General features: G+C 40.7%; 2 long non-coding RNA genes across 5 annotated transcripts; one reads left to right on the top strand and one right to left on the bottom strand.

The window, feature by feature from the left end:
* Positions 1-38,679: 38,679 nt before the first annotated feature.
* LOC110742822 lies at positions 38,680-61,011 on the bottom strand. 4 transcript variants are annotated; one of them, XR_004183268.1, is made up of 3 exons: positions 59,275-61,011; positions 39,260-41,668; positions 38,680-38,882 (listed from the first exon to the last, which is right to left on the bottom strand). It is a non-coding gene; the product is annotated as an uncharacterized LOC110742822 (long non-coding RNA). The 4 variants fall into 4 exon arrangements; XR_002520958.2 differs by having other exon boundaries at positions 38,680-41,668; XR_004183269.1 differs by lacking the exon at positions 59,275-61,011 and adding an exon at positions 46,377-51,346 and having other exon boundaries at positions 38,680-41,668.
* LOC108584999 lies at positions 59,470-67,663 on the top strand. The gene is made up of 2 exons (XR_002520957.1): positions 59,470-59,553; positions 67,514-67,663. It is a non-coding gene; the product is annotated as an uncharacterized LOC108584999 (long non-coding RNA).
* Positions 67,664-72,089: the final 4,426 nt, after the last annotated feature.

Raw genomic sequence — 72,089 nt, 5'->3', positions numbered from 1 at the left:
GGTAAAACCCAAAGAAATACAAGGAGGGATGGACACTGCTCAAATCCCAGCAGGAGACAGAAACAGAAGTGACAAAATTGAGTAAAATGACTTGAAAATAAAGCATTACAAAAACTGAAGGGAAACTGATGAGTCTGGAAGACAGCAAAGGTGATCTGACATGCTTAATGGGAACTCCTAAAGAAGAAACTGAAGGAATGCAACAGAACCAATATTTAAGTCAGAACTCAGGGTAACTCAAGGCCGGGTGTGGTGGCTCACACCTGTAATTCCAGCACTTTGAGAGGCCAAGGTGGGCGGATCACCTGAGGCCAGGAGTTCGAGACAAGCATGGCCAACAAGGCAAAACCTATCTGTACTAAAAATACAAAAAATTAGCCCAGGTGTGGTGGCAGGCACCTACAATCCCGGTTACTTGGGAGGCTGAGGCAGGAGAATTGCTTGAACCTGGGAGCCAGAGGCTACAGTGAGCCAAAATTGTGCCATTGCCCTCCAGCCTGGGTAACAAGAGTGAAACTGTCTCAAAAAAATAAATTAAAAAAAAAAAAAAAGAAAAGATAACTCATAAAATGAGAGGAGTTAAACTTAGATATTGTAGGGGCACTCTGTACCACAGGGAAAACAGATCCATTTCAAGATTCTGGTAAACTTACTGGGCTTAAAAAAGATCTAAATCAGCTCACTCTCCCCTCATAAGGTTATTTATAAGGGGACCAATAAGGCTGGCTTAGTCCTCTCCACAGCTTCATTCACTGTTAGAAGCAAGGCATCATACTTATAAATTTATAGTCAAACCATTGTTTCTACTATACAAAAAATAACCCAGATAGTCTTTAGCATATTCCAAAAATATTGATCTCATGAGCTCTTGAGGAAAATCTATAAGAGAAGTTTTGGGAGTGACAATTGAATCTACTTATTTGTAGTACAAAAATATGGAAATTAAGTCAACAGAACAGAAGGTGAGGGATACAGAGCCAGACAATATAGAAATGGTATAGCAAACTTTGAAAGGATAAGAAGGATCTCACCTTATGAATACTTGTACAAAATAAATAAAATGAATGAATCCAACAGCACACTCAAATATAATATATACTATGATCAATTTCTGGACTTACTCCATAAATACAAGGATGATTCAACATTAGATTGTCTATTAGTAAATATCTTATTAATAGATTTACGGATAAAAGCCATATGATTATCTTCAGAAGTACTAAAAAGTTATTTTACAAAATCAAATACCTTTTCTTTTCTTCCCAAATACATTAGCACTCAGAAGGACTTCTTTTTTTCCCCCCCCCCCGAGACAGAGTCAGCTCTGTTGCCCAGGCTGGAGTGCACAGGTGCAATCTCGGCTCACGGCAACCTCTGCCTCCCAGGTTCAAGCAAGTCTGCTTCAGTCTTCGAAGTAGCTGGGACTGCAGGAGCACAACCACCACACCCGGCTAACTTTTGTATGTTTTAGTAGAGACAGGGTTTCACCATGTTGGCCAGGCTGGTCTTGAACTCTTGACCTCAGGTGATCCACCAGCCTCTGTCTCTCAAAGTGCTGGGATTACAGGCATGAGCCACTGCTCCCAGCCAAGACTTCGCTATGACACAAAATTTAGAGGCCACAAATGAAAGACTAATCCACCAATTGCATCAAACCAAAAATCTTCTGCATAGACAAAATGTCACATAAATGTAATCAAATGAAGTGTGTCCCAAACTGGTATCTCATATTATAGACCAGGGCTTCTTTCTCTCCTCCTATGGAAAGAGCTATACAAAAGAACAAAATATTAGCAACACCATAATAAAACAGACAAAGACTGTGACAGATTTTTCATAGAAAAAGCATATATAAATGGCTCTATAAAATCCGGAAACGAAATATCCAGTGTTACTCAGAACAAGAGAAACTCAAATTACCATACCCTGAGTGACTGTTTTTTATCTTTCATATAAATGACAAAAGGCAAATAATTTGATAACGTTAATGACAGTGTGGGGAAGAGACACTCTCTTACACTACTGGTAGAAGTGTTAATTGAAATGATATTTTTGGAGGGTAATTTGGTAATACCTGTCAAAATTACAAATTTTGCACACACCATTTCACCCAACATTTACTTCTACGAAATTATCCCACAGATAAACTCATTCATTAATGGACTGACATTTGCACAAGGCTATTCACTGAAGCATTGTTTGAGTAGCAAAAGATTGTATACAATGAAAATACTTATAAATAGGCCTTGTTAAAGAAACCTTTGGACATTCACACAGTGGAATCATATTATGTAGCTATAAAAGAGAATAAGGACATCTTTATGTAACAGTGTTTTTGTTCTTTTGGGCTGCTATAAAAAAGTACCATAGACTGGGTTGCTTATTAGCAACAGAAATTTATTTCTCACAGTTCTGGAGGCTGGGAAGTCCAAGGTCAACTTGCCGGCAGATTCAGCGTCTTCCTGGTTCATAGAAGAAGGCTTTTAGCTATGTCTTCATATGGTAGAAGAGGGAAGGGTCTCTCTGGGGCCTCTTTTATAAAGGCATAATTCCAGTTCTGGAGGGCTTCTCCCCATGGCCTCATCACCTCCCAAAGTCACTTACTGCAAATACCATTATCTTGAGGGTTAGGATTTCAATATATGAATTTTAGAGAGACACATTTGGACCACAGCAGTCAGTATAAAAATATCTTCAAGATACATTCTTAAATGGAAATAGTCCAGTGTAGAATTTGGTGTAAATATGCTACCATTTGTGAAATAAAAGGGGAACATATGTATAAGCATTTGCTTGTACATGTCTCTTAAAGGATATGCAAAAACAATTAATGTTGGGTGTTTATGGGGAGGAAACTGAGTGTTTGGGCACAGAGACAGGAAACATTTATTGCATACTCATTCATCCATTTGGAATTTTGAACCATGTGAATTATCAACTCCAAAAGTTAAATACAAATACATTAACTATTCTTTAAAATGCGCCTCCTCTTACTCCTCTCTCCAATAAAATAATATAAAATAAAATAGACCACTAACTTGTAGCCCTTCAAGATATTTTCTATGTAGCCTTGGGCTTCATTTTCACTCTCTGCTCATGTTTATACTCATTGCATCTTATGTCTCCAGTTCCTTTGCTAGGTCCTGAGAGGAGAGTCCATATTTCCCCCTCCTTCTCATTTCCCCAGAGTCAGAATTCAAGCCCTCACTGGACCTTCTGGCTTTTTGGCCTCCTCCCCATTTGTTTTCCTTCATGCATACACAGGAGGCTTTCTTCTTGCACTTGGGAAGGGGGAAGGACCAATGCTGTGAGCAGGCTAGGGCCAGAGGAGAATGAGGACAGCCTGCTTCCTGGCCATGCCTGGTCATTGTGGGGAGAGGTAAACTTAGAAGCTGACAGAGCTGTTTTCAAAGTACATTTTGTGAGGCTTTGGGAGTAAGCATCATCTCCCTGGACTAAGATGATAAAGGTGAGGCCACTCTACCATTCTAGAACCCACTCCTGAGCTATCGCCCCAGGAGCCAGCTGGAAGCTCCTTCAGGCAGCCTGGAGGCTGCAGGGGCCAGGAGGCCACAGCATGAAGCAGCAGATGGCCCAGAGGGGGCATGTCAGAGGCATCCTTCAGGGCTCCCAGAGGTAACAGGGGGCATTAGCCACAAGAGAAGCTTCCCACTGAGAGCCGGGCTGTGTGTCATGGGTGGTGGGGCTGTCAGGATGGAGGAACACTTGGAGCCATTCAAATTTGAACATGAATTTTGATCTGATTCACATTTAAGTCTAGTGACCAGGTGAACTTTGGGTTATTAGTTCACATTTGTTGAAATAATTTTAAGTCAAAATATCTGTGAGAATTAGAGATATTTTGAAGGCAAAATTGTCCTCTCTGTTTGGAAAGACGCTGTTCTTAAATAAGAGAGGCCTGTCCAATCCAGCCGGCCTTCAGTGTGCAGTGGGCGCCCCTGCAATTATCTGCAGCGTCCCAACTCCTTCTCAGCTTTCTTGCCGCTGTGTGTATGCCCACGGCTTCCCTCTTCCTGGAAACCCCACTCCGCCCACCCTCTGACCTGGAAAATTCCTATTCATATTTTAAGACTAAAACTAATTCCTTTTAAAAACACTTCTTGCCCTTTCCTGTACACAGATGGAGTTTTCATTTCTTCCCTGTGCTCCCAAAATATACTGTGTCTACTTCTGGATAGCACTCACTGGGTAGCATTGTAAGTCCAAGCTCATGGGACACTCCTCAGTGGGCTTTTAGACGTAAGAGTCAGGCTTTCCTGGGTTGTACTCTTAGCCCTGAGCACAGTGTGGGGTACCCAGCAGCACTGCATGAAGGGAGCATACATGATTGGTTCTTTCTCCATAGGATGCAAGGGTAGTGGCACCGAGTGAATGAGATGAAGTTCTCATCTTCTGTGTATGCGTCTCTAACAGGAACTTTTTGGAAGTGAAAGGGAGGACAAAGTCAGAGCAAAGGGTGCAGATGGACAGCACAAGGGTATGGGAGGTTCTGGAGCCTCTGCCACCTCCATCCCACTTGTAAATGTCTAACAGATGATGCATTATTGTATGTGCTGTTCACTAATAAAATGGCATTTGAAAAGTTCTATATTTTAGATTTTCTTGCAGCTAGTCTCAATTCACGAGGTTTTGGTAATTTGAATTTGATAGTTATTGACCAGTTAATTTCTCAGCACTGCTGAAACAAGCCTTAGTAAGAGAAAGGAAACAGGAAAGTAGATGCTGTCTTTCTTCTTCCGTCTATTAACACCCTTTCAGTAACATGATAAAAACAGATCCACAGAAGCAGAGGAGGCTGGAGCCATCAGCGGCCATGGTCACAGACACTCCATCGCTTTGAGCTGAGCCACGTGGGCAGTGTGTGCTGAAGCTGAATGAGCCTGCCCTTCCCTTGCCTAGGATTAACCACAAGAACAACAGCTCACAGTCAACTCGGCTTCATCCTTTCTAATGCATTTCATACTGGAGCTAATGCTATGTGTGTCCAGCCAACATCCCCTTAACTGATCAGGGTGCCTGTGTCCCAGCTGCTGTGGCTCAGGCTGTCCCTTTCTCTGCAGCTGCTGGAAGCCTCCTGACCTGAAGCTGTTCCTCTCTCTCTCCTTTCCACCCTCTGAGTGTGTCTGACCCGCAGGGATCCTTCCTCATGCTCCCACTCTTGTTACTTCAGTCTCACTTTTCCATTCACTCTTTTTTTTTTTTTTTTTTTTTTTTGTCCAAAGATCATAAAACACAGAAAGGGCAGTGATTCCAGCTGTGTGTTAACATTGCGTGGGAAATTGTTTCCAGTACACATTCCCAGGCCCCACCCAGAACTCCTGGACCAGCGAATCCCCTGGTGGTTCTGATGCAGGCAGCCTTGCCTTGATCTGTGCATGTTCACCTGGCATCCGCTGTAATGGGCATGAGTACCCATTCCTGTTGCTCCCCCTGGGTGACCACTGTTGAGTTGCCTAATTTCACTATGCCGCCATTTTCCCATCTATAAAATGGATGCCTCCCACCTAACAATATGGTTGTGAGGATTAAATCCAGTAATCATGAAAGCATGAGATCTGGTTAGAAAGTTTATTAGCTAGGAAAAATTTGTCAGATTATGAGAGAGACCAGACTGCGGCGAATTAAATAAGAAGAAAGTTAATTTCCATCCCTGGGCAGAGAAGGTAGACACACCAGACCTGGGATGTCATCAGTGACCTCGACTCTTTGTAACTCTCTGGTCTGATATTCCCACCATTACTTCATAGTCCAAAATAGTTTCTAGAACTCCAGCAATCACATTTAGTCTCCAAACAGGAAGAAGGAGGAGTAAAACAAGGGCACACCACCTCCTTGTCAAGGAAATGTCCTGAAGTTCCCATATCACTCTGCCACTCACATGGCAGAGAGCAGAGCTTATTCATATAGACACATCCAGCTATCAAGGGGGCAGAGAAACGTCTTTTACTCCAGGAGGCAATGTTCTGGAGTAAAATGGGTGTTCTATCCCTAAGGAAGGAGAGAATAGTTATAGGGACAACCATCAGTGTCTACCACAGAAAAGGAGCTTTGATGCCAGCCTTCTTGGATTCAAATCCCAGCTCTACCAGCTACTAGCTTTGGGAAAGTTACTCAACAATCTTGCCTCAGTTTTCTTATCTGTAAGTGATAAGAATAATGCTGTATGCCTCAGAAGGTTATTATAATGATTAGATACTCCAATATAAAGTGTTTGGTGTACAGTGGGTGCTCAATAAGTGTAAGCCATTATTATCACCGTTTTGAATTTCCATCCATTGTGTCCATTGCTAATATCTGAGAGTCCAAAGAAAATAAGACAGTCTCAAGATGATTTCACCCCCATTTGAATCTAGTGCCACAATCCTCCCGGTTGTACTTGAGGTTCCCTCCATCTGAGTCACTTCAGTGGTTTTTGCCCAGGTGATGGGACATGACCTTCAGAAGGCTGCTACTCGTTCCTGAGTCCCTTGAGGGCCTCAAGTGTTCTAGCTAATGAATACTTAAGTCATTCAATGTTTGCTGACTAAGTGCAGAGGAGCCTGGCTCCAGTGGAATTGGGAGATGGGGGTGGAAGGGTGTGAAGCCCAGCTGAAATGTGCTCAGTGGGACCATGGGCTAATGAAGCGGATCCCACGCCAGAGCAGAGGGGGATTGTGAGAGGAGGGGGTGCTGAAACACAGGGCTGGGTGTGGCTTTCTTTTCTGGCTTTGCTCTCTTGCTTGTGGCAGCTCTTAGAAGACTGATTAGAACAGGAAGTAGGTGTTGCTGGTTAGCTGATTGATAGATGGTTTTTCTCTTCTGCAGGCCGATTGTGTGTGCTGACATGAACCAGGCACAAAGGGCCCTGTTTGAACCAGGAGAGGGCCATGCTCTGCAGTTCTGATCCTCAACACTCCACCCATTCTGGGTTTGTGGTGTGTGTCTGGTCTACAGGGAGCCCTCATGTCTTAGGGGGCAGACAATGGCCCATGCACACAAGTGGAACAGAGAGCTCATCATCCGGTTGCATTCCGCCTGGAAAAACACTTTCATTTTCTGTCTCTGTCTAAGGGTAAACTACTGAACACAGCAGAAGTTCTTCATAAGGTAGCTCCTTGCATTTGGAGTCTAGACCTTCAGGTTTAGGGAGGAGAGCTGGAACTGCTCACTTGGCCCCTGTCTGGTCACGAGACATTTGGAGTGGCTTGTCACTTTTTGTTCAGTTTTTCATTTATGAAAAGAGAGTAACAGTATATTCTGTTGGCTTTGCACTTTTTTTTTTTTTAAGGGAAAAAACCTGAAAAGTAGAAGAGAAACCTTAGGAGAGAGGATTAGTTACATTTCCAGAAATTAGTGCTGTGGGTTTTCTTGGTTTAGCTACTTGTAAGAGCAAGTGAACCATAGTACTTGTATGTCTAATGATTTCCTACTTCCCTGATATCAAATCAACCTTTCCCTGCCTCTCATAGATTTTCCCCTCCTTCATCAATGCTCAGGGAGTCGCCCGATCCGTCAGAAGCCCCAGGATTCAAAATGAGGATAGCTGAGAACTTGGCAGTATTCTATTCCAAGTGTGAAATATGTGGCAAATTATGTTTGTGTAGATACATTTCTGGATACGGATGTTGTGGCAGAGGGAAGATAATAAATGATGTGACCTTTACCCAAAAATAGTTTAGAAAATAGACAAGACACACATCCATAGAGAACCCTAACGAAAAGAAGGACCCAGCAAGAGGGTGGGGTATTTGACTGTCAGGAAAGAGTAGTCAGGTCTGCCCACCTCTCAGGACTGATTGAGAGGATTGCATGAAGATCAAGAGGTTATGTATATGAGGCACTTTGTAAACTGTAAAGTCCTATGCCCATATTGTAATTTACTCTTGGTTAAGGAATGCTTCACAAGTAGGGGGCAGCGGGTGGGGGGGATCCAAGACTGACCTTGAAGCACAGGAGGATAAAAGACGAGGAAGGGCATGGTCAGGAGAGATGTGGGCTCTGCTCACATTACACTTGAGAGTTTGGTGTCTGTGGCTCCATTTTACAGCTAAAGACACTGGGAGTCCAAGGGTGAGCAGTTTGTCGAAAGACACAGTGAGAGACAGAGAAGGTCTACAGCGCTTTCCATGTAGTTTGTGAGAACCTAATGTGAAGTTCAAGCTCAAAGTCACAGACCTAGGTCAACCAGCTCCAAGTCTCGAATTTATCTTCTGAAATTGCTTCCTTCAGTGCAGGGTTAGCAAAGGGAGAGTATAAAGAAATGAGGCCAGGAAGACTGATCTCAAAGTGCTCTACAGAAGGCTTTGGGGTGGGTGGGGAGCCTGGGGGTTAGCAGACTAGACTGATTAACTGGGTGGCTGATTTCCAGCCTTGTTGCTAAAAAGATTTTAGAGAAACACAAAGGACCCAAAGCAGCAAGATAAAATTAAGTTAAAAGAAGTGAAGAAATAAGGCAAAGAGAAGATAAAAATAGGAGTGAAAGATGAATCCAGAAGTGAGGCTATTGCATAAAATGCATAATGTAATTTCCTGTGCATTTGCTGGAGATGGACCACACATTTGGCTCTGCACAGCATGAACAGGGAAACAAAATCAGTCCTACGATCTGCGGCATCCATAAGGGGAAGAAAGGACGCAGAGAAGATTCCCCTGTTAGGGCAGAGCTGGATTGAGAGCGTTTCTGTCTCTTGAAGTGAAAGAATCCCTGATAAAGACCTGGATTTGGCCACAGGAAGGGCAGGGGAAGGAGTCTAGTATCCCACTGTTATGATAGCATTTTCCAGGTTGCTTAGTGGCGGGAATGGGTTGAGGGGTGAAACAGGAGCTGTGGCAGCACCTCAGAGACCGCAGGTGGCCTACAGAGTCAGTGAACCCAAGCAGAGGAGCCACCAGACAATTAACAAGCCGCCTAGTTCTTCAAGCTGGAGACAGACAGCTGGCCAGGGCTGCAGGAGAATCTCAGTGCCCCTGGAGAGGTCATTCCCGGCAGGGCCCAGCAGGGGCTAGGCCAGCTTGCAGCCCCATGTGGGAGCCTTCCGGGCTCTGCTCTCAGAAACTGCCCCATTCTGGAGGGCCCAGAGCCAAGGGGCCGCCTGCTCTGCAATACTCATTCCTGGGTAGTTAGTTGTTCATGGAGACACGTTGCATGAGAGGAGGCTTTGCCAAGGGCTGGAGCCAGGGAAAATGGGGGCCCCACCCAGAAGCTAAGGCAAACAAATCAGGAGCAATTTAGGACTTGCACCTGCAAAATACGAACTGTTAAAGTGTTTTGTGATCAGAAAAACATGATTTTGCTGCCTGCCTTTAATTCCAACTTGGAAGTTCTCTGAATGGAATGCTGAGATTTAATGTAGAAGACAAAGAGGAAGGAATAATTATTCTCTTCTGTCTACTGTTTTCCTACTTTCTATGTTGCATACACAGACACACACATACACACACACACATACGTGCATACAAACACACACACAGAGTCCTTGGTTGTTTTAAGTGGTAATAGTGTCCTCTGGAAGCAGCCTAGGGTGGAAGGGTTCATAGAAAGCACCCCTGAGAAAATCCCCACTGCTGCGTTTGAGGGTCCCTGGGGAAGTCGATTGCGCGTCTTCCCAAGGAGCTGTGACTTCTTTTTCTTCCCCTGTGTCGGCAGCTTCCCCTCAGCCATTGCCAAAAGCACTTAGCCCCTGACAGCGCTTGCCGGGGTTTCACACTATCTGAGTCATCCTTTACGAGCCTGCATGCACTCAGTGGTCCTCAAAGCCCTGGTTAAGTTTGAGCCTGGGGATTCTGGAAGCATAATGCAGATTTCAGGGCATGACGCTCCCTGCTCTGTGGTGGGCCAGGAGCCAGGAGGAAGCCAGAAGAGGCTGGGTTCTGAAATTCTCCTTCTTGTCATTGGAAGCTTGCAGTGCTGTGCTGGGGCCATTTAACATATTCGTGCTGCAGGTGGTGGGATTTTTATTCCAGATCTTCAGCCACACACTGGGAAGGACCTGGTTGTGCTCAGGGAGCCATCACTGGTCAAAAGAAGGTAACAGGATCCTGTATGTTTTTAAATATTTTTGCACAATATTTATGTCTTCAGCTGAATAAATTCTTAGCAAAAGCAAAAGCTGAAGATTTGGGGCAAGAGTTCATTTCCATTTAGCAAGTGGAGATTTAGGACCTGGTATACCGTCATAGCCCTGATTATTCTCAGGCCAAAGGAGATTAGGTCGTCCAGCCTATCTCCAGTTTCCTGGAGCAGGATGGAGAAGTGAGAACAGAGAGATAAACAGGGATGAAGGAGGGATGTCTGGATGGCTCTCCCCTGCCATCACACAGAGATCTCTAACTCAACAAACGCAAAGTGCATTTACTGTCTTTATCCCCCAAATTGCTTCTTCTTTATGACCCCTTCTCCCAGTCCCCAAGCCCATAATCCAGTCACCTGGTCACCTGCAATTACTGCACTTAGCAGGTGTCCTGGCCTCCGCCTGCCTCCCCTTTCCCAACCTTCCGCTCACTCTCAGCCACAGTCATCTTTAGCTGGGATCTTAGAGAAAGCCATAGTCATCTTTGACTGTGATCCATCCAGTGTTTTCTTCTCACCCCAAAGCCTGAACAGGTCCTCACAGGTTACAGAAGGAGAGCTGGCACTGCTCACTCCCAGACCTGTCTCTGCCTCTCAACCTGGGACCCTCAAAGCCTCAAGTTTAGTGGGTTACCTCCAGTTTCTTACTCTCTCTCACCTCTGAATCTTTGCACACACAATTCCTTCTGCCTGAATCACCTTCCTCTTTCTTATTGGGCTAATTCAAGTTCACTCTCCAGGTCTCAACTTAAATATCTACTAATTCTCCCACTTCTACTCTGGCTGCATATTGGAAGTGCGAGCTTTCTTGGCAGTCATTTCTGAGCTCTGTGAGGGCAGGGGCCATGTTTATACCTTTCTGGTGGATTTCTAGAATTTAGTACAGAACCAAGGACACAAGAGGTACTTTATAAATATTTCCTGAATGAATGAGGGAGTAGATTAAACATTGTGTTGTTAAGTCTAAGCCAATCATGGTAACATCCAGGTGTTGGGAGAAGAGCATGAGCCCTGGAATCAGACCAAATTTTACTTGAATCCTGGGTCCAGCAGTGGCAAAGTGTGTTAGAATTCTCCATAGAAACAGAACCAATACGAGAGATAGACAGATAGCAGATAGATAGATGGATAGATAGATAGTTGGAAGATAGGTAGAAAAAAGGAAATAGGATGTATACAGAGATCTGTACATCTATCTATTGGTGATGTATAGATAGATAGATAGATCAATTGATTGAGAGAGGCTGCGATTGAGATTTATTTCAAGGAATTGGCTCACACATAATTGAAGGCTGGTAATTCCAAAATCCACAGGCCAGGTCCAGCAGGCTGGAGACCCGGAGAAGGGCTGGGGTTGCAGCTGGAGGCCAAAAGCGATCTGCCACAGAATCCCCTCTTCCTCTGGGACTTCTGTCTTTTGTTCTATTTAAGCTTTCCACTGATTGGATGGGGGCCAAACACATTATGGAAGGACATCTGCGTTACTCGAAATCTATTCATTTAAGTGTTACTTGCATCTCTAAAGTACCTTCCCAGAAATGCCTAGACTAGTGTTTGACCAAATCTGAGTACCGTGGCCTAGCCAACCTGACACATAGAATTAGCCCTCACATGAGGTGATCTGGGTGAGTTATTTAAGGTCTCCTAGCCTCTGTTCACTTCACATTGATGGGATAACGTGACGCCTGTCTCACAGGGCTGTGACAAGGATTAAAGCAGACAGCGTGTCTGATAAACAGCTGTGACATTGCTGGCTTATGGTAGAGTTTCACTTTCTTACCTTGCTCTTATTCCAGCCATGCTCCTCCCCAAAAGGAGGGCCACGTGGTAGCAGAGCTTGGCAGTGCAGGATATTTCTGCTCCTTCTACACCTTTCTTAGTGGAGGGGACACTCCTGAAGGAGAAGGACCCTCTTTTCCCTGTTCCTAGAGGCTGGCTACGTGCAGCCCATTCATTCTATTTCCATACTCATGGAAAAGAGGGCTCGAGGAATGAAAATCTGCTGAGGTCAAAGCCACATGTGGACTCCTGAATAGAAGTAGAGGTAAAATGCAGACTGGAATTGAAGTCTGTGTTCCTTGTAGATTTTATATTCTGTGCACCCTGCCCAGCCTCTGGGTTCCATAGGAGCTCTGGAATCACAGAAAGTCAGCAAACAAGATGCTATTTCTACCAAGGATCCACTGAGCTCCTTCTCCCTGTCCACAGACATTGCAAGTGGATGTGCATACAGGCCTCCCTGTTTGGCTTTTCTTCTAATTTCCTTGAAATAGTTAGAGATGATTTTGTGTGATTAACAAAGTTTATTTCTTTGGTAAAGGCAAGACCCATAGACCTCCTTCTATTTTAAGCAAAATTAGCTTTCTTTCTTTGTAAAAAAGAAAGATAAAATATTGCCTATCATGTGTGTGGCCTGAACACAACCTTCAAAACATCTTAAAGGTTATCCATCAAGATTCTTAAAAGGAAATATATTGTTCTTAATTATTCTTATCTTATTATATAATATGCTGTGGATTTATTTTTTAGCCTATAATCTTATGCCAAAAGAGGCCATTTAGGCTTATTTTATTTGTAGAGTGAAACAGAAACAAAATATACGGGACTATGTTTGCTATTTTAAATTCTACTCTCTATTACTTTTCCTTTCAACTTGGAAAGGAATTTTGTGCTATGGATCGACGTTTGGCCCAGGGTCAGCGGCACTCCCTGCAGGCTGGTGGGGAAGGCCTGAGAGAATTCTGGGCCAGCAGGCGTCCATATATTTCTTCCATAATCCTGTGCGCGCAGGGCGAAGTATCAGGCAAAGGTATAAATAAAATGTTCTGACTCCACATATGGTATTTTGGGTTTACAAATCCTTCATAAACTTTTTCCATTCCTATCAGCAGTTTTATTCATTATGGGACATCCAGCAACTCTCCTTTCGGGATTATTTGAGAAGCAGCAAAGGCTTACTGTGAAAGGAGCACGTTTGCTGTAAGATTTGTGCAAAGATTGAGTGCCTGGCGGGGAGTAATCCCTAGACTGCGGATCTCACATGTTTGGTGGGGTTTCCCCTACTGCTGGCTTTCATGTTCTCAGGGCATCATTGCTGTGGTGGTGCAGCCCTAATGCTGGGAAAGTGCTTGCTTTCTCTTTTCCCCCAGGGCCCCAGGGTCATGCCTATGGGCTGGCTGACATGTTTTCTCCTTTCTCTTTCCTGTCTGCATTCACCTTGTGTTTTTACTGATTTGGGGGTTCAGAGTGGGAAATCAGGCCAAAAATATATACATTCGAGATTTTAAAACTGAGTTTTACCGAGCATTCCCCTTGCAATTTGAAATTATGCTCCTCTTTCCGTCTCTGTGTAAGTCTGGGTTTTGACCAGTTTATGGAAAAAGTATATATTGGATCAAAAGGAGGCAATAGTTGGGTGTGACCCGGGAGCCGAAGTATCTAGACACATCTTAATGGGTGGCCTCATTCGTAAGAACAAAGAGAAAGATCCCTTGCTGACTGAGTAAAGGAGAAACAGACATCCTCCGCGGCTGAGGCTGGCAGGGGATGCTAGAGCGAGCCAGCCAGTATGAGTTCACAGCCCAGGTCACACACCCTCCCCTCTGCTTGGCAGCAAGCACTATGCCTGGCACAAGTTATTGAGTGTTGTTCAATGTTTTGGATAAATTAAGAGGGGCAAGTGCCAGACTAGATGGTGCCACATTTTTTACTCTGTCCTCTTCCAAACTGTAATCATCCTGGTTCCACCTGCTAATTACCATTCGAATGTATCCCTTCCACTACAATGGCACTGCCTCGCCTCTGACCATTGGCTTCTACAGCCACTTACTGTTACTCCAGATTGGGATCCTAAGCTGCAGTCAGACCACCAGATAGATCTGTGGATCCTCAGAGAAAGATCTACCTGTTAGCTAATAAACTAATAAACTTCAGCTCAGGGCCTCACTTGTACGGTCCCTTCTAAGAGCTGGGGGGAGGCCTTGCAATGTGTTCACATGGTCACATATTTTTGTAAAATATATTAAAAGTGAGCTATATTTAGCCATAATTGGTTAAGACTGCTTCCCCTTTCTGTTTCAACTTCCCCTCCTTGCACCTACTGTTGGGGTGTCAGCGTCGTCACCAGCACTTTGGGGCCCCAGCTAAAGGGAAGCTGAGTTGCGAATATATTTAGTTTGGGTTCAGTAGGGGATATTTTTGTGGTTGGTAGTTGTTTCTGAATGCAGTTAAGTTATTACTAGTCATCTTGGTGTAGGAACGGCTTCTAGGAATACTCCTACGGCCCCCTGCACTGACGCACCCAGCCTCGTGACAGGAAGTGGAGGGTCAAACGTCATCTGGTGATATGAATTTGTCCTGCAGCATCTGATACCAGACGTTTACGCAGAATCAAGGAGAAGCAAAGTTTGAAATGTACAAAACAGGAAGCTGGTCTCTGGAAAATTCTTCCAAAGTCAGATATGTAAAATTGTAAGCAGAGGACTTTGTTTTCAATGACAGCTAGTCAAAACAGAAGTTGTCTCCTTTCAGGAATATAGCATGCCATGCTGTGTATACAATTATACAGGCCTCATACATTTTTCTTTCCTCCTTGATGAGAGTTCTGCAAAAGAGATTTATTGGAATTCTCATGTTTTAACCTACGGTTGTGGTATTTATCATCATTCTAAAGTTTCTATTTTTTTTTTTTGAGTTTTATCTTCTCATTCTAAATAAGTGTTCAGTTTTATACCTAATTATATATTCTTGGTTTTGAATTGTTTTGCTTAAAAAAGGCTCCTCAAATTCTATAATATCAGATTCCAGAAGATCTGTGTAAGATACTGACTGTCCCTGGGGTTGTAGTCAGCCTGGTCTTCTTCCTTTTGTTAATTTTAATTGAGATGGAGTTTCACTCTTGTTACCCAGGCTAGAGTGCAGTGGCTCCATCTAGGCTCACTGCAACCTCTGCCTCCTGGGTTCAAGTGATTCTCCTGCCTCAGTTTTCCGGGTAGCTGGGATTACAGGCATCCACCATCACACCTGCTAATTTTAGAGGCAGGGTTTCACCATGTTGGCCAGGCTGGTCTCAAACTCCTGACTTCAGGTGATCCACCTGCCTTGGCCTTCCTAAGTGCTGGGATTACAGTTGTGAACCACCACGCCCGGCCAGGCTGGTCTTCTTAAAGCAGAAAGCTAGTAGGTGACAGCTTCCTAATTGGAATCCTTTGACGACCTTCACCCTTCATAAACTGACATTCACTGCCCTCCTCCTCCCTCTACCTTTACCATGCTATAGACCAGCCATGTGCACACTGACAGCTCCTGGGACACACAGATTCATTGTTCGCCCATCACCTCCTTTGACCATGTGGTTCCCTGTAATCCCAATGACTACTTCAGTATTTGTTCAATAATCTTCTGTTTGTCTTTCAAAATACAGCAAAGGCAGAAAATAATGCAGGTGAGGTGAAAACCTGCCAGCACTGGAGCTGGCATAGGGTGGCCTGCAGGGCCATGAGTGTTCACAGCTGGCCTCCTTGAGCCAGCCTTTGTAGGCTTATAGAGCGTGGAGTTCAACCATCAGTGGGAAATCTGGCATATACCCCTGGTGCCTGGCCCCTTACTTGACACAGAGTGAGTGCCAAATCTGTGTCGTGAAAGGCGTCCATGAGACATCCCACTGTGGGTCCACCACCTAAAGCTCTGCAGTAGGAAGGATGTTGGTCTGGACTCTGTCCAGGACTCTGAACTTTGCTTTTCCCTTCCCCCTGACCTTCTGGTTTCTCCCCAGTCTATGTCACACGGTGCTCTGCAGTGGCTGTCTGGTCTGGGTATGGACTATCTCCAGCCACCTCCATCCTCATGCCTGCAATTCCTGACATTCCTGCTTTGCCCCATCTTTCAAGGCCAGAGTTCTGGGAATACCCTGGAAAGAGCCATTTGTTTCTGCTTCATTCTTCGTTTATCAAAGTTGTCTCATTATCTTTCTCATGCTTAATTAGTGTCTGTCAAAGGAAAGGTGTCTGTAAATAGACTTCATCTTATATTTGTGACTGAAGGGTCCAAATCACATGTGGCAAAACAGAGCAGTAACTGGAGTTCTGGATATTCTTTGATTACATATCTGGTAGTATTGGCAGTGACATTTATGACAATAAAGAAAAGGTCAGTTATTGTTGACAATATTTACTGAAGGCCATTTCAAGCAAGCACTTTTTCATTATTTAATATGTGCTTTATTAAATCACAGGACTGTTATACTAAATTAAGTTAGAGTTGTATTAAAATTTATAGATGATTTCCCCCTCTTTATTTCCCTTCCCGTCATCTTCTCTGTGTGAGTGTATCATACAATCTTTCATTTCAGTTTAGGGATTTACATGTAAGGAAGATTGTGCCAAGTTACAGTCCTCCCTTGCCTCCCTTAGAATGCACATTATGTATCAAGAAAAGATATAAGGAGACTCTGGGAAACATCCAGGCCAAAGAAAGCAAACGTTAAATCTATCATTCTCGAAGCATGCCCTTGGCCAACTTCACAGAACTCTCCTGTGATTAGCTTTTTGGGGAATCATGAAAACGGTTTCCTTTGCATCCCCAAAGTTATGAACTTTATTTCTTCTTCCACATATCCAACTGGCCAGTGTGAAAGTCCCCCAGTTTCTCTGGCTGGAGAGGGATGCAAATGCGGTTCCACTCCTAACTCCCAGGAGCTGCAGAGATAAATCAGCTCTTCACGTTTGCCATCTCTAAGGTTCCTTCACTTGGGTGAGCAAGGGGAGGGGTCCTCAGGACAGCACATGTATGTACCTGTTCTCAAAGCAGAAGCTCACCATTGTCCTGTTGGCTTGACCACAAGGAGTGACTCAGGCAGGACAGCCCATCTCTCAGCCTCTCCTCTCCAGGCCCGGAGCTTTAAAGATGAGATCAGCTTGAAAGGTCGTTTATCTGAAGTGCACTGTACTCAGTGGGGGCTGAGAAGTCCTCGAGGATTCCAGAACTTCCTTTAAATGCCTACCAGATGAAGGGGGCTTTGGTGCCACTCGAAGACTGGCATCAGATAGATGATAATTTCCCAGATATAATTTCATCCAGCTGGACTTGATACCAAATGCCAAATACCAGAGAATCATAATAGACCAGTCTTCATGAGTGAGACACTTTCAAGGACATTGACTGTTATTGTAACAAAACTACAGTCCAATTCCCAGCTCCACAAAATTCTGATCTTGCTTTCATCTTTTGCAAATAATAAGGGTTACAGTAGGATCAAGAGTGCGGGCTGGGAGTACAAGATAAATGACAACTCACCACGCCTTTTTGATAATACCAAAAGGAGACTATTTATTTTATGCAAAAATAGTTATAATTCTTATGTGTGCTCAGATCTATTTTACTCCAAAAGATAAGTAGCCTTTTTTTTCTCCTTTCTGGCAGATAATTAATAGTTTCTTATCTACATTTCCCTTGTCCAAACTAAGCTGTTAGGCAGGGTAGAAGAAAAACATGGGCATATTCAATATGTTAATTATAAGGTTATGACATTATAAAATGTAACCTAAATACAGTGGCCTTAAAGATTCTGAAATCTGTGCCAAAAACGAATCACATAAGGACAGAGTCACCACAAAATGTTTGAGAAATGACCAATTACATTTGTTTCTTATTTATCCATCATTTCTTTGAGTAGAGCTTATGTTACTTTGTAACTTTTACTTTTCCACTATTTCAGTTGAATATTTCAAGTGTGAAGTGAAAGGGATTGGGGACACAGCTGTGACATGATATTGTGAGGCTAAGATGTGTGCAGTGTTTTAAAAAGGAAAAAAAAAACACTTTGGGAGGCTGAGGTGGGCGGATCATGAGGTCAAGAGATCGAGACCATCTTGGTTAACACGGAGAAACCACATCTCTACTAAAAATACAAATAATTAGCCGGGTGTGGTGGCGGGCACCTGTGGTCCCAGCAACTCAGGAGGCTGAGGCAGGAGAATGGCGTGAACTCAGGAGGTGCAGCTTGCTGTGAGCTGAGATCGCGCCACTGCACTCCAGCCTGGGCGACAGAGTGAGACTCCGTCTCAAAAAAAAAAAAAAGGAAAAAAATATATTAGGCAAACAAAGGTGCTTCTTAGCCTATGGTTCTGCTAGGTCCCCAAACACCTGCATGGCTTATTTAGTCAATATCCTGGACTCGAGGGACTGAGAGCCTATAACAAGCTTACAAGGATGTTGCTAAAGAGATGGAGGCAGGCTGGCCTTAGCTGGAGAATTTCCTACTAATGTAGTTGTGTGGGAAAGAAAGTCCTGACAAAGAGGCAAACGGAAATTTTTCATATTTCCAAATTTTGCGGTAACCTAGCTTGGACTTTAAGCCACATCCTCCTGGAGTTGGACTGGATTCCTCCTGTTTTTCTTTCTCTGTAGCTAACCCGTTGGTGTCAACGTCTCCCAACAAATCTGATAGTTTCATCTGCCCAGCAAACCTCATTGCTTCCAACAAATAGCTTTATTTAACTTTGGGAAGAAGATTGAAGACAAAGCATTTTTCATAGTTTATATCTGATGTTCATGTTTTATATTCTCTCGTTCAGATTGTATTCTTCTGCCTGCTTTCCAGGGGAGAAGTTTGCGTGTAATTCATTGCCCCATTCAAATCTCCTCTCATACTCAGTCACCGCACTTAAGCACATCTGGATGCCCAGCCCCACCTCTAGGTGCCAGTGTCCTTTTCAAAGAACAAGCTAACCCTTTCTCATGCCTGGCAGGTGGTGGTGGGAGGAGCTAGGGTAGGGGTGAGGGAAGAAGGGGCTTCTAGTCTCCAAATTCTTCCACAAAGTCAACTGCCTGTGTTCCATGTCTGTCTTTCTCCTCCGATACCCGCTCCAATGCATTTCCCTGCCCTACCTCACCCGCTCTGCCTCTTTTGTCCCTACTCCTCCTTTTCATCTGGCAGCTGCATTCCAGAATCTCCACCACATACCCAGGCCTCACCTGCATCTGCCACTCAACACTGGACTTCCACAGAGCACCCTTCTAGCTGACCTGGCTACACTTTGGGTGTGGCACATACTAGATATGATTATTCCAAGTGGCTGGCTTTTGCCAAGCCCCAAATTGTATTTTGCCAATCATTCTTTTTTTTCCTTTAATTTTCAATCCCTTATGTATTTCAATAGGAAATGTAATCCATCTGTTTCTAGTTCATTTGCAATTACAATAACTCATTAGAACCTTGTGTTGTAAGACTCATTTAATGTTCAAGAAGCCTTCTGAACTTTTTCACAGGACTTTATAAACACTCTTCCTAGAGGTAATCTTTGGCCAGCTTTGAAGCAACTTCAACATGACACTGTGATTTCAGTTCAAGAAGTAGATTAGCTAAAAGGTGTTTTCTCATGCCTATTAAGTTATTGTTCAGACTATATGTTGATCATTGCATTCCCACAGGAGGATATTTAATTAAGAAAATTACTTGTGCCTGGAGGGCAAAGCCTCACACAGTGCCCTTCATTACAGGGTGAGGGGGGTGTCCAAAGCCTTTGCAGTAATTTCTCAACAGTTATGAACAGAAAGTACTCAAGATCCAACCATTGGCTGGGCGCGGTGCCTCATGCATGTAATCCCAGCACTTTGGGAGGCCGAGGGGGGTGGATCACTTGAGGTCAGGAGTCCGAGACTAGCCTGACCAACATGGCGAAACCTTGTCTCTACCAAAAATAAAAAAATTATCCGGGTGTGGTTGTGTATGCCCATCATCTTAGCGACTTGGAAGGCTGAAGCAGGAGAATGGCTTGAACCCAGGGGGCAGAGGTTGCAGTGAGCCGAGATGGTGCCACTGCACTCCATCCTGGGCGACAGAGCAAGACCATGTCTAAAGTGTGTGTATAGTGTGTGTGTGTGTGTGTATATATATATATCTCAGTTCCAATTCCTTCTGGGAGATGTTTAGATACATGCATACACACCAGTGAAGATATCAGATGGAATCGAATGGTGGCAAAAGTGGAGAATGTGCACAGAAGTAGGTCTTTGGGGACGGAAGTCACCGTATAAGTGGAGCTACCTGTGGAAATGATGTGTAGACAATTGAAACGGGGAATAGAGTTTCCATTCCGGGAAAGTGAGATAAATGAGGAAAATAGTTTTAACTGCCCCTGCTTTGCCAGGTAGGGGAAACTACATACAAAGTGAAGTAAACAGTGGATGTCGAGATATTCAGACTATCTCCAGGGCTGTGGGCAAGGCATGCGCTGCAGGAGGGAGAGCTGGGGCAGCTTATGTTCTTCTGTGTGCTCTCTGGGGAAGTCAGTCTCTAGTGCTGCTGATTGGCAGCACAAGGCCTCCCAGACAAACAATACTAAATGCTCAGTCTTTGCAGAATCTGAGTGAAAACTTGGTCTCGGACATGTCTGCCCTGACAGGTCTGATAGGCAGCTCATGTGTTTCAGTACTAGGTCCATGCTCACTGGTTATCACTCGAGTCATGTCAGTGGTTAATTATTCTGTAGCCTTCTCTTTTGATTTACAGTTTGTAATCCCATCCCATGCACAAGCTAGTGAGAGCATAGTTGGGGCTCCCAAGGAGTCACAAGCAGGTGGTGCTTTTGATGGATTCCAATATAAAACATGTGTCCTCCACCAGAACAGTGTTATACAAAGTACAGGGCAGACTCACACCAGGAGAGATAACGAGAGAAAAACAGAGTCATAGAGAGGGGAGATCCAGTTTTGTCTGTTAGGAGTCCAGCTACAAGCCACACTCAGACTTCCTCCATCCCTAATTCAACAAGTGTTGAGTTTTGCATCTTGTATGGAGTCAGACATGAGCCTTCTCTTCAGGGAATGAAGGCTGCTTGATGTGGTCAACATGATAAAGAAAGGAGATGTTTGGAGAGTCAGGGGCTCCCTCCCAAAGGAACCAGTGGTCAGCACAGCCCCTGTCCTTGTCACTGGAATCCCTCCTTCCTCAACACACTTCCAAATCCTACACACCACTCCAAGTCCAGCTCAAGTCCCATTTTTCAATGAAGCCATCCCAGTCCCTTGTCTGGGTGGTGCCCTGTTCATCTCTGTGCCTTGTTTGCTCACAATCCCTGAAGCTTTACTGATGTTCCCTTGCACTCATATTCTCCTTTTTTTTAGATGTGTGACTGGTCTCCTCCAAGTACATGGTTATATTCTCCATGACTAGGATTGCATCTGTGAAGCTTGGTTTCTCCACAATGCCAGGTATAAAACCTGCATTAACTGACTTTTCAACAGGGCTCTGAGCCTCCTTGAGCCTCCTGAACCCTCATGTCACTCCATGTGGCCACACTGGATAGTACTTGGGTGAATTTTTATCTGAGTAAGAAAATGAACTGCTGGGCTCTGGAGGCAGCAAAAAGGGGTAGGTCACGGATACAATAGAAATGAGATCTTGAGGGACATTCTTGAATTCTTGATGCGGGTAGGGGGTTGTTTGTGATGGTGGCTTCAGGGAAGGATGCTTCTCTGTGTGCCTTGTGCATTCGGAGAACTGTAAGTCTGTAGCAGAACAAATCAAGCTGATCTTTTGGCTTTAGGTTCATTTGTCCAGACAATATGAGGCATCCTGGAATTGCCATCTTCCCTCCTGGGAGCTTTCTTTTCTCCCATCTGCTACATCTTACCCAGATGAGGCTGCAGATCAGCAACACAGTTGGTCTTAGACCACATCCTCCCTGCCCTCTTTCTCCCTCTTGTACAGACAAGAACCCAGGGTGTCCCAATGAGAGATGCTATGATTGGATATCATCACCATAATTTAAATTAAACTCTACATAAAGTATACATTTTTATGAAATGAGATCAGTCCATTCTCACGTCTAGGATCACTTTAGATCAGTGACCCCCATGATCTGTATACAATGTCACTGCATTTGAAATTTATTATTTTATGTAATTTTTATTGTACTTGCAACTCCACAGACTTTCAACATCAGGATTGTCCTGCCCAGCAATGTGTACCAAGAGAGGGTACACTGTGAAAAGGAAGGGAGAGCAGAGAAGTCACGCAGGAAAGTGCAAATAGCTGACTGTATGATTAACTGCTTTGAGTGCCACTGAGAGGTCAAATAAAATGGCCAAGAAAATAAATGTTGGATTTGGAGTATGGATGTAGTAGTCGGTTTGGACAAGGGCAGGATCAGAGATGTCTCTGGGGAGAGAACTAGATTGGAATTCTTTGAAGTGTGAATTGGGGGAAAGAAAGTAGACATGTGCAGACATCTTTCATGAACAGTTGGCTCTGAAAGATACATGGGCTAGTAGGGTTTTTGCCTTGCTTTGCACCCTTTTCTCCTAACCCAACTCTCCCATGATGTTGCCAGATTTACTCACTTTCTTCTCCTCTCACCCAGGTCCCGATCCATTTCTCTCCAGTATCTGACCATTCCTAATGCTGAGGATTTTTGTACTTCAGATCACATCAGTCTCTGAGCTTCTCTATGTGTTCTCTTCCAAACATGATCACTGTGCTTCATCCTGGCATTACACTCATCAGAGTGATCTGCTAAGCCAAAAAAGGCCCCATCCTTAAAAATAGGAAAATTCAGTGGAAGCTTCAAAATTAACTATATTTTTTCCTTTAAAATATTTCCAATCAAATGCAAACACTTTGTCAGGTCTATGCCTCTATTTTTCTCCATAAGCAAGAGAAAAGAGCAGAGAATTTGATTAGCAGATGCCCAAGGGCTATATGTTTGTGTTTGTGAAGGAGAGATAAAAAGGGAGAGAGAGAGAGAGGAGGGAGAGGAGAAGAATGCAAATGCACAGGCTAGAAAGAGGGAAGAGAGAATCAGGCAAAGACACCTCCTCGTTACTCTGGGCTCTGTCTGCATTTTCAACAGGCTTATGTGGAAACATCTTGCATCTTCAAATTCCATTCTAGGCTTGAAAGATACGGGGCAGGATATAACAGCTATTGTGTGTGTGTGTGTGTGTATGTGTTTTACGTGTTTGTTGTAATAGATTTTCCATGAATCTTAGGGTTTTCTGGATGTACAATCATAAATAATGGGATTTGTTTCTTCTTCCTTCCCAGAGTAATTATTGAACTTCCATTTATTGTATAATTTGCATAGCTAGGACTTCAGAACAGTGTTAAATAAAATAAAAAAGAATGGACATCTTTCTCTTGTTTCTGATTTCTCATATTTTAGCATGAATTATGACATTGGCTATTTAGTATCCATATTCTTTCTCATATTATAGAAACATTCACTTATTCTTAGTAGAGCTTTTGTTGTTTATTTTTCAACATGGAGAATGTGTGTTGCTTTTTCAGGACCTATTATAATGCTAATATACTTTTTGTCTTTGAACCTACTGTTATCAATTATTAATGGAATTTCTAACTCTAAATCATTCTTGCATCCTCACAATAAATTTAACTTGCACACAAATATTTGCTTGTTGCTTGTTTGACTAATTGGGTTTTGTTTAGGAACTTTAAACTTATGTAAGACATTTATTGTTCATGTTTACAAAGGACTGTTTATGTTTTCTTTCCTCTATTATATTGTCAAATTTTGATGTAACAGCTACACTAAAATGAAGTAGATTGCTTCTCATAATTTTCTAAGTACTGGATTACATTAGCTAGGTTACACTACCTAGTTGCTATAACAAACAACGCCCAAATCTCGAAGGTTTAACCCAATATGTTTTTTTTTTTTAAATTATGACACAGTTATATGTGGGTTAGGGGTAGTGGTATGCTAGGGCTGGTTCATCTTGGATCGTGATGAACTGATGATGTACATCCACACCAAACTGTGTTCAGTGACATCACCTTGGTTGCCTAAAAGCAGCCATGGTGGAGGGATGCATTACAGAAATTTACAAATGTTACCAGTTAGTGCCTCCCCTGACACCTCAAATGGGTCACTAAACATTTACCAGCACAATGCCACCTGGGTGGCTTTTCTGCACATCTCTGCCCTAGGTGGACTCAGGGATCCCGGCTCATTCCATCACGTGGCTCTGCCCTCTCAGGGTCCTTCACTGTGAGCTGTGAGGAAGAAAAGAGAGAGTATGAAAGGTTCTACAGGACCTTTTGTAGGTCAGGCATGAAAGTAGCATTCTTCATCTATTGGCCAGAACTTGTCACATGGGCTCCCTTAGATGCAAGAAACATGAAAAATGCCACCTTTCTTCGTATACATCTCTTTAGGACATTTTAATTCTGTCCCACTGCTCTATGTTGGCACCAGAACTAAATTTTGTCATTATGATGCTTCATATTTTGCAGATCAGTTTCTCCCTTCTTTATTCCCCCTCCAATATTTTATTTGCTATCTTTGCCTATTTCTTCTTGCAGATTGATTTTAGAATTCATTTGCCAAATTCAAGAAAAATATTCAACTTATAGTTTATTTAAATTGCATTGAGTTTATAGATTTGGGGGATAAGATAGACTAGTTGATCTATATATTATCCCAATAAGTTAACTCTAATATTAAATAACTCCTTAATTCCTGGAATTAAATCTCTTAGATTGTGTTGTATTATTCTTTTAACATACTATTGAAATTGAACGGGTATAATGTTATTTAGACTTTTTACATGTAATTGACAAGTGCATTTGGCTTCTAGTCTCAGTCTCTCTCTCTCTTCCCCTGACCCCTTTTATTTCATTGTCAGATTTTACTATTAGTTAAGAAAATTAATTGAGAATTGACTCATCCTTTTCTATGCATTACAGAAATTCAAATGGCCTGAAAATTAAGTTCCTTTAAACCATCTGACACTGTTTTCCAACTTTTAAAATGTATTGCATAGTGTTTGGCTTATTTCTTTTTCTTCTTTCTGAATCAATTCTTTTAGTAATCATAGTCTTAAAAATAATTTCTTCAATTGATATTTTCCAAATTATTAGCATAAAATTGATCACAGAATTATGCTACGGTAGAGGAGTGGGAAATTGACTAGGAAAGGACACTTTTAAATTTAAAAAAAAGTTTTTATTTTGATTGTGGTGGTGTTTATGTGTTGTATACATTTGTCAGAACTCATTGAAATTTATACTTGAAATCAATGCAGTTTATTGTAAACAAACTATCAATAAAGTTGATTTCTTTCAAAAAGCCTTTTTAATATTTGGTTATTTTCAATGTGTTAGTCACATGTAAAATATAGTTGTGTGTTTTAGCCTTTTGTGGTCACAGTAAGAAGACTTTCTTCTTTCATTTGGTAAGAAACGGCTGTGACTAATTAGCTCTTCTCAAGCACCAACTATATAATGTATATATGCAATTGATATATAGTCAACTAGGGTGACCAACTATCCTGGTTTACCAGGGATGGAGGGATTTCCCAGGATGGAGGACTTTCATTGTTAAAACCAGGAAGGTCTTAGGCAAATGAGGAAAGTCCCAGACAAGTCAAGATGAGTTGGTTACCCTAGGTATATAGCTGAACACACTTAGCATTTCTTATAATATACAGTAAACGACATATTATATAGCAAGAGGAAGTAAAGAGACCTAGCATGAACATAGTCTCCACAGCAGATAGAATTTATCCATTAATTTTTAAATGGTATAAGAAAGTTTTGATAAATGATCTAATTCTGGTACTAGTTATAGACCTTGAGAACTAGGGTATCCACATTGCTAGTTTACCATGGTAGCTACCCATCATCTCTCAGTGTCCTGAGACTATGTTGGAATCTACAGAATCTTCCTGGCTCTGATCTACTGTTATCAGAAACACCAAACACTTAACAAAAGTGCCAAGTCACTGGACCTATGGGGTTAGTTCATTTTGAAAACGGAACTGGACTTTCTACCAAGAACCAGAAAAATGTTGAAAACATAAAACAACAAAAATCTGTGGTGTGTTTGTAAAAACCAAGCCTCTGACCCTGATCTAAACCAGACTGTTCTCCTCCTGGCTTCCTCCCTTTTTCCTTTAATTAAGCTAACTGGAAAGGCAAGGCTTTCATCAGACCAAGACGACAATCTTCCTACCCTAATCTCTAGGACAAAACAGAGAATCTGGTCTGGAATTGAATTTGAAATATTAACGAAAAATGCCTACCAGCTTAATGTTGTCACTGTCCTATGTTTATTTTTCTTTCTTTTATGTCTGATGTTAAGGAGAAAATAATGTCATCTGCTGGAAATTTCAGCATGTTTGCATTTTGAGATAATTAAAATTAATGGTGGAGGGCCAAACTAGCACCAAACAATCCCTGTGATTCCCATGTGCGTAAAAACATTCTGTAATGACTTTCACTTAATCTGTGAGCCTGGCAGGCTGCCCCAAACCACCTAGATCCAAACTAGATTCAAGCAGCAAAGTTTGCTTTTCAAAAAGAAAAATTTATATGCTGGAAGTTAGAAATTAGGGCATCGGCAAACTAGTTAGGCTCTGCAAATTGCTTTATCCATTTGGGGTTTTCCTCCATCTCTGTTTCTTCCTTTTCCAGCTTGGATGGCAGGACTTCTAATACACATGGCAATGATGTTGCACCTCACAGCTATTGGAAAGGCAAGTCTTCCATAGGAAAGGGCAGAAATGAATTTTCCTTAAGGATCTGTAAACCCAGGAAACTCAGCTCTGAGAGATCATCTGTGAGATCCATTCAGTGAGGAAACTCAGACACAATGGTCATTTGTTGTAGGGCAGGTAGTAGTTGACAGGATGTTTGACTTTTCAATAGACTGTTTTACCAACTGTGTAACAGTCAATGTGATTCATCTGTAAGAATCTCTTGCTTAATATCTTTTAGTAACCTCTCATCATCCACAGGGTAAACCCCAAACTCTAAACCCCTTGGCATGAAGCCCAAGGCTTTTTTTTAAACTGGGGCATTTTCCATTTTCTAGCTTCATTTTCCTACTGACCATCCCATATATCACAGGCCATAGCTATCAAATACCTTGTAGTTTTCTGAACACATGGCGCTGTTCTGGGTACAGAACAGCTAAATAGTCTTCCCACTGTTTAGGAAACTCCTAAAGCACTTCATGAATGATCTAGCACTTCACATCTGGTAGATGCTCAGTATATTTGCTGAATAAATAAATTTTAGAGCTTAACTCAAAAACTGCTTTTTTTTTTGACTCCCTACATGAAATAAGGACTCCATTTTCTATCTTTCCAAAAGTCCCTGTATGTGCTTTAGCATGTTGGTTCACAACCAGGTGAGATTTTGCCTCCCAGGAATATTTGACAATGTCTGGAGATGTTTTTGGTTGTCACACTGGGAGGGTGCTACTGGCATTTAGTGGGTAGTGGCCAGGGATGCTGCTAAACATCTTACAATGCACAGCATAGCCTTCACAAGAAAGAAATATCCAGCCCTACATATTAATAGTGCCAAGATTGAGAAACTCTGTTAACAGAACTCATCTTTTTAGAATAGTCATCTCGGGGGACATCTGTCTCCTTTGTTACACAGCAAACACCTTGATGTCAGGGTCTACATCTTAATTATCTTTCCATTCCCACTGCTTAGCATAATGGCTGACATGTGGAAGATGCTCAGTGAGTGTTGAATTAAAGAAAAAAGTAAAGATGCACCATACAAGTGCTACGTAAAGTGATAATTCTGTAAGAGATTATGAAACATAAAGATAGGGCTAGTTAACACATGTGACAACCTGAATTATAAACTCAAAGAATCTCCCAGTTTCAAGGAAATGGCATCTTTTCACTTTTTCCACTCCAAAGGGATTTCTTTACAATGGTTCCTCACTTTGCCAGCAGTGCCATGTTGAGAGGTACCTTCTGCCTTGGGAGAAGTAGCTTCTACATCACTGCACTTTTTTCAGCCTTAAAAATCACACTAAAGGCTGACATTCTATTTTCATGCCAACTCTCAAAAGCATGGTCTCATTGTAATTGGTGTCAGCTACAGCATTTCAGAATGGCCCATAAATAGTTCCTATTTGGGAGCTTTTGGAACTGCTATTTTGATACCTCCTTTATGTGTATTCGCTTGGATTCCAGCCATTTGTCAGGGAAACCATTTGAAAAGGCAATTTGAAAGCCCACCCACATGATCCCAGCACCTCTTTCTTTTTGCTGATGGTATTAGACTAAAATTGGTCTGATTTTGACTTTACCCACCCCTCTGACTAAGTGACTAGATTATGTTTAGAGTAAGAACTCAAAGAAAAATGATCTAACAGAGAAGTTTGTGTTTCACAGGATCCTCAGCAAGAACCTCCTCTTTTCATTGCAATTCTCTCATAAAATTGTATTTTGCTTGGAAACACTGCAAGCAAATTATGGTCAGAGCTGATGTTTGTCATAATGAAAATGTGAAGGGTATGATTTTCATTTAAGGGTTGTACTTTCAGAAGTGTCCAGGATATTTAGGCAGAACCACCCTGCCTTGCTAAACATTTGAGGTGGGATTATTCTTACCAACCAAATAAAAGCATACACAATTCTGTTTAGATTCCCATGAGAATTCTCACAGTGGTAAAATTTTTCCATCTTTTCCTGAGAGAATTTTGCCCAATAGTCTTCTTGAAATGTGAATTATTACATTGAAAATTACATATTTGACTTAATAACATAATTTACAAAGCTTAATGAATATGTTTCACAATAGCACTTTGCTTCATTAAAAAAATTAACAAACACACTTTGGGAGGCCGAGGCAGGCAGATCATGAGGTCAGGAGATCAAGACCATCCTGGCTAACATGGTGAAACTCTGTCTCTATTAAAAATACAAAAAACTAGTCAGATGTGGTGATGCACAACTGTAATCCCAGATACTTGGGAGGCTGAGGCAGGAGAATCGCTTGAACCCGGGAGGTGGAGGTTGCAGTGAGCCAAGATCATGCCACTGCACTCCAGCCTTAGTGACAGAGAGACACCATCTCAAAGACAAAAAACAAAACAGCAACAACAAAACATTAACAAACAATTTGCTGTGATTTGAATGTTTATCTCCTCTAAAACTTACATTGAGATTTAATTGATATGGGGTTTTTAAGAAGTGACTAGGTCATAAGGGCTTTTTCCTCATGAATGGATTAATGACATTATCAGAGAAGTGGGTTAGTTATTATAAAATTGAGTTTGTTATAAAAGTGAGTTTGGCCCTATTTCCTCTCTCTGTCTTGAGTGCTGGCTTCTGCCTTTCACCCTTCTGCCACGAAATGACCCTCACTAGGTGCTGGTGCCATGCTATTGGACTTTCCAGACTCCAGAACCATAAGAAATAAATTTCTTTATGAATTACTCAATGTGTGGTATTCTGTTACAGCAGCAAAATTAACTAAGGTATAGAATTGGTACCATTAAGTGGGGTTATTGTTATAACAAATACCTGAAAATGTGGAAGCAGGTTTGGAATTGGGTGATAGGTAGAGGCTAAAAGAGTCTGGAGGAGCTGGCTAGAAAAAGCTTGTATTGTTGTAAGTGGAAAGTTAAAGACAATTCTGGGGAGGCTCTGAAGAAGTGAATGCTAGGGAAAGTCAGAATTTTCTTAGAGATTACTTAAGGGTTGTGACCAAAATGTTGATAAAAATATGAATAGTAAAGGTGATTCTGAAGAAGTCTCAGGTGTAACTAAAGAAGAAGGTATTGGAAACTAGAGCCAAGACAATCTCTATTATAAAACAGCAAAGATATTGGATGAACAATTTCCACGTCTAAGGACTTTATGGAAGGTGAAGTTTAAGAGTGGCAAACTAGGATATGTGATAGAAGAACTATCTAACCAGCAAAGCCTTTAGGCTGCTGCGTGGCTACTTTTAACCACTTATAATAAGATGCTAGAGGAAATGAATAATGTAGAGACATAATTTATAGTTGAAGGGGAAGTAGAAAATAAAAATTTGAAAAATTTGCAGCCTGGCCATGTAAAGAACAAAAAAGAGTTCAACGGTGTGTCCACACAATCATTCGCAAAAGAGATTTCCAGGAACAGAAGGAAGCTGGATGCTATTCATCATGACCACTGGAGAAAGACTCTGAAGGTATTTCAGGATTCTTTGAGGCTGCCCCTCCCATCCCAGGCTCAGAGCTCTAAGAGGGCAGAGGTTTTGGGAGACAGGTTCTGGGTGCCCTCCAGGCATTTATTGCCCAGAAGTGCTTCAAGTCTCTGCTTTCTGTATCCCAAGGTAGTGCTCCTTGGCTGCCCCAGATAGTGGCAGAAAGCAGTCAAATGCCTAGGCAGATAGGGGCGGGTCCCTTGTGAAACCCAACCTTTGAGCTGAAGACAGTTTAAAGCCTGAAAACCAAGCTACAAGTCTTGGATAAATCCACAGACTGGATTGAGAACCTCTCTTCCTATTTGTCATGCTTTCCTCTAATTAATCCCCACCCTTCACCTGTGTTACATATAACTACCCTTCCCTAATTGTTTTTTTGCACTGTCATGTCCATCTTTGAGGAGTGCCTTTGTTTTAGCCCTTTTTCCATACTCACAAACCAATCAGCACACACTCCCCCATTCTGAGCCCATAAAAGCCCAGTACTCAGCCATACTTGGGGGCTACTTGCCTTCAGGTTGGGGGGACTACCCAACTCCAGGAAAGGTGCTGCTGTCTTTGGGTTTCCTCTCCACAGAGAGCTGTCACTCAATAAAACTATCCACCCTGCTTGCCCTCTGGTTGTCAGCATAACCTCATTCTTCTTGGATGTGGGACAAGAACTCGGGACCCTCTGAACGTGGGTGTGAGAAAGACTGTAACACTGTAGCCCTCTGTCCTCCACCAGGTGGCCACTCCAAGTGACAGGAAGTAGCAGTGGGGCTGGGCACACCCAGGAGCTGCTGGTCTGAGTGGAGTGATGGGACTGAAAGAGCTGTTAACATGCCCTTATCCACTGAGCTGTGGATGGGGGGAATAATACGCCCTGTGGGGCTCTGGGATCACTGATGTCTGTGAAGTTTTTGGGCACCACCACATTCCCTTCACCCAGATGCCAGCACCCAAGGCAGAAGCAGGTCATGGCATGCCCGGCTCAGCCACAACCCTGGCACATGCCTGGCCTCATCAGATCATGAAAATTCAGGCCGAAGCACAAGCCAAGAGCAGCCTGCTGGGCCCAGTGGGCAGGCTACCTCCTGTAGCAAGCCTGGAGCCTAGTGAGGCCCTGGGCAGGGGTGTCACTAGCTGCAGAGGTCTTCAGCTGGTGAAGTAGCACCAAAAAAATCCTGCATCTCTGTCATTCCAGAAAAGGCAAGTGGTAAGCCTTGGTGGCACCCATGTGGTGCTAATTCTGTAGGGACACAGAATACAAGAGCTGTGGGGGCATGGGTTTCTCTAGCTAGATTTCAAAGAATGTTGCAAATAGCTTAGGTATCTAGGCCAAAACTTTCCACAGGCACAGAGTAAAGCCATCACAGAGAGTTTGCACTAGGGCAGTGCCTAGTGAGCCATAGATGCGGCACCACCCCTGAGGCCACAGAACTGTAGAGCTGCTAGCATGCAATGCCACCATGGGAGAGATAAAGGCACAAGACTCCAATTCTAGAAAGCTGAAGTGTGAGCTGAGCCCAGCAAAGCCATGGGAACAGGGCTGCCGAAGACCTTGGGGGCCCAGTGTATTCACGATTTGGAAGTGCACTGATGCAGTCAGTGAAGATTATTCTCCAGCCTTAAGACTTAATGTTGTTTTCTCTGTTGGGTTTTGGACTTCCTTAGGATCATTTACTCCTTTTTTCTCGACTATTTCTTTTATTTTTGGAATGGGGATGTCTATTCTGTGCCTATACCACCATTTTATTTTGGAAGCATATAACTTGTTTTGATTTCATAGGCTCACAACTGGAGGAAGTTTGCCTTAGGGTTAATCATGTCTTCAGTCTCACCCATATTGGATTTAGAGGAAACTGGACTTTGAACTTTTGAGTTAGTGATGAAACAAGTTAAGATTTTGGAGGCTATTGGGATGGAATGAATGTATCTTGTATGTGGGAAGAACATGAGTTTTGGAAGGCCAAGGGTGGAATGCTACGGTTTGAGTGTTTGTTGTCTCCAAAACTCATGTTGAGATTTAATTGATGTGGAATTTTTTAAGAGGTGTTGAAGTCATGAAGGATCCGCCCTCATAAATGGATTAATGCCATTATTTCAGGAGTGGGTTCATTATCATGAGACCAGGTTTGTTATAAAAGTGAGTTCAGCCTGATTCTCTCTCTCTGTCTTGCATGCTGGCTTCTGCCTTTCACCCTTCCACCATGGTGTGACCCTTGCCAGTTGCTAGTGCCATTCTCTTGGATGTTCCAGCCTCCGGAACCATGAGAAATGCATTTCTTTTCTTTACAAATTACCCAGTCTGTGGTATTCTGTTATAGCAGCAGAAAACAGACTAAGACAGTTATTACATTGTGTTACAGTTTGCAAACAACAGAAGAGGATTCAAAGAAGCATAATACTTGAAATGTATATTATAGCCAAGGAGCTTTGATAAGGACCAGAATGTATAGATGCAAAAGACTTACAAAGGGAGAATGACTGCGCAATTGGCAATGTTATTTAAATGGTAGCAAAATAAAGAGTTCAAAAAATGAGGACAATATATGTGCAGATGAAAGTTCTTAAAGAAGCTTTATCAAAGACATAGAATAGACAAATTCACTTTCATATCCTTTTCTGGACTCCCATGGTGCTTTTTTTTTTTTTTTTTTTTTTAAATTACGGAACTCTCAGAACAGTCATATATTGAATTTGATTATTGTGTGTCTTCTCGATTCTCTGACATCGTCAGCTTCAGGAGAACAGAAGCTGGGGCTACCCATCTGTGTATCTCCAAACAAATAGTGCAGTGTCTGCTACAGAGAAAATTTCTACAGTGGTTAGTTGGGGAGAAAGTGGCAATTACTCCTGGTGTTACTTTCTTATGGACACTGGGCAAAAGTGCCCACTATAATGATATAAAAGGAAAACCAGGCCGAGTGCAGTGGCGCCCACCTGTAATTCCAGCACTTTGGGAGGCGAAGGTGGGCGGATCATTTGAAGTCAGGAGTTTGAGACCAGCCTGACCAACATGGTGAACCCCCAGTCTCTATACACGAAAAAATTAGCAGTGTATGGTGGTGCACCCCTGTAGTCCCAGCTACTCGGGAGGCTGAGGCAGGAGAATCACTTGAACTTGGGAGGCAGAGGTTGCAGTGAGCCGAGATCGTGCCAGTGCACTCCAGCCTGGGTGACAGAGGGAGAATCCATCTCAAAATAAATAAATAAAATAAAAATAAAAGGAAAACAAGACACCAAAGAATTTATTGTATTGGATAGTGTCAACAGATGAGGCACAATCAGTTGTAGATCCACACATGTGACTCAACATCATCCAAATTGTTTTGCACTATAACAAAATCCAATTGCTTTTGTCCCCTTCTAGAGTTATAAAGGATAAGAATTTGACCTGGATGCCCACTTAAAATCATTATTTAGTTTTATTCTCCCATCCACATTCTTAAAATGACTAAATTCAAAATAATTTAACAGCCACATTAAAAACTAAATCAAAATCCGCAAGTCAACGCCTGCATCTCTTTCTTCATGGCCTAATTCACAACCTCTTTTGAGTCCGGAATTTACTCCAGGGCAATTCTGCAATGATTCTGTACTTAATGGTAGTTTGAGATCATTATTCACGCTCATGAATTGCATTGAATTTACACATAAATTGTACTTGTCTAATTTTCTAATTATTGAGAAGAGGTAATCTGGCGACATCTTAATCTAGGAAAAACATCTCAAACCCTTTTGCACACGTTTTACATTTGGCATAACCTAAAACACATTTCCCCACAAAACTTTTTCCCTTAACTCTTAAGCCCCTGAGTATTTCAATGGAAACACAATACTTTTTATCTGGATTCATTTACACTTTCATTTACTCATCAGCATGGTGTTCTGTAAGAGATATTTAATATTCTCCAAGAGCCCTTTTTTCTCTTGCACATTTCAAAGTTTTTCCTGTAGGAAACACTACGTTCCAAGCCATAAATTGAGTCTGAATCCAGAAAACAGGAGTTGGGGGAAGCCATAAATTCCAAATGAGTTCCAAGTGGCACTGATTTTAACTGCCCATTATGTGTATAATGTGGTTACCGAAATGAGAACTTAGTGCACTGAGTGAAGAAGACCTTTTACATTTGGTGGCATTAACTTTGCACTAGTGCAGATGCTTAGGAAAGAGGAACGCTTATCTTCCCTCTGACTGTGTTGACTGAGGAAAAAGCTTATTTTTCAGGAAACAGGTGTCACAACTGACAAATCCTCTCTGGGAGTAATCAGCTTTCCACAGAGTGACTTTCTCCTACTGGAAGGCAAGGGCCAACACGATGAGTGAGCTGCCTGTCACAGTGGCTGAGGGGTGCTCCCACTCAGGAGGCACTAGACAGTACTATAGCAGCCCTAACCCTTCTTGCACCTCATTCAGGATGAGTGGATTTCTTTTCATTGCAGGTATTGAAAACCAGCTTCAGTGAGTTATTTTTTAAATATTTTTTTTGGAAGGATACAAGAGCCTTCCTTAGAATTCAAGGAAAAATGGAAAATCCAGCTTCTTAAGACAGATGGCCAAGGGGACAGTGTCAAGGAGGCTGGGTAGGCACTCAGACAATGTCTAACAATACTAACCAGTGCACACTAATAATTCACCAACTGACCACCCTCCCAACACTTTCCTTACTACCTAGCTCCTGGCCTGCTCTGTATATTCTTCTTCTCTTCAAGAAGGAGTTTGTGGCCACCCTATTTTCTTTAGTTTTAAAAATTACCTTAATTCCTATAACTGGTTATTCGTCTTCGAGTTGACCATATTATTGTTTTCCGGTTGACTATATTATAGTTATTCGAGTTGACCATATTATTGTTACTTACAGATTTTACATTAAAAACTTACTCTTACATAATTGTTCATGGAGTTCATGGTGTCTTCTGAGACACCAGGGTTTTTTAAGTTATCAGTTTCTGTAACTGACTCACTCTGGTCATGAAAGATGGGCCTTTGTGTACCACAGTATGAATCCAAATATTCCAACCTGAATGCTTATAATTGTTGGATCTGTGTGTGCATGTGTGTGTGTGTGTGTGTGTGTGTGTGCGCGTGAGACAAGCACATCCCAACACCTGAGAAACCTGGCTCAAAACAGATAAGATGGTTTCTGTCTTTTAAATATGTATTTGTTTATTTACAGACAGGGTCTCACTCTGTCACCTAGCATGGACTGCAGTGGTGAGATCATAGCTCACTGCAGCTTTGGATTCCTGGGCTCAGACGATCCACCCAACTCCCAGTTCAGCCTCCCTAGTAGCTAGGACTACAGGCACATGCCACCTTGCCTGTTTTTATTTTTATTTTTTAATTTTTTAATTTTTTTTTAGGTAGAGATTGGGTCTCATTATGTGGCCCAGGCTGGCTTCTTTTAAATAATTTAATTTCTAAACAAAAACACACTTTAAAAGTAATTGGTCAATACATTTCCCCAAATACATGTCTGCGAAACTAACGTAATTGTTACCTAATATATAAAGTCATAAATTTACCTTTTAAAAAAATTAACGGGATATTTTCAAAAATTGTGGATAGAAAGTCAGTCTATTTGAACTATTTACATCCATGCATTTTAAATCTGGTAAATTTCTGCTGGAATTTCTAGGTGGCCAAATGATGCTGAAGGCAAGGTAAAACTTACTCTTTGCAACCCAGACCTTGTAAAAATCTTATCCTACTTCTAAGAAGCAGATCTATCCAAGAACTGCAAATAAAATGCAGCCTTGTTAAAGGCAGATCCTCCAGCCACGCTATTTATTGGCCAGCTCACCAATATGAATCCAAAGTGCTCGTTTTCAGGAGTCGTCATGTCCACATTCTTAAAGTTGAAAAGTCCTTGTAGACAGGAAAGTCACTAGTGTGTTCTTTCTCTTTTCTCTGATTTTACTGAGTCAAAAGAAAAACCTCTAAACAGAGCTTGCTTTAATCATCTGCCAAACACGTGGGTCCAAGGTTTTCCTCCATGGGGAGGAGGTCTCCCAGCCAGCCCGAGGGAATAACGTTACCCACAAGGAGCAGACAGTACACTTCAGCAAGCACCTTCTTCTCAGGTATACACAGGCTCACATTTTTTAACATCTAGAAAGACAGCATTTGAGAAACAGAAGCATCGACAGCAAAGAAGTTTGCAATTGGTAGAGGGCATTGGGCAATATAGTATCTCATCTATTCTCAATACAGTGCCACAGTTTCCCACAAATTAACACGGGTCTGAAAGAAATCAGGTTGTGGTCAAATAAGAATTTGAATTTAAAGTGAATTAAAATGTATTTCTTACCAATTATGGCTTTTTGCATAGGAGCTTTAAAAAAGATAATGCGGTTTGAAACTGCTTACTATCATAAAACAATAAAGTGAAGGGGTCTTTAGAGAGACATCAGCACTGCACCCTCGTTTAACAGATGAGGGGTCTACAGAATTGAGTTTCCCAAATGGCATGATTGTTATGTGGCAGATTTCAGGCTAGAATTGGATTTTATAATTTCCAATGGTTTTCTCCAGTTTACTTGGAATTAAAGTGTGAATTCTGATTTGAGGATTGATAAAAGCCAATGGGCTATTCCACCATTGATGCTGTCTGTGTACTCTTTGTGTACTGAGATTTCATGGAGGTCATGAAGAAGTGGAAGAGAATTTCTGCCCTAACTAATGTGTGAACTAAATCACAATAACAGGAACCATCACCCACAGAAAGTGTGACTCTAGATAATGCTTTGCATTAAACGGTATGAATAAATCTCATTAGTGCTTTATATGTACTTCTATTTGAATACGAAGAATAGTTAAATATGTGTACAACTAACCTTGGAAAAAGGAAGTAATTTTCTCAGGCTTAGTTTCCTTACCTGTATTATTGGGAAAATACCAGCTACTTGTGATAAGGAAATTTAATGAGGTAACTTGTGCACGGCATCTAGAACTGTGCCAGGCACCCAGTATGTACTTCATGAATGTTGATTTCCTTGAGGAATATTAAAATCCTTCTACCTTTTGTGACTTCAGGTCCATTTGAATGAGATAGGACAAAAATTCACTTGTACACAAATAGCCTAGAAATAAATTTGAGGACAGTGGTTGAGAATAGGCATTCAGTTCTTACTTTTCTTTTTCCTTCTCACATAACCACACAAATTCAGATCTACAGCCCGTTATGTGCCAGCCTTTTATGAGGCTGGCTCTCAGCTTCATTGGATAAAAACATTCACCCCATGTTCTTCAGTTCTTCCTTCGAACACCCACTGCCCTGGGTTGAATCGCATCTCCCCAAATTCATGTACACCAGCAACTTGTAAACGTGATCTTATTTGGAAATAGGGTCTTTGCAGAAGTCATCAAGTTAAGATGAGGTCGTGTTCAATTCACTTGGGCCCTAAATTCAATATGGTTCTTGTCTTCCTAAGAAGAGAGAATAGAAATACAGAAGGGACAGGGGGAAGACAGCTGTGGGAAGACAAAGACAGATATTTGGATTTATGCTGCTACAAGCTACGAAGTGCCAAGGATTGCTGGCAACTACCAGGAGAGGCAAGGAAGGATTCTCTTCTAGAAGTTCCAGAGAGAGCATGGCCCTGCTCACTCCTGGATGTCAGACTTCTAGGCTTCAGAACTGTTGTTTTAGGCTACGCCTAAATTTTGTGATGATGTGTTACAGTAATCCCTGCATACAAATGCACCTGCTCACAGGAAGGTCCCAGAGTTTGTCAATGACTATATAGCCCATCCTCTGCACCATACCAGTTAGACAGAAATTCCCTTAGTAACCCTCATTCCAGCCTAAATATAGCATCTGGATTTCTGTAATCTACACCATCCCTGGTATTTTCTTTAGAGAAAGAATGTTGAAAAGTGAGGTCACCTCCAGCATCCTTTCCAAAGGCCCAGGCTTATCTTCTCCTCTTGAATGTCACCACACAGGCTCTCTCTGGGCTCAAACAAGTTCCTGGTCCTAATGAAGCAGAGAACTGCAAAATCCAGAAGACCCTGGAGAAATACCATTAGTGAGCAATTCATGGCAACTGGGAATTTCAGGCAGGAAAATGGTTATGGTTAATTGACCTTGTGGATATTAAAATGGGTTTTAGGATTTGGGACTTCCCTATCTGAACTTCCCCACTGACCCCATCCTACAGTGCATGTGCATAAGACATGCTGTGAGAAGTGGTTTCTATTCACTGGAGTGCATTTCCCCTCCACAGGATTTTTCAGTTAATGTTGGACTAAGCATGGATGTTTGGACTTAGGTAAGTGTGACATATTTGGCTTCATTTGTAGTGTTAACTTTGGAATGCAAAGGGTAGCGTATCAAAATATAAAATAAACATCTTCAAGGTGTTTTTGTGGATTCTTTCATACTGCAAAAGAAAAACCATTTGCCTTCTGGGGAATTGAACTAAATTCTAATCTACTCTTTAAGACTAGAATGCTGAAAACAAAAATATGAAGGAAATTAAAACCTCTTATTATTACATTGATTCGTAAAAACGTTGTTACTGGCAATTGATTGGGACTTGAAGCCTTCTTCCAGAAAAAAAAGACTTGACTGTCAGACCTGTATTAGGTTCCAAACCTCAATGCCATGCATTTGTACTATTAAAAATTGTTTCAATGACAAAAAAAGAAAAAAATAAATTAAAAAACCTCTTCAGAATTTACTGAAAGTAAAAGAGGTATTCATACATAAATATAGAAATATTAATCAGTATATTTTGTTGGGCTTTTCCATTCCAAATGTCACTCTATTGATAGACTGTTGCAATAATCTTCAAATGGAGTCTCTGTCTTTCTTCATCCAAACTGTTTTTTCAACAAACAAAGCTGTGTGTAGCTCTGAGCTGTAATGGAAAATTCAAAATTGTAGAAAGCAAGACTTTGATGTTTGAAAACTCTTTTTTCTTTAAAGGACAAACATTCATATGCACACACACACACAGACAAACACACACAAATTTAGGATAATATGTAAAAGGACTGTGGATATGAAGAAAAATGATCAATTAATCAGTTAATTTTTCATGACAGGGCTAGATCAGTCTTCAAAGACAAATGAGGAGATATTTGGGCTGGTCTTAGAAAATGATCAGGAGAGAGAGAGAGAGACAGAGACAGACACACACACACACACACACACACACAGAGAGAGAGAGAGAGAGAGAGAGAGAAACTAGGGGTCTTAAACTCAAGTGCTATTTTGCAAGCACTGTTTTCAGACCTAATGAATCTATCTGTAGCATGACTCTCTCCATGTCACTTGTCGTGTCACTGTCGGCCCTAGCTCCTCACTCATTGCTTCTACAGTGAAGTTTTGACATTTTAGGTAGAACTTCAGGCCCTCCATAATTATATTTCAACTTTATTTCTGTGAGTTTCCTCTTCCATCCTCTGCTCCACTGCAGAATATTTCCCAGGACATTGCTTCCACGGCTGCAGGCTTTCCCAGTCCTCCTTCTTCCACACTTCTCATCCCCACTGCCACTGCCAACATTTCAAAGCCCAGGTTGGCATCACCTCCTTCAGAAAGTCTCCTTTTTTTCAGCTAGAGGTATTCTTCACGTTTCCAAATCCCCAAAGCACTTCACCTATACCTCTGTCATGAGGTGTGATGGATTGCATTATATTTCCAAATATTTGCTGCTCTCCCCACGTGCCAATCCTGGTAGCCCCTCTCTGGTGCCCCACTGATATCAGACATGGCCAGTGACCTCCTGTGGCTGTGAAATGGAATGTGAGAAGAAGTGATGTGGGTCACTTGTGTGCAAGAGCTTTCTGTGCCGCTCCATGCGGTGCTGCTGCCTTGAGGACGAAGTGTCTCAGAAAGGGCTGTTTCTTCTCTCTGAGTCCAGAAATGATGGCAATGGGGAACTCACCCATGATGGACTATTACTGCAGAAGAATTGTTGAAAGTCACTGAGAACTTGTGGTTGTGTTATCAAAGCATAGTCTATTGTAAGAGGATGTATACAGCAGGTCTCATAGTCTACCTTAAATGATCAACCTTTGCACATGTGTCTTGTCTCCCAAGTAGGATATTAACTTCCTATAGAATCTATGTGGGATTCATCACTGAATTTATCACTCCCATCACAGGGTCTGGCATTCAGTAGCTGCTTACCAAATACTTATTGACTCATATAATAAATGAGTGTGTGGTTTCAGGAAGTGTGTGTGGGCATGCACTGGTGTGAGTATGCAAGGTGGGGGCAGGCAGTGATAAAGGGTGAACCACTTATTTTCTAGCCTTAGCTAGGTCAGACTTTTTTCTTAATGGTTCTCTACTCTGCTGCGGTACATTACGAATCAGCTAGTTGGAAATTTATTTTTAATTTAGAGATTAGGTTTGTAGTCTTCAGGATAAAGAGCAGAGGATATTATTTCAAGATGACAGGCTATGTAAGGGTATAAACAAAAAGTTAGATTAACAAAGTGGTGTATTATAATATTATGATATTCTGAATGACAAAGTAATAGATGTGGCGAGGATTCCAAGGAATAACTAATCTGCAGCTCCTTTCAAGGACACCTGGGAAGACACCAGGGGATAGATGTGCAAGAAGATTCTTTAGGCCTCCTAGGAGCAATGGTGTAGAGCGGTGCTTCTTTAATCTTCATGTCCTTACTGAAATGCTGTTTCCCTTAGGGCATATTGGTGGGGAGGCACTGACATAACACATTCCTAAGAAGTTCTCAGGTGCTCCTGCTGGCCTTTGGACCACCCTTTTAGTAGCAAAGTATTGAAGACTTTTGGATTGAGTCAGCCATAGGACACTATGGTTGATACCTGCTAGCAAAGAGAAAAGCAGGCAGTCAGTGCCTGATGGGCATGTGGGACGCAGCTCGCCCTGAGAATAGTGGGGAAAGTTTATGCTACTGAGCTTTTCTCCAAGTCAAAAGGCAGTACTTGGTGCCCAGGGGCCATCAGAGCTAAGAGGTTTAGAGCACCTAGATTAGAATCCAGAAGTCTTGGGTATCAAATTATAGCTCTTCAATCTAATGAATGTTGAACAGTTTCTTAACCTCTCTGAGCCTTCATTTTCTAATTTGTAAAGAGAGATAATATTAGAAAGTAGCCTAGATACTAGAGGGGAGTGAGTCCTTCAAAATCTCAACAGCAGGATACAGATGTTAAAAGAGGTCTCTTCCTACCATAGTTTTGACCTGGGTGTGAACACAAGAGAAATTAGATGCCAAAGTGAATGTCAGGTAGATCCCCACTTGAAAAATTTACAAAGAGATATTTTGTAAAGTGGTTGCTGATTTTTAACTCCTCTCATTGGCTTCAAATAAAGCAAAAATGGAGAACAGAGAAGAAGGGAGTATTTGAAAAAAGTTTTCTTTGGGAAGAGCTAGTGCAGTGCCATGAGTATCTCCTGCCAGAGGGTGTGAGGGGTAGGGATGGGTGTTACCCCATTCATCATGAGCCCAGTGAGAGGCTTCCATGGGGTGGCTGGAGAGCTTGAAACATGTCCCCTACATTTGAGAGACATGGAGGAGTTGTGCTTAATGATGAGAAAGCTGATGATGGTGACAGGTTGTAGACTGCCGTGATGGATCCCGCTTGTGATCCCAACACTTGTTGGGTCAAGGGGTGCTTGTTTGTTTCCCATGGAGCATGGTTCATTTCCTAAAGAGATAAAGAGACACACAGAAATAGAGAGAGAGCAAGGTCAGGCATGTGGCCATTTTGGGTGCCACCCATAAGACAGTGAAGAAATTCAACAGTAAGGAGCTGAGGCTTATCATGAGATTCCTAGGATTTACCACTTGGAATAAGGTACACCATTCAGGCTCAAGGCAACAGCACAAATGGTCTTTGGTGATAGAAACACCAGAGAACAAAGAAAGTACCTACAAGAGAAGGAGCGAGCCTTATTTATATGCCAGGCACAGGGTGCAAAGTCAGCCCTGATCAGTACTTGTCTATGAAGCCTTTCATTTTCTCTTTCTATGCCATTCTCTGACCTGATCAGAAAACACTTGGCAGGCACAGGGGCAGTGGGGAGGGAAGCGTCAGTAGGAGAAAGAAGAACCTACCACCTTCCTTAGGGCTGCAGCTCTCAAGATGAGCGAGGGGAGACCTGACATTGAATAAAGTCTAGTGTGTAGATTAAATCTTGGTGTAGACATTTTGACTTCAGAATCAAGACTTTTAAAGTTATCACTTAACATCTATTACCTGACTATTATGTAGGGTTGAGCAGGAATTTATCCATTTCCTCTAGATTTTCTAGTTTATTTGCAAAGAGGTGTTTATAGTATTCTGTGATGGTAGTTTGTATTTCTCTGGGATCAGTGGTGATATCCCCTTTATTGCATCTATTTGATTCTTCTCTCTTGTCTTCTTTATTAGTCTTGCTAGTGGTCTACATATTTTGTTGATCTTTTCAATAAAACAGCTCCTGGATTCATTAATTGTTTTGAAGGGTTTTTTGTGTGTCTGTCTCCTTCAGTTCTGCTCTGATCTTAGTTATTTCTTACCTTCTGCTAGATTTTAAATGTGTTTGCTCTTGCTTCTCCAGTTCTTTTAATTGTGATGTTAGGGTGTTGATATTAGATCTTTCCTGCTTCCTCTTGTGGGCATTTAGTGCTATAAATTTCCCTGTACACACTGCTTTAAATGTGTCCCAGAGATTCTGGTATGTTGTGTCTTTGTTCTCATTGGTTTCAAAGAACATCTTTGTTTCTGCCTTCATTTCATTATTTACCCAGTAGTCATTCAGGAACAGGTTGTTAAGTTTCCATGTAGTTGTGCAATTTTGAGTGAGTTTCTTAATCCTGAGTTCTAGATTGATTGCACTGTGGTCTCAGAGACAGTTTGTTATAATTTCTGTTATTTTACATTTGCTGAGGAGTGCTTTACTTCCAACTATATGGTCAATTTTGGAATAAGCGTGATGTGTTGCTGAGAAAAATGTATATTCTGTTGATATGGGGTGGAGAGTTCTGTAGATGTCTATTAGGTCTGCTTGGTGCAGAACTGTGTTCAAGTCCTGGATATCCTTCTTAACTTTCTGTCTCATTGGTCTGTCTAATATTGACAGTGGGGTGTTAAAGTCTCCTATTATTATTGTGTGGGAGTCTAAGTCTCTTTGTAGGTCTCTAAGGACTTGCTTTATGAATCTGGGTGCTCCTGTATTTAGGATAGTTAGCTCTTCTTGTTGAATTGATCCCTTTACCATCATGCAATGGCGTTCTTTTTCTCTTTTGATCTTTGTTGGTTTAAAGTCTGTTTTATCAGAGACTAGGATTGCAACCCCTGCTTTTTTTTTTTTTTTTTTTCATTTGCTTGGTAGATCTTCCTCCATCCCTTTATTCTGAGCCTATGTGTGTCTCTGCACATGAGATGGGTTTCCTGAATACAGCACTGATGGGTCTTGACTCTTTATCCAATTTGCCAGTCTATATCTTTTAATTGGAGCATTTAGCCCATTCACATTTAAGGTTAGTATGTTGTGCGCGAGTCTGATCTGGTCATTATGATGTTAGCTGGTTATTTTGCCCATTAGTTGATGCTGTTTCTTCCTAGCATCGATGGTCTTTACAATTTGGCATGTTTTTGCAGCGGCTGGTACCAGTTGTTCCTTTCCATGTTTAGTGGTTCCTTCAGGAGCTCTTGTAGGGCAGGCCTGGTGGTGACAAAATCTCTCAGCATTTGCTTGTTGGTAAAGGATTTTATTTCTTCTTCACTTATGAAGCTTAGTTTGGCTGGATATGAAATTCCAGGTTGAAATTTCTTTTCTTTGAGAATGTTGAATATTGGCCCCCATTCTCTTCTGGCTTGTAGAGTTTCTGCTGAGAGATCCACTGTTAGTCTGATGGGTTTCCCTTTGTGGGTAACCTGACCTTTCTCTCTGGCTGCCCTTAACATTTTTTCCTTCATTTCAACCTTGGTGAATCTGACAATTATGTGTCTTCGGGTTGCTCTTCTCAAGGAGTAGCTTTGTGGTGTTCTCTGTATTTCCTGAATTTATATGTTCACCTGCTATGTTGGAGAAGTTCTCCTGGATAACATCCTGAAGAGTGTTTCCCAACTTGGTTCCATTCTCCCTGTCACTTTCAGGTACACCAATCAAATGTAGATTTGGTCTTTTCATATAGTCCCATATTTCTTGGAGGATTTGTTCATTTCTTTTTACTCTTTTTTCTCTAAACTTCTCGCTTCATTTCATTCATTTGATCTTCAATCACTGATACCCTTTCTTCCAGTTGATCGAATCGACTACTGAAGCTTGTGCATGCATCATGTAGTTCTCGTGCTGTGGTTTTCAGCTCCATCAGGTCATTCAAGGTCTTCTCCATGCTGTTTATTCTAGTCAGCCATTTGTCTAATCTTTTTTGCAAGGTTTTTAGTTTCTTTGCAATGTATTTGAACATCCTCCTTTAACTTGGAGAAATTTGTTATTACTGATTTTCTGAAGCTTACCTCTGCCAGCTCGTCAAAGTCATTTTCCATCCAGCTTTGTTCCAGTGCTGGTGAGGAGCTGTGATCCTTTGGAGGAGAAAAGGCTCTCTGATTTTTAGAATTTTCAGTTTTTCTGCTCTGGTTTCTCCCCATGTTTGTGGTTTTATCTACCTTTAGTCTGTGATGGTGGTCACCTACAGATGGGGTTTTGGTGTGGATGTCCTTTTTGCTGATGTGACTCTATTCCTTTCTGTTTGTTAGTTTTTCTTCTAACAGTCAGGACCCTCAGCTGCAGGTCTGTTGGAGTTTGCTGGAGGTCCACTCTAGACCCTGTTTGCCTGGGTATCACCAGCAGAGGCTGCAGAACAGCAAATATTGCAGAAAAGCAAATGTTGCTGCCTGATCCTTCCTCTGGAAGCTTCATCTCAGAGGGGCACCTGGCTGTATGAGGTGTCAGTCGGCCCCTACTGGGAGGTGTTTCCCAGTTAGGCTACTTGGGGGTCAGGGACCCACTTGAGGAGGCAGTCTATCCATTCTCAGATCTCAGACTCCATGCTGGGAGAACTACTGCTCTCTTCAAAGTTGTCAGACAGGGACGTTTAACTCTGTGGAAGTTTCTGCTGCCTTTTGTTCAGCTATGCCCTGCCCCCAGAGGTGGAGTCTACAGAGGCAGGCAGGCCTCCATGAGCTGCAGTGGGCTCCACCCAGTTCGAGCTTCCTGGCCATGTTGTTCACCTAGTCAAGCCTCAGCAATGGCGGACACCCCTCCCCCAGCCTGGCTGCAGCCTCAGAGTTCGATCTCAGACTGCTGTACTAGCAGTGAGTAAGGGTCCATGGGAGTGGGATCCTCCAAGCCAGATGCGGGATATAATGTCTTGGTGTGCCATTTGCTAAGACCGTTGGAAAACCGCAGTATTAGGGCGGGTGTGTCCTTATTTTCCAGGTACCATCTGTCATGGCTTCCCTTGGCTAGGAAAGGGAATTCCCTAACCCCTTGAGCTTCCCGGGTGAGGTGATGCCCCACCCTGCTTTGGCTCACACTCTGTGGGCTGCACCCACTGTCCAACAAGTCCCAGTGAGATGAACCCAGTACCTCAGTTGGAAATGCAGAAATCACCTGTCTTCTGCATCGCTCATGCTGGGAATTGTAGACTGGAACTGTTCCTATTTGGCCATCTTGGAACAAAAGTCTGAAGTTTTTATATAGTAACAATGGAAGGTAACCTCCTTAAATAATTGTAACGGGAGTGAGAGATTAAATAATTATGATAAGTAGGCTTCTGATTATGTAACAGTAGTCCCTGCTCAAATATCAAGTAAATCTCAGTGCTAGAACTAAAGATACATTCATGACAACATCAGGGCTTGCTACAAGCAGAAGGTGCCTATGGAAGGTAGTGGGAAGCTGGAACACCTGCTAAAGAGGGGCTTCAGCCACCTCAGGTGCCCCATGGAAGCAGGGATCTTGAGACACTGGGGAGTCTCTGGATTGATGGAGGAAGAGCTCAGGAACCAACCACAAATTGTTTTTACCCAAAGATGGAGCCTGAGGGAGCACCAGTGGTATTCTCATTACACTGCAAACAATAGCTAAGCCTTGACTTTCTTTCTGCTCCCCTTCCCCAACTTCAGGATGGGAAGAACTGATGAAGGAGTCTCTCTAAATGCTTAGAGTGAAAGCATTATCTGAATTCCACATTGATGATGCACTTTCAATAGTAGTTTTAAATCAGGCTCAGGTTAACACACGGCAAGTCAATGAGGTAATGACTAAGATACAAATGCACCATTCTCAAGATCCATGAAAAATTACCTGTATTCCTCCCTCCCTCATTCTTGCTTACAGCAGCAATTATGCCAGCCATTCCCCCAACCTCTTTCCTCACTCCTCACTTCCCACCCTCTCCAGAGAGTTGCTCTGTTCTGATACCTTTCTCAGAATGATCTTATTTCCTGGCTCTGCTCTCGCAAGATACTCTTTTCTTCTGACTTAGATTAGGGAGAAAGAAGGAGTAAGGGTTTTGTGAAGCCAAAAAATGAAGGAGGTTCTGTTACATACATAGTAGTTGATCTGATACAAGGCAAAGAAGAAATAAGTCCGATAAGCTGCTAGGAATAAGGCATTTCAGATCAGAATCCACTCTTCCTGACTATGGAAAGGGGAAGCGCCATGCATCAAAATGTATGATGATTGCATGCCCATTGTGTTGGCACAATAAAGCCTGCCTGTTGAAGCAATGGAGTCATGGTGGGTGGCTCTCTCTCTCAGAGAGCACACTGCAATGGGAAGAGAGCAGGCTTTGGAAATGGTCACACCCATGTCGGAAATCCAGTTCTCATGGCTGTTCGAAATTGTATATTCATGCAGTCAGCCATTTATTACCACAAGACACTTTCCTAAAGCATCTGCTGTGTGTGGATTCCTTGGGACTCGTTGATCCAGGAGACTACTGCTGCCCTCAAACAACTCTTAGCATGGCGGGGGAGATGGATATTGTGGCAAATAACACGACTGCAGTGTGACTAGCATAAAGGATAGACACATGTGGAGGTCTTCCTGTGATCATGTGCTGAAGGAACGCCCTTCACTGAGGCAGAAATAGAGGATGAATGTGGGCTCATTGACTGCACATTGGGCTGAGTGGAGGACATGCCAGGTGTGTGTTAATCCATGGAGGACGGGATGGCAGGTTGCATCTGAAGGAGTGTGAATTGTTCCACATGAGCTTAGCATGGGGTGGTGGTGGGAAAAAGTGGGAGGTGAAGATGAAAAGGCAGACAGAGGCAAGAGCATGAGATCATGGAGGGCCTTATAAGTTATGCTAAGGAGTTTATATTTTATCCTACATACAATGAGACATGATCATATTTATGTTTTAGAAATATTTCTTTGAAGGAAGGATCTAAAGAAAGAGGTTGAAGTTGAGAGAGGGAAGGTAGGATATTATTGCAACTGTTCAGGTGAAAGGAAACAAATTGTTGAACTAGAGTGGGAATGGAGAGCTGTCCTAAGTGAGTTCCTCCAAAAGCAGAGTGGGAGATAAAGATTTGAATACAAGTAGTTTATGTGGCAGAGTACAGCAATAGGATAGTAAGTCAAGGAAGTGGCAGAAGGAAGGAAGCCAAGAAAGCATGTAAAAATGATCAGGATACCACTGTGGAATTGAGGCCAAGTCCAGCTGGGACCCTGTATAGACGGTACTAATAGCTGTCCCATTCAAACAGGGGAATTGGGGGGCATTTATCCATCAACTCCCATCCACCATTGTCTGGGAACCTCTCTCATGGGCATTAGCTCCCTGACACTTTAGGTTCACTATTTACATTTGCAGAGTAGGCTTCTAAGGAAAATCAAAGCCCTCAGACAGAGAACTGTTAGTGCTTGAAGTCAGAAACCATTGACATACACAGAATGATGAGTGCCAAGAGGGGATACAGACAGGGCACCAACCATGTCTGCTGTAGAAGGAAGCTTAGGAGGCAGAGTGAATAAAGGGTTGGGTATAGGAGATATAGGAGAGGGAATAGTTTAGAATAATTTCCAACTTTCTGATAGGCATGATCAAATAAATATTAATATATTCTGATTGAGAGTATGGAGAAGGAAGACTGAGGATTTAAAACAAAATGAATTTGGAAAGTTTCAAGTTCCAAATTTACTTTTTGAAATATAAGAACACCTATGTTGAAGTGTAGGTGTAAGGATTACATAAGCCAATATTTGTAAGAAGTTTTTTTCAGTATCTAGCATGAAATTAATGTTTAATAATACATAATACTTCTTGAGTGCTTTGTATGTGAAGGAAAAGAATTTTCAGTACTTTGTGTGTATTATCTAATTTATTCCACAGAATTCCAAGAGTATGGGTACTCTTATTATTCTCATTTAACAAACATGGAATCCAAAACACAGAGGGATGAAACAGTTAAGTATTATTTAAATGGTTCTTATGGCAACCCATTACATTTTGCATGGACAATGATTAATAGAAAGTTCTAAAATTATGTTAATTTTCTCATGCATCTGTCAACCCATTTATTCATTTACTGGCAGCCATTTACTGATTGCCAACTATGCACCAGGCATTTCTGGGTGCCTAAAATTTTGCCCACTATTGAAGTTCTTCCCAATAGAACAAAATAGCCTAAATCTCCTTCCCCCATATAAAACCCTTTGAATATAGCTATCAAGTATCTGGTAGAGAAAGTGTGGGTTAGAAAAAAACGAGTGAAATATGAGTGTACATAGTTATTTCACACTGTGCTCAATAATTTCATAATTGTAGTCTCATTTGGTCCTCTCAATATAAAGAAATGCATAACATTCTCATTTTAAAGATTGACGAGCATTAGGTCAAGTTCCCTAGGAAACTGGTGATGAGACAGAAAATGTAGGTAATTTACTTGTGCTCTTAGGAACAACATTTGTTCAGGAATAAGAGAGCAAGGCTGGCAGCAGGACCTGCAGTGCAGTTACAAAAGGCCTTAGCTAATCCTAAGAGGAGTTAGTAGGGCTGGGATGATTTTTCAGAGATATTCTGAATTGAGGCAAGAGGGCCTGGTCTTTGTACTTCCAAGTATAGTCATTGCATATGGACCACCCCTATCCAGGAGGGGTAATCTGAACAAGGCATTTCCCTTTGATTGGGGGCAATACAACAGGAATGACACCTGTGAGTGTCAGCAGAAAACATTGCAGGAGCTGGCAGTGCCTTGGTCTTGAATGTGGGATCTTGGTGGCACATCACAGTATCCACTACACTCATGTTCAGAGAAACTAGGGAATTAGTCCAAGTTCAACAGCAAGTGCCAATAATTTTTTTGGACTTTAAAGCCTGTGTTCTATTAACATGTGTGAAAAAAAACCTGGGATTTTTAAGTTCAGTGAGTAATTCTGTATCACATAACTACAGAAAAAAATAGAAGTGGGCTTGGATATAATTACTAGAATTAGAAAATTTAAAAATAGTCTGAGGGACATGACCAAGACAGGATATCAGTCATGGGCAGTGCTTGAAGAAACTTGTTTTGTTTAGACTAAATAATGAGAAGGCCAACACAAAAGCCACATTCTGATAGTTCAGTGATATCTATGCGAAGAAGTATAAGAATCATGGGATTATACACTTTCAGAGTTGGAAGGAACTTTAGAGACAATCTAACTTGCACATTTCCCCAGTCTTCTCTTGAAGAACCTGATCAGTGAGCGTTCTGTTTCTTTAGAGAACTTTCAGTGACAAGAAATCCATCCTCTTTTGAGATAGTAAACTCCTTGTTGGAGTTGCTCTAATCCTCAGAAAGGCTTTCTTTACATTGAGCAAAAGCTGTTTCATTACAGATCCCACTCATTGAACTTGCTCTTCTTTTTAACATAATACTTTTAATTCCTATGCTAAGTGGCAGTCCTTAAAATATTTAGAAACCATAATTCTGAACAAATGATTCTCTCCAGGCCTTCACTAATACCTGTATTACTAACATGGTTTTGAGATTTTGGATGGATGATAGGAAATATGTATAAAATTAGTCTGCAACAAAACTCCATATTCCTTTTTTACCTATGGAATTTTTCTAGCCACAAAACTCCATTTTCTTAAATAGAAAGTCTCCTAGAACAGTCCAAAATGAGCCAAAGATAAAACTCTTAGATTAAATCTGAATATATCACCTTGCAAATCATTTAAATTAGATTAAGAAATCTAAGGGCTATTTGATGTCTCAACTCTATTATTTACATTGCTCTGCCATAAATAAAATCTAAGGAGTATTCTTTTCTTTTTTTTTTTTTTAATTTAGTCTGTATTTATACGCCTGAATGAATTTTAGTTCTAAATGAAAGGTCCATATTCTCACATAACAGAGTGATCAAGGGATGTGATTCAGGATACTCAAATTGTGACAAAATAGAATGAGGGAAAAAATAAGTTGTGTTTTTATATACTAACAATGAACAATCTAAAAAATTAAGAAAACAATTCCATTTACAGTAGCATCTAAAAGAGTACAGTACTTAGGAATAGACTTAACAAAGGAGGTGAAACACTTGTGTAATGAAAACAACAAAACTTTGCTGAAGGAAATTAAAGAAAACACAAATAAATGGAGAGCCAGCCTATGTTCATGGATTGGAAGAATTAATATTGTAAAAATGTCAATACTACTCAAAGTGATCTATAGATGTAGCACAATCCCTTTTTAATCCCATTTTCTTTTTACAGAAATAAAAATATTCTTAGAGATTATGTGGAATCTCAAGAACCCCAAGTAGCCAAAAAGTTTTGAAAAAGAACAAGGTTGAAAGTCACATACCTCCTGATTTCAAAACTTACTACAGAGCTATGGTAATAAAAACAGTGCTCCCAGCATAAAAAGTGACATGTAGACCAATATAATAAAATGAAGAGCCCAGAAATAAAGCCTGGCATATACAGTTGAATGATTTTTTTCAAGGTTGCCAAGACCATTCATGGGGAAAACATAGTCTTTAATAAACGGTGTTGGGGAAACTGAATATCCACAGGCATAAAAAAATGGGGTAGCCACAACGGGAAATCACCTCACACCTGTTAGGATGGCTATAACATAAAAAATACACAAAATAACAAATGTTGGCAAGGATGTAGAAAAAAGGGAACTCTAGTACACGGTCAATAGAAATGTAAATTGGTACAGCCACTGTGGAAAACAGTATGGAAGTTCCCACTAAAATTAAAAATAGAACTACAATATGATCCAGAAATCTCAATTCTGGGTATATATCCAAAGGAATTAAAATCAGCATTTCAAAGAGACATATGTAGTCGCATGTTCACTGCAGCATGATTCACAATATGTAAGACACAAAAGCAACACAAATGTCCATCAATGGATGAATGGATAAAGAAAACATGGTCTATGATACAATGGAATAGTATTTACCCTTAAAAAAGAAGGAAATCCTGCCATTTGTGACCACATGGATAAACCTGGAAGACTTTGTGCTAAGGGAAATAAACCAGACACAGAAAGACAAACACTGCATGATACCACTTATATGATAGATCTAAAATAATCAAATTCATAGAAGAAGAGAGTGAAATGGTGGTTGCCAGGGCTGAGGGAAGAGGGAAAGGGGAGATATTAGTCACAGGATATAAAGTTTCAGTTACAGAAGATAAATAAGTTTTAGAAATCTACTGTACAGCATAGTGCCTATGGTTAACAATACTGTTTTGTCAACTTAAAAATTTGCTAAGTGACTAGATCTTCTGCATTCTTATCACACACGAAAAACCAATAACATTAAATAGGAGGGTGGAAGGAAACTTACGGAGGTGATGGATATTAGGTTGGTGCAAAAGAGGAATTATGGTTTTTGCCATTAAAATCAATGGCAAAAGTAAATGTCAAAATTAATTAAAAGTAATGGCAAAACCACAATTCCTTCTGCACCAACCTAATATGTTTATGGCAGATTGTAATGTTGTCTTCATGGGTGCATACTTACACTTCCAAACTCATTGAGTTGTATACATTAAATGTGTATAACTTTTTAAATGACAATCACACCTCAATAAAGTGGTTTTTAAAAAAATGAAGGTGAATTCTACCTTACACCATATACAAAAAACTAACTCAAAATGGATCAAAAACCTAAACATAATAACAAAAACTGTAAAACTCTTAGAAGAAAACATGAAAACATAGGGGAAAAGCTTCATGACATTGGATTTAGCCATCATTTTTCGGGTATGACATCAAGAGCACAGGCAACAAAAGAAAAAAATATAGGTAAGTTGGCCCCTTATCTATCAAAATTAAAACTTGGGTATCCAACAGAATGAAAAGACAACTCATAGAATGGGAGAAAATACATGCAAATTGTATATGTGATAAAGGATTTATATTCAGAATATATTTAAAAAATTCCCACAACTCAACAACAGCAGCAACAAACAACCAACCCCATTTAAAATGGAGTCCAGCATGTAAGGAATCTAGAAGTCAATACTCCATTCTGATAACAAGTAAAAAGCTGAAAAAAGCAGAAAACAAATAATTCTTCTTAGTTCTATCAGAAAATTGTGGTCATTGCCTCTAGCCTCCCATGCTGGAAAAGGGAAATACTCAACTCAACCTCAGCCCCTTCAGCTGTACTGCCCCACCTAAGACAGGAGAAAAAAACTGAGAGGCTCTCATGAAGTTCACAGCCCAGAAGCACTGGATCATTGAAAGATTGAGAACTAATTATGGGACTACAGAACATTTTACTTCCCTACACCTTACCACCACATTATTAATGACCCATTTACTACAGTTCCTTTCATTCAGTACCTTATATCTGGCTTTTAATAAAAAAGTATTAGGTATACTAAAAGGTAAAAAATACAGTTTGAAGAGACAAGAGCAAGCACCAAAACCAGATTCGGCTATGGTAGAGATTTTGGAATCATCAGACTGTAAATGTAAAAAACTATGATTGGCTGTGCATGGTGGCTCACACCTATAATCTCAATATTTTGGGAGGCTGAGGCAGGAGGATTGATTGGGGTCAGAAGTTCAAGACCAGACTGGGCAACATAGTAAGGCCTGGTCTCGATAATAATAATAATAATAAAGCTAAAATTAATATGCTAAGGGCTCTAATGGAAAAAGTAGACAACATATAGGAAACAGAACAATCATGTAAGCAGAGATGAAAGTTCTAAGAAGAAATAAAAAGGAGTACTAGAGGTAAAATCTGATTCTATTTTGATAGAAATGAGGAATGTCTTTGATAGGCTCATTAGTTGACTGAAAACAGCAGGGTAAAGAATCTCTGAGCTTGAGGATATATCAATGGAAACCTCTGAAATGAACAACAAAGAGAAAAAGACTGAAAATAAGTAACAAAATATTTAAAAACTGTGGAACAACTATAAAAGGTGTAGCATACATGTAAAGGGACTACCAGAAGGTGAAGAAAGAGAGAAAGGAATAGAAGCAATATTTGAAATAATAACTCCCGAGAATTTTCCCAAATTAATGTGAGACACAGTTATAGACTGAATTGAGCCCCGCCCTGTAAATTCATATGTTCAAGTCCTAACTCTCATTGCATTTGGAAATACAGCCTGCAAGTGGGTTAAACAAGTTAAATGAGGCCTCAAGGAGGGGTCTGTAACCCAATGGAATTGATGTTTTTATAAGGAGAGGAAGAGACACGAAAGGTCTTACTCTTTTCTTTTTTCTCTCTGCAAATGCACAGAGAAGAGGCCATGTGAGGACATAGCAACAAGGTTGCTGACTACAAGTCAGGAAGAGAGGCCTCATCAGAAACCAATTCTGACAGCACCTTGATCTTGGCATTCTGGATTCCAAAACTGTGAGAAAATAAATTTTTGTTGTTTCAGCCACCCAGTCTGTGGTACTTTGTTATGGCAGCCTGAACAGACTAATACAGACACCAAACCACAGATCTAGGAAACTCAGAGAACACCAACCAGGACAAATGGTAACAAAAACAAAAACTACACTAGGTATGTTACATTCAAACTGCCAAAAATCCAAGGTAAAGAAAAAAATCTTAAAAGAAGCCTGAGGGAAAAAACACCGTACTTCTCAGAAATCATGCACGTAAGAAGAGAGTGGAATGAAATCCTTAAAGTGTTGAGAGAGAAAAAGACTCCACCAACCTAGAATTCTATATCCTGTTGGTCGGGCATGGTGACTCACGCCTGTAATCCCAGCAGTTTGGGAAGCCGAGGTGGGCAGATCACGAGGTCAGGAGATCCAGACCATCCTGGCTAACACAGTGAAACCACGTCTCTACTAAAAATACAAAAAATTAGCCAGGCATGGTGGCGGGTGTCTGTAGTACCAGCTACTCGGGAGGCTGAGGCAGGAGAATGGCGTGAACCCGGGAGGTGGAGCTTGCAGTGAGCCGAGATTGTGCCACTGCATTCCAGCCTGGGCGACAGAGTGAGACTCCGTCAAAAACAAAAAACAAAGAGTTCTATATTCTGTGAAATTATCCTTTAAAAGTGAAAGGGAGGCCGGACGTGGTAGCTCACGCCTGTAATCCTAGCACTTTGGAAGGCCAGCGCAGGTGGATTACCTGAGGTCAGGAGTTTGAGACCATCCTGGCCAACATGGTGAAATCCTGTCTCTACTAAAAGTACCAAAGTTAGCTGGGCAGGTGCCTGCAATCCCAGCTACTAGGGAGGCTGTGCAGGGAGAATTGCTTGAACCTGGGAGGTGGAGGTTGCAGTAAGCCGAGTTTGTGCCACTGCACTCTAGCCTGGGTGACAGAGTGAGAGTCTGTCTCAAAAAAAGAAAAAAAAAAAAAAAAACAAGTGAAAGAGAAATGAAGACTTCCTCATACAAACCTTGAGAAAATTTTTGGCCTTGCCAGAAATGTTAAACAAAGTTCTTCAGAGAGAAAAAAAAAGTGATATAGTTCAGAAACTTGACTCTACATGATTAAAGAAAGAGTATTAGAGAAGGAATAAATGAAAGTAATTACAAATTTTTATTTTTATTTTTAATTGATGTAATATATTAGCAGTTTGTTCAAAATAATAACAGGAGCTAGACATATATCCCTTATTAGCATTGTGAAATGCTGTATATTAGCATTGTGAAACAAATGACAGCAAAGATACATGGAATGAGAGGGAGGAATTAGCATCATTTTGTTCTTATACATTATTCACACTAGTCATGAAGTGCTATAGTGTTATTTCAAAGTGGACTTGGATTAGTTGTAAATGTATGTTGCAAACTCTAGGGCAATCATTAAAAAAAAGTAAGAAAATGAAATATAATTGTTGTGCTAAGAAAGGAGAGAAAATGAAATTATATAAAATGTTTAATTAAAACTACAAATGGCAGAAAAAGAGTAAGAAACAAAAATAGAAACAAAGGAAGCTGGACAATGAATAATATACAATAACAAATATGAGGGATATTAATGCAAATATACTAATAATTACTTTAAACCTTAATGATCTAAGTACTAGTTAAAAAACAAAGATTGTCAGAGTGGACCATAACACAAAACCCAACTACATGTTGTCCACAAGAAACCCACTTTAAATTTAGAGATACATATACATCAAAATTAAAGGGATGGAGAAAGATATGCCAATATACCATGCCAGCACTAACCAAAAGAAACTAGGAGTAACTATATCAATTTCAGAAAGGAGATTCCTGAGTAAGGAAAATTATCTGAGATAAAGAAGGGTATTTCACAATGATAAAGCAGCCAATTCTTCAAGAATACATAATAACCCTGTGCATGCCCATAATAGCAAGGCATCAAAATATGTGAGGCAACAACGGGTAAAACTGCAAGAAGTAATGGATGACTTCACTATTACAGTTGGAGAGGTCAACACCTCTCTATTAGGAACTAACAAATGAAGCAGGCAAAAAAACCAATAATGATATAGCAGAACTCAATATCATCATCAACAAACAGGATATAACTGACATCTGTAGACTGCTGCATCCAATAACAGCAGAATACACATTCTTCTCAAGATCACATGAAATATTCACTACTGTGAACCATATTCTGGGTCATAAAACACACCTTAACAAATTTAAAAGAATGGAAATTATACAATATATGATCTCAGAACTAAACTAGAAATCAATAAGTAAAAGATAGTTGAAAAATCCCCAAATACATGGAGATTAAACAACACACTTCTAAAAAACACATGAGTCAAGTAAGAATTCTAAAGAAAAATTTAAAAACATTTCAATCTAAATGAAAAGGAATATACAACTTATCAAAATTTGTAGAATGCAGTGAAAGCAGTGCCTAGCAGCAACTTTATAGTATAGAATACATGCATTAGAAAAGACGAAAGATCTGAAATCAATAATCTAAGCTTCCACTTTGGGAAACCAGAAAAAGAAGAGTGAATTAAATCTAAAATACATAGAAAAAAGATATGAAATCAATAGAGAAAAATCAATGAAACTAAAAGCTGATTCTTTGAAAAGATCAATAAAATTGATAAACCTGCCCCCAGACTAACTTAAAAGAGAAGAGAAAATATACAAATTACTATTATCAGAAATAAAAGAGGGGATGGATATCACTACAAATCCTATGAATGCTAAAAGGATGATAAAGAAATATTATGAAGAACTCTGCCTATGGATTTGATAATCTAGATGAAGTGAATCAATTCCCTGAAAGACATGAGCTGCCAAAACTCACACAAGAAGAAACAATCTGGATAGGCCTAAAGATACTGAATCAGGCCAGGTGTGATGATGGCTCATATATGTAATCCTAACACTTTGAGAGACTGAGGTGGTAGGATCATTTGAGCCAGGAATTTGAGACCAGCCTGGGTAACACAGAGAGACCCAATCTCTACAAATAATTTTTTTTAAATTAGCCTGTTATGGTAGCTATAGTCCCAGCTACTCAAGAGGCTGAGATGGGAGGATTGCTTGAGACTGGGAGGTCAAGGCTGCAGTGAACCATGATTGCGCTACTGCACTCTGGCTTGGGTGACAAAGTGAGACTCTGTCTCAAAAACAAGAGAGAAGATATATGAATTAGTAATTAATAACTTTCTAATACCAGTAATACCCTAAATGGGTTCACTGGTGAATTCTATCAAACATTTAAGAAAGAATTTATATCAATTCTTTACAGTCTGTCTCAGAATTCAAAAGCAGAATTCTAACTCATTGTGAGAACAGCATTGCCTTGATGCCAAGACTGGACAAAAATATTATAAGAAAAGATAACTAGAGACCAATATGTCTCATGAACATAAATGTAAAATCCTCAACAAAATATCAGCTAATAAAATCCAATAATGTATAAAAAATTACACATCAAAAAAAGTGGGATGCATCCCAGGTATGCAAGGCTGATTCAACATTTTAAAATCAATTAACATAATTCACCACACCAACAGGTTAAAGAGGAAAAATGATATGATCATATCAATAGATGCAGAATAATTTTAGACAAAATTCAACACGCATTCAAGCTAAAAATTCCAGCTAACCATAGTACTTAATGGTGAAAAACTCAACACTTTCTCACTAAGATTAGGAACTAGGCAAGGAGGTACCATTTTACCACTCCTTTTTAAGATCATATTGGAAACCCTAGCTAATGCAATAAAACAAGAAAAAGAAATAAAAAGTACACATATTAAAAACTGTCTTTATTTGGAAATGACATGATGTCTACGTAGAAAATCTCAACGAATCGGAGAAAATAGTCCTGGAACTAATAAGCAATTATAGCAAGGTTATACGATATAAGGTTAATATACAAAAGTCAATTACTTTCATATATACCAGCCATAAACTGAAATATGAAATTAAAAATACAATACTATTTACACTACCACCCCAAAAACAAAATACTTAGGTACAACTGTAACAAAATATACACAAAAACTATACCAGAAAACTACAAAACTGTGATGAATAAAATAAATGAACCAGATAAATGGGAGGATAGTACGTGTTGATGGATAAGAAGATTCAATATTGTCAAGATATCAGTTTCCCCCAACTTGATCTGTAGATTCAGCACAATTCCAATGAAAATCTTGACTACTTATTTTGTGGATGTTGACAAACTGATTCTATGGAGAGGCAAAAGGCCTAGAATTACAAAATCAGAGAATTGAAACTACCTGACTTTAAGACTTACTGTAAAGAAAGAGTAATCAAGACAGTGTGGTATTGTTAGAAGAACAGACAAATAGGTAAATGGAATAAAAAGGAATAGAATAGAGAGCCCAGAAATAGACATAAATATAGTAAAGGAGTCTTTCATGAAGGAACAAAGGAAATACAGTGGAAAAATATTTTCTTTTCAACAAATAGTATTGGAACAACTGGAGATCCATGTGCAAAAAAAATGAATCTCTGGCCATAAACTGGCCCCAAAACTGGCCATAAACAAAATCTCTCTGCAGCCCTGTGACATGTTCATGATGGCCATAATGCCCACGCTGGAAGATTGTGGGTTTACCGGAATGAGGGCAAGGAACACCCGGCCCGCCCAGAGTGGAAAACGGCTTAAAGGCATTCTTAAACCACAAACAATAGCATGAGCGATCTGTGCCTCAAGGGCATGTTCCTGCTGCAGATAACTAGCCAGACCCACCCCTATATTTCGGCCCATCCCTTCGTTTCCCATAAGGGATACTTTTAGTTAATTGAATATCTATAGAAACAATGCTAATGACTGGCTTGCTGTTAATAAATATGTGGGTAAATCTCTTTTCAGGGCTCTCAGCTCTGAACACTGTGAGACCCCTGATTTCCCACTTTACACCCTATATTTCTGTGTGTGTGTCTTTAATTCCTCTAGTGCCACTGGGTTAGGGTCTCCCCAACCAAGCTGGTCTCGGTAGGAGCTAAGGAAATATTTTTTTGGGAAAAATATTTTCTTTTCAACAAATAGTGTTGGAGCAACTGGAGATCTATGTGCAAAAAAATGAATCTAGACACAGATTTTCCTTACACTTTTCACAAAATTAGCTCACAGTGAATCATATACCTATATGTGAAACACAAAATTATGAAATACCTAGAAATAAAACAGGAAAAACTTTAGGTGACCTTGGTTATGGCTATGACTTTTTAGATACAGTAATTGTCCCCTTACCTGAGGTTTCACTTTCTGTGGTGTTAGTTACCCACAGTCAACCATGGTCTGAAAATATTAAAAGGAAGAGTCCAGAAATAAACAACTCATAAGTTTTAAATCATCTGCTGTTCTTAGTGGCATGATGAAATTTTGTGGTGACTTGCTTGGGATGTTAATCATCCCTTGGTTTAGTGTATTCACACTATATACATTACCTTACCCTTAGTTGTCAACATTGTCTGCTCCTGACATCCAACCATCAAAATAATCATGGCTCAATAATCCAAGATCATCTGAAGCATATGATCCTCTATCTGATGTATTGTCAGAAGGTCAGTGGTATCCTAATGTTCTGTCACAATGCCTGCGTCATTCACCTCACTTCCTTTCATCACATAGGCACTGTATCACCTCACATCATCACAAGAAGAAGAAGAAGAAGAAGTAGAGTACAATGATATCCTTTGAAAGAGACAACATTCATATAACTTTTATTATGGTATGTAGTTATAATTATTCTCTTTTATTATTAGTTACTATTGTTAACTCTTACTATACTTAATTTATAAATTAAACTTTACCATGATTATGTATGAATAGGAAAAACACACAGTGGTATGGGGGGTTTAGTACTATCTATGGTTTCAGGCATCCACTAGAGGTCTTGGAATACATCCTCCACAGAAAAGGGTGAACTACTGTACTATGCTAAAAGCATGATTCATGAAAGGAATAATTGACAAGGTGAACTTCACTAAAATTAAACATTTCTGCTCTATGAAAGGTACTGTGAAAGACACTACCCAGAGAATGAAAAGATAAGCCATAGACTAAGAGAAAATATTTGCAAAATACATGCCAGATGTAGGATCGTTATCCAAAATATAAAAATAACTGATAAAACTCAGCAATAAGAAAACCAACACCCTGACTAAAAAATGGGTAAAAGACCTGAACAGACACCTCACCAAAAAAGATATATAAATGGCAAATAAACATACGAAAAGATACTCTACATCATATGTCATCAGGAAAATGCAAAGTAAAACAAGAGTGAGATACCAGCCTATGCCTATTAGAATGGCCAGACTTCAGAGCCATGACAGCACCAACTGTGTTGAGGATGTGGAGCAACAGGAACGCTCACTCACTGTTGGTGGGAATACAAAATGGTATGGTCACTTTGGAAGAAAGTTGGTCAGTTTCTTACAAAATTAAACATCCTCTTACCATATAATCCAGCAATCAGACTCTTAGATATTTACCCAAAGGAGCAGAAAAATTATGCCCACATAAAAACCTGCATATGTATGTTGATAGGTTTATTCATAACTGTCAAACATGGCAGCAACCAACATATCCTTCAGTAGATGAAGGGATAAACTGTGATACATCCATACAATGGAATATTATTCAGTGCTTTCCAGTCTGAAAAAAAAGAAATGAGCTTTCCAGTCATTTACAAAATGGAGGAAATGCAAATTCTTATTAGTAAGTGAAGGAATTCAACCTAAAATGTATGTATACTGTATGATTCCAACTATATGATATTCTGGAAAAGGCAAAACTATGGAGACAATAAAAAGATCGGTGGCTTCCAAAGAGTAGGAGGAAAGAAGGAATGAACAGTTAGAGGGCAAAGGATTTTTGGGTCAATGAAGCTATTCTTTGTGATACTATAATGGTACATACATGGCATTATACATCTGTCAAAACCTATAGAATGTATAATAAACCAAGAGTGAACCCTAATGTAAACTATGGATGATAATGGGTGGGTGATAATGGGGGGTTTATGTAGGTTTATGAATTGTAACAATATACTACTCTGGTGTGGGATGTTGATGGTGAGGAAGGCTCTATGTGTGCATATGTGGGGGCAAGGGTATAATGGGACCTCTGTACTTTCTGCTCAGTTTTGCTGTGAATCTAAAACAGCCCTATGAAACAAAGTACACCACAGCGAAAAAAAAAAAAAAAAAAAAAAAAAGGCACAGTACTTGAATAGACATGTCCCCAGAGAGGATATACAAATAACCAATAAGCACATAAAAAGACCCTGAACATCCTTAATTATTAGGGAAATGCAAAGCAAAATCACAAGATACTACTTCACTTATTAGGATGGCTATTACTAAAAATAAATAAATAAATAAATAAAAAAACCCAGAAAATCAGAAGCGTTGGTGAGGATGTGGAGAAACTGGAAGTCCTGCACATTGCTGATGGGAATATAAAATGGTGCAGCCACTGTGGAAAATGGTATGGTGTTTCCTCAAAAAATTAAACACAGAATTACTGTATGATTCGGCACTTTCGCTTCTGGATATATACCCAAAAGAATTGAGAACAGGAGACTGAACAGATATTGTACATCCATGTTCGTAGCAGCATTATTCACAATAGCCAAAATGTGGAAGCAACCCAAGTAACCATGAACAGATGACCGGATAAACTAAATGTGGCACATACACAAAATGGAATATTATTCAGCCTTAAAAAGAAAGAAAATTCTGACACATGCAACAACAGGAAAGAACTTTAAAATCATTATGCGGAGTGAAATGTCAGTATTTCCCTGAACAAATATTGTATAATCCCACTTGTTTGAGGTACCTAGAGTAGTCAAATTCATAGGAACAGAAAGTAGATTGGTGATTGGGAGGGGCTGGGGGAAGATGGAAATGGGGAGGTAGTGTTTAATGGATACAGAGTTTCAGTTTGGGAAGACAAGAATTGTTCTGGAGTTGGATATTGGTGATGGTTGCACAACAATGTGAATGTACTTAAAGTTACAGAATTGTGCACTTAAAAATGAGTAAAATGGTAAATTTTATGTTATGTATATTTTGCCACAATAAAAAAATAAGCATTTTTGTGCAGAGATAAGGGATACAAGAAAAATATAAAATCAGACACACATACATACATATACAATATGTGAAGCCAAGGATTAAAAAAAAGCTAGAAATGTTCACTGACAAATTGAAGATATAATCAATAACACTATAAAACTTTGTTGACAAACCAAAAAAAAATATGATGAATAAGTGACGTCTATGTTCCAGGATTAAAAGAGAGAACACTGTGTCAGCTCTCTCTAATTTTTATGTGTTAGTTTTTGTATTTAATGAAATTGTATTCAAAATGCCAGCACAGTGAACCAAACATTCATCCAGAAAGAAAAAAGTTGGAAATTAATAGTCAAGAAAATGTCAAAAAAAAAAAAAAGTTTTGATGAAATGAGTGTTGATTGACTCACCCTACCAATTCAAAGTACTTTAAAAACTTACAGTAATGAAAGTATTGCAGTCCTAATGCATAAAGTTATAGTTGGAAGAAGGAAATATAAATGTGGGAAATAACTGAAAGGTAAAACACTGTTAGTGTACAATTAAGTTTGTTTAAAAATATTTGTATGTCGGGAGCGGTGGCTCATGCCTATAATCCCAGCACTTTGGGAGGCTGAGGAGGGTGGATCACCTGAGGTCAGGAGTTCGAAACCAGCCTGGTCAACATGGTGAAACCCCATTTCTACTAAAAATACCAAAAATTAACCAGACATGGTGGCGCATGCCTGTAATCACAGCTACTCAGGAGGCTGAGGCAGGAGAACTGTCTGAACTTGGGAGGTAGAGGGTTGCAATGAGCTGAGATTATGCCATTGCATTCTAGCCTGGGCAACAAGAGTGAAATTCCATCTCAAAAAAAAATTTTTTTATGTATATGTAAAACAATGAAAGAAAACATAAAAAGTATCAGTAATAATTATCTGCAGTTTGTGGATGGCCTATAATTTTTATATTATTCTGCTTATTTGTCTGATTTTGGAAGTTTTCAGCAACGATCAGTACAAATTTTACAATCAAGAAAAGACGCCATTTTCAAAAAAGAAAAGAAAACACTGCTGCCGGCCCGAGTCCGCTCGTCTGGAAGGCCTGACCACTAGCCTTGCCTGTAGTCCTAGCCCCCGAAACAGCTTTGTGGTCTTTTCTGTATACTCCTGCTTCCACATTTAACTCAATGTGTGGGCAGAAACAGAATAAAATGCTGATCTTGAGGAAACACTGTGAGATACTATCAGGATGAAATTAAGAAGTAATTTTAAATAAAGATTGGAGGATTTGTCAACAAATTGGACAAAATCCAGAGAAGAACCAAGGAATGACTGGAGACCTGAAGCTGCAGGCTGGATACGAGAGTAGAGATGAAAAGAAAATGTGTTTAACTTGGCTAGACTCTAAGTGGAGACTTAAAAACAGTATTGGAGCCCAATCAAACCACCATTAACAACTGCCAGGCAGATCCCCATCCTGAGTGACCCTGAAAGGTCAAAACAAACTCTTAAAATTTCCAGTGCTTTTAGTTCAACCTGAGGTTAAAGACCATATCTTCCCCACAGTACAGATTGCTTTTGCATGTATGCCAAGAGCTTGTCTTCATTGCACATTAAAGACGGAAATATAGCATAGAGGATGGAAGTCTTTAAGGGCCTCTCAAAAGGTTCCTGGTGACAGAAGATGCCGACATGGCCAGACAGGACCAGATTTTTTTTTTTTCCAACTTTGCACAGTACAAATGCTCTAATTAAATGGTTTTTTCTTCCTGTGGCTCACTCTACCTGCTTGTTTTGTATTTATTTGGGGATACAGACGTTCAGAAAGAATGATGACAGAAAAAAGAGAAACGGAGTTACATCGAAAAAATGAGGCCAAGAGAGTTCCTGAGAGAGACCCAGGGCGGCACCCAGAGGGAGAGAATAGGTGATAACCAGCCAGAAACTTGGAAACTAGATTGAGAGAGCAAAGAGAAAGGCACAGGCAGCCAGAAAGAAAGGGGAGAAAGAAGAAGGCCCCGTGATCTGTCCTGGGACGGAGCAATAGGGAATCTTGACTCATTTGTACTTGTCAGACTATTTAAAGGAGAACAGAGCTCTGTGGCAAGGCAGCACTGTTTATTTTTAATATGCCAGTGTATTTTGGTAACAGAAAGGAAAAAAGAGCAAAAGGAAAGTGAGAATGAAGCTAGGGAGCCCTGCACTGACTCTTGAGAGGCTCTCAAAGAAAGGCCGTGGCATTCCCTGCATTCAAGTAGCTCCGTTAGTCTGACTTTGGCCTCCCGGACGCCCTGGCCTCTGCCTAGAGAGGAGGGGCAGGGCTCCCGAGTCTTGCTCTCCCTTATTCCCATGGATGATGCTTCACAGTGGGGAAAATGATTGTCAGGAATTATCAAGTTTAATTTTGTCAATTCTTGCTCTGGCTGCTTCATGCTGAGGCACTTAAGCCCTGTCAGAAAGGCACAGACAGAGGAGCCTTTGTAAATTTAGATGAAATCTCTTTTTCCACCTGGTTTCATACTCAAAGATGCTGCAAGACTCCATATCTGATGGGCTGAGGATCTGGACTTCTCTGGCGTTTCACAGAGACATGCATTCATAGTCTGTATTTCTGCTTCATTCTCATCTTGCTTGATTAGGAACATGCCGTTAAAGTCATAAAATATAATAAATATTTTCACTCTCTTGCCTTTACTCAGTTGGATTACAACACAAAAATCTCTTGAGGAAGAAACTTCAAAATTCCCAGACTCACTTTGGTTAATTTTTCACTTATAGAAATATTTTAACTCCATTGGAATTAATGTCTTTTCAAAGTGATAGAGACACATGGTACAAGACAACAATATATCATGTCATAGAAAAATACAGAACTGTTATATTGACTCTAAACATGATGTACCTATCCTCTTTATTAGAGATGCCCACGTATGAAGATCAGTTGAGATATTGCTTGCTCTTGGAAGTAAATTTTTGTAGATTTAAATAAATTCTTTTGAAATATGATGCATGTATGCATAAATTTGCAGTTAAATAAATACACCTGTATTGGAGATGTGCTCTCAGTGATACAAGTGAAAGACCCAAAACATTTGGTACTGTGGTATACTACAATAGTTCTTTGAGCATAGCACTTAAGAAGAAAGCCACAGAGTGGGGCAAGGCTGGACAAAACATGTCTGAACATCAGAATCACTTTGATAACACTGAAAAAATACATAGTCTTGGACTTTGCCCCAGAACCATTGTATTTGAATTCCATAATGAGACCCAGAAATCTATATTTTTAAAAATATTTTTTTCCATGTGCTCTATCATTGTGAACAATTGGGTTGGAGAATGTTTTATTTTCCTGCCTCCGGTAGCTGAACATGTTCTAAAGCATGATTACCTGTGTAACGTACTCAAACAGTGAATTATGCCTTTTAGTGGCAACTAAATTAATTTTTTTTCATATGGACTTCAGTCATTTTTCCCAACACTTTGATTGCCACTTCTATTTGATAACTCTAGAATTACACAATCAGTTGTATGGTAGGTACACTTTAGAGGTTTACTTTAACAAAGACATCACATTGATTCTATTTCTGTTTTTCACCATGTCAGTTTTATTTGGGTGAGTTAATATGAAAATATACCTCCTTTTGAAGGTGAATATTATTTCAAACATTTGTAAGACGTGGTATTTCAGAAACTCTCTTTAGGTCACAAGAGAGTTAAGTTTCATGGCAGTTGTTTTTGAATAAAACATATTTGCTAACTCTTCCTTAATACATTTATTTTAGGATATTCTTGGGTATTTTGAGACAGAACAGGAATATGGAAGAAAGGAGGAGGAAAATGGAGGAGAGGTGGGAGAGGTGGTGGGAATTCCAAATAATGCTCCCAGTCAGTGGGTCTCACTGTGGGTTCATGCTCAGACTGCAGGCTGGAAAGCAGAGGAAATACGGTCATTGACTCACTGTCACCAACTCTGAGTAAGACTTTTGACCTTTCAATGTCTTAGCTAATGAATCCAAAAGGAAAGACGCAGTGGGGAAAAAGTAATTCGGTCAAATTGGCCGTGAGGTCTCCTAGGGAAATACAGGATGATAACGGGACTTACAGTTCCTGTGACCTTCTGTGGCTTCTTTAGTCTGGGAAGTCATTATCATCACAACAGGCAACCCTGTCATTTTTGCTTTGTGGTAACAAGGAAAAAGCCTTTGATGTGTAAGTGTGGGATCACTGTGTGAGCTAAGAAAAGAATAGTCATCTCATCCCCTACCCACCAGCTCCAGGTTTTTCCAGAACAAATGGCAGAGAGGTTTCCATATGGTCAGCTTTTTAAAAATCAACTTTATTTTACTAATTTTAAGCTTCTACCTTGAAGAATTTCAACCAATGCATACACCTGTATAACTGCTGACACAATTACAATATAGACTATATTCTTCACCCCCAAAAGTTTCTTTGGGTCCTTTCTGAGAAAATCTCCCTCCCTTCCCAGCCCCAGTCAACTACTAATCTTTTTATCACTTTAGACTCTGTTTGTCTCTTCTAGAGTTTTGTGTACATACAGCCACACAACATCTATTCTTTGATATCTGGTTTTCTTTAACTCAGCATACTGATTTTGAGATTCGTCTATGTAGTTTCATATATCAGTAGTTTCTATCTTTTTATGGCTGAATAGTATTCCATTGTATGATTGTATGACCATTTGTTTATCCATTCACCTGTCAATGGACATTTGAGCTATTTCTAGTTTGAGACTTTTATGAATAAAGCCATTACAAAAACGTGTGTACCAGTCTTTGTGTGGGCATACATTTTTATTTCTCTTGAGTAAATATCTCAGAAAGGAACAGTTGGTATTTGTGTTAGGTGTTTGGTCAAATTTAGAAGACTGCCAAATAGTTTTTTCTAAGTGGCAGTATCATTTTATATTTTCAGTAGTAGTGTATGAGGATTCCAGTTTCTCCCTATCTTCCCCAACACTTGCTATTATCTTTCTTTTCAATTTTATGCATCCTTTGGCATATGTAATGATATCTCATTGTGGTTTTCCTTTGCATTTCCCTAATGACTAAGGATGTTTAACAGTTTTTCAAGTGCTTATCAGGCATTTGATTACCCGTGGTATCAGTTTCAGAAACAGAACATTTTTATTAACAAGGGAAGAAATTGTCTACTGTGTGCTGTCTGTGGCCCTCTACCTTCTGGCAGAAGAAGAAGAGGCTCCACCATTCCACTGACTGGTGCTGAGAATGACCCAAGTTTTATCCCAAGGGAACACTCCATATGTCACCACTATTTCCTCACATGAGGCATGACAGCAAGATCTCACCTCTGCTACATCCTTTCCTTACAACTCACTTTTCCTTCAAGGTCACTTGTGGCCTTTTTAGCAACATTTTTTTTTCTTCTTCAAGCTTCCCTTAGTATTTTACCTGGATTCGCTGTAAAAATAACTGTTTTTGTAAAAGCAACTCCCCAAGATCTGCTCTGGTTGATCCATTCACCACAGTCTCCATCTCTAAGATGGTTCTTCCTCTGATGACAGTCATCAAAGCCTCCAGTTGCGGCTGAGGTAAAGTGCTACCCACATTCCCTGATTTAGATCCAACCTTCATTTCCCCAGCTGGTGGAGACATCGCCTGCTGACTGCTCACAATTCTCTACTCTGGAACTGCCATCAGGTGGAAGGAACGACCTTGTCCTATGATGTGCTACCTCTTAGAGGGTTGCTACATGCAATACAAAGAATGAAGGATTCGTACAGAGATAAAAAGTTTCAGCCTTCTTTCCACACTTCAGACATCTTTGAAGGGCTGTATTAGCTGCAGACTTCCTGTGGAATCAACTGAGGTCAAGGTTGCAAATGCATTGGAGTTCACCTTATCCCTCATCCCAGTCCTGTTTCCATCTGCTTACAAAGTTCTGTCTCAGAGAGGGTTTTTCCAGGTGTGAAAATTTCCAGGGGCAGCAACAACAAATTACTACAAACTGGGTGGCTTAAGACAACAGAAACATATTCGCTCATAAATGCAAAAGGCCAGAAGTCTGGAATCAAGGTGTTGGCAGGGTCCAATCCTTTTGGAGACTCTGAGGCAAAATCCCTTGCTGACCTCTTTTCTGACTTCTAATGTTTATCAGCAATTATTGGCCTTCTCCGCTTGGCTTGTAGACACATCACTCCAATCTCTGCTCCTGTCTTCACATCACCTCCTCCTCTGTGTGTTTCTTAAAAGGACACTTGTCAATGAATTTTGGGCCCACATAGGTAATCCGGGATTATCTCATCTCAAGACCTTAAACTTAATGACATTGCTAAGACCCTTTTTGCAAGTAAGGCCACATTCGCAAGTTCTGGGTAGACAGATCCGTTTCTCGTTTTTGTTTTTGTTTTTGTTATTGTTTGGTTTCTTGCAAAGAATCCATTATTCAACTCACTATTCTAGGAAACTGAGCTAGTACAGTTGTTGGTAGGGGCCTAGGGAGTGTATTTCAAAATGGAGTTTGGGAGCTGGATCAACCACCAGCTGGCCAGCAACGAAGACCCCATCACTAGGGGTGAATGGAGTACTGAATGCCCCTGGGGTGCAGTAGGGGGAGGCAATTGTTTAAACTTACACTGTAGTGAACTGGGATGGGAAAGAAATACCCTGGCAGGAACCTCAGAAGTTCAAGTATAGTAGTAAGGATAAGGACTAAGGGGCCCAGTAGATATTATCTTGGGAAAAGAGAATGAAAGCCTGGGAGTGATACATCACCGATTTAAAGTGAAATGTGAAAACCACAGGGCCTCATCTCACTGGCAGCATACAAAAGACTCTCATTTCTGCAGATAGAGGGCAGAAAAAGCCTAGAATCAGTCCCAGGACTTAGTTAAAAGAGTAGCAGACCTCCAGAGGAGACTGGCTCCTTAACCTTAGCAAGTCAGCTATGTTCAGGGTAGAGCCCTCATGGGGAGGAGTGGGACCCTATAATTAAGGATGGCATGTTCAAGTTGACGCATTCAAAGTATTGAGTTCCTTCAGAATCCCCTGACACTCTGGGCCTGCAGAAATGGCCACTCCTCCCGTAAAAGTCTGGACCTTCTCCTCTTATTTGAAGGTAATGCAGAGGACTCTGCCTAAAATATCATGCTTCCTTTTTTTTTGAGTCTGCTGCCTCCCCGTACCTCCCTTCCTGGCCACCAGACCAATCACTGGGCTCACATCACACTGTGGGGAAGTGCTGGATCTGCCAAAGGAGGAAGAGGTTAGAGCCCCAGGGAGCTGCAGGTCTAGTCCACAGGTCCCAGCAGGAGGCTGGAGAGCATGTGAGAACTGGATCTGAGGGTGTTGGCTTAAAGGAGTACAGCATAAATCTGGGTACGATGAGAATTTCTTAATATGGAAGCACTCTCCTGTGACTTAGGAGCTCTGCCCTGGCAGGACCCTAGGAGGCAGTCCTAACTCATTACTGTGATGGCTTCTGAGGCTTGGAGAAAGCAATGGTCCACACCCAATGAAGTAGAAATGCCACAGTCCTTTTGTTATCCACATGTACAAAAGCATGATAAAGCTCAGAGAAATGAATGTGCTAGAATGGGGCCAGAAAACTCACTATTCTTCAGGAAGACCCGGAGACCCTCATTTCCCAAAACAATAAGGAATGTGCTGGTGAGATTGGCACAGTATCATGAAGAAGCACCCATAGGAGGTGCTATTTCAGAACTGTTAACAATGGGAATGTCAGGACCCTGAAATAATAAAAGACATTAGTAAATTTTGACGGTCAAAAGCAATGTGGCTGCTTGAGCATCCTCATGACATGGAAGCTGGCTTCCCACAGAGAAGACAATTCAGGAGGGAGTGAGAGCACGCCAAGCACAAGCTACCCTGTTAGCGACCTATCCTTGGCTGCACTTCCACAACAGCTTATTTGTTACAAGTGAGTCATAAGTTTGGTCCACATGCAAAGGGAGGAAAAATTGGGACCACCTTTTGAAAGGAAACAGGTTAAATAATTTGTAAACGTATTTTAAAACAGCCTAAGGGAAATTCCTAAGGGAAATTTATGCTTCTTATTAGTGCAACACAAGGATTTGTGGGTTTCCAAGTCGTGGTTCCCAAACAGAAACGTATCCACCAGGGGACATTGGACTTTAAGCTTTAGCTGTTGTTCAATCACTGTGGGCCCCTGTGTCAAGAGACCAGCAGGCAAAGGAGGGAGTTGGCATCCTAGTTGGGGGATTTCTGCCCAATTAATAGGTGGGGAAAGAGCTGCTGTTACCTAATGGAGGTAGACATGAGCACATTTGGCACCAACATGACCCACTGGGGGCATTTCTTGATATCCTCCTGTCCAATTTTTTCAGTCAGTGAACATATGCAGTAATCATGGCCTGAGAGTCTGGGAAACATCCAGGTAAGCCACCTAGACTAGAAAAGGTGCTAGCCATGAGCAAAGGGAATCTAGAACAGACACGGAGGAGGAAGGTAATGAGCTTGCAGCCAGGTGGTAGTTCATTCATCCCACGAATCTTTCCCATTCATCTGTCTTGTGCAATTTTCCCAAGAAAAGAGGGCATCAAGGATTCTGGAGGGGCTTTATCCAGTTGGGGTAAACTTGACATCTGAAGAAAATGCATCCAGGTTGCACAAAGGTGGGCCATGTTGGATTCTGGGGCTCATCCCCAGAGACTTACTCTCTTCAAGGTGGAGGCACTTCTTTCTCCAGCTGCTCGATGTTGCCTGCTGGTGGCTCATGGCCAAGTCCTTCTCCAGAGAAGGCCCTTAGTTGAGAGAACAGGCTCATCCAAGGCTATTACTTCCCTCCCTTGGGACAGCCTACTTTCAACTGATTGAATGTGAAGGTACAAAGCCCAGTGCCCTTACTTCAATTTGGGGCATTTATGAAGAGCCATCCTGGCTCCAGAGCCTTCTGTGGAACCATCTGAGGCCTTGTTGCAATTCCACTGCAGTTCACCATCCTCTGCTCAGCCCTTCTGTTCTCACTGCCTTACAGCTGCTGCTCTTGAGTGCCTTCCCCCAATAAATCCCCTGCTCACTAATACTGACCCTTGGAACCTATTTCCCAGAGAACTCATCAATGACACCACCGCTTATTGTGCAAGCTTGTCTATCTAAGCTCTTTCTATATATGTCATCTCTATAAACCCACTCAATAATTCTTCGAAGTCTCTACTATTCATATCCACATTGTACAGATGAGAAATCAGAAATCATTTACTGAAGTTCACAGATATAATAAACAGCAGTTAGCTTTCAACCCAGATCTGACTCTAGAGCCCGGAGTATTAACAGGTACCTTTGAACCTTTCTAATTTTGTGGTCCTAAGAGTGTCATATTTATTTAGCATAAAGATTTTGTCACGTTCCTGGATGCTCTCATAAATGATAGTATAGATGTAGCAGGTGTACAGGTTAGCTTTGCTGCAGTAACAAACAACCCGAGTCTCAATGGCTGATAAATACAGTCAGACTTCCATTTCCATGGGTTCTGAATTGATGGATTCAATCAGCCACAGGTTGAAAATATTCAGGGAACAAAAATGGATGGTTTTGTCTGTACTGAACATGTACAGACATTTTTCTTGTCATTATTCCCTAAATAATACAGTATAACAACTATTTATTTATGTAGTATTTACATTGCATTAGGTATTATAAGTAATCTAGAAATGATTTGAAGTATATAGCAGTACATAGATTATACACAAATACTACACCATATGGTAGATATGAGCACATTTGTCACCAATATAACCCACTGGGGGCATTTATTGGTATTGATACATTTCTTGGTATAGTATGTGTGTATAACCAATGTATGGGTGTATACTTTAAATTATTTTATGTATACATGGACTTGAACATCCATAGATTTTGGTATTTGTTGGGGGTTCCTGAACCAATCCCCCACAGATACCGAGGAACAACAGTATTGATTTCTTGCTCACATTACATGTCGGCTGCTCTCAGTGGGCTTTGTGGCTTTCCTCCACACGTCTTTTCTTTCTAGGAGCAATGCTAAAGATTCAGCCCCTATTTGGGGTATATCCTTCTTACATTAGAGGGAAAAGACCAAAAGAACGGATGGAAACTTGTGATGGGGTATGTTATATCTGCTCACACAAGCACGTTACTCTGCAGGCCCAGAAACAGTGGTGGTGATATGCGATCCTCTTACCAGGAAAGTGGAAGTGA

Source organism: Papio anubis, chromosome 4, assembly GCF_008728515.1.
Source record: "Papio anubis isolate 15944 chromosome 4, Panubis1.0, whole genome shotgun sequence".
NCBI classification, from domain to species: domain Eukaryota; kingdom Metazoa; phylum Chordata; class Mammalia; order Primates; family Cercopithecidae; genus Papio; species Papio anubis.
This window is presented reverse-complemented; position numbering and strand designations above follow the sequence as displayed.